This window comes from Rutidosis leptorrhynchoides, chromosome 2, assembly GCF_046630445.1.
Source record: "Rutidosis leptorrhynchoides isolate AG116_Rl617_1_P2 chromosome 2, CSIRO_AGI_Rlap_v1, whole genome shotgun sequence".
Taxonomy (NCBI): Eukaryota; Viridiplantae; Streptophyta; class Magnoliopsida; order Asterales; family Asteraceae; genus Rutidosis; species Rutidosis leptorrhynchoides.
In genome coordinates this window covers 557,741,649-557,813,737 of record NC_092334.1, presented here as the reverse complement: position 1 = coordinate 557,813,737, position 72,089 = coordinate 557,741,649, and the positions used below count along the sequence as shown (strand labels likewise).

General features: G+C 35.2%; 4 protein-coding genes across 4 annotated transcripts; 3 read left to right on the top strand and 1 right to left on the bottom strand.

The window, feature by feature from the left end:
- Positions 1-40,427: 40,427 nt before the first annotated feature.
- Positions 40,428-48,802, top strand: LOC139889715 (uncharacterized). Its single transcript, XM_071872651.1, has 2 exons — positions 40,428-40,934; positions 48,677-48,802. The coding sequence occupies exons 1-2, from the start codon at positions 40,428-40,430 to the stop codon at positions 48,800-48,802; spliced, it is 633 nt and encodes a 210-aa protein (XP_071728752.1).
- Positions 48,803-48,880: 78 nt separating this feature from the next.
- Positions 48,881-59,990, top strand: LOC139889714 (uncharacterized). Its single transcript, XM_071872650.1, has 3 exons — positions 48,881-49,055; positions 58,027-58,598; positions 58,968-59,990. Exons 1-3 carry the CDS (start codon positions 48,881-48,883, stop codon positions 59,988-59,990), a joined length of 1,770 nt encoding a protein of 589 aa, XP_071728751.1.
- A 665-nt stretch (positions 59,991-60,655) lies between these two features.
- On the top strand, positions 60,656-64,406 carry LOC139893101 (uncharacterized). Its single transcript, XM_071876238.1, has 6 exons — positions 60,656-60,762; positions 60,936-61,029; positions 61,709-61,844; positions 62,586-62,723; positions 63,456-63,565; positions 64,014-64,406. The coding sequence occupies exons 2-6, from the start codon at positions 60,980-60,982 to the stop codon at positions 64,174-64,176; spliced, it is 597 nt and encodes a 198-aa protein (XP_071732339.1). The 5' UTR covers positions 60,656-60,762; positions 60,936-60,979; the 3' UTR covers positions 64,177-64,406.
- Positions 64,407-67,364: 2,958 nt separating this feature from the next.
- On the bottom strand, positions 67,365-68,534 carry LOC139889713 (uncharacterized mitochondrial protein AtMg00810-like). The gene has a single exon (XM_071872649.1). It carries the CDS (start codon positions 68,532-68,534, stop codon positions 67,365-67,367), a length of 1,170 nt encoding a protein of 389 aa, XP_071728750.1.
- Between the last annotated feature and the right edge of the window lie 3,555 nt (positions 68,535-72,089).

The window sequence follows — 72,089 nt, the reverse complement described above, 5'->3', positions numbered from 1 at the left end:
TTAAAATATAAATTATATATATATATTTTACGTATATAGATAGAGAGAATGATATATGATGGATTGAAAAATGCTCAGAATTCGGTTGCTTTTATAGGGACTTTCAATACTTGGGGCTCCGCGACTCGCGGCATTTTTGGCCTTCAAACTCCGCGAGTCGCGGAGATAGAAAATACAGCTCACCAGCTTTTGGAGTCTTTCTTGCCGACGATTTATTTATAAATATAATATATATATAATTAATATAATTAATTATATATTATATTTTATTTATATACATAGTTAACTTGTAATTTTTAGTCCGTTGCGTCGAGCGTTGAGAGTTGACTCATGTCCCGGTTCCGGATTTTCGAACGTCCTTGCGTACAATTTAATATCTTGTACTTTGCGTTTTGAATCTTGTACTCTTGTAATTTCGAGACGTTTCTTATCAATAATTGGAACCTCTTTGATTGTCTTTTGTACTTTTGAGCTTTTTGGTTGTTTGCGTCTTCAATTCGTCGAATCTGTCTTTTGTCTTCACCTTTTATTATTTAAACGAATATCACTTGTAAATAGAACAATTGCAACTAAAAGCTTGTCTTTCTTGAGAAATAATGCTATGAAATATATGTTCGTTTTTAGCATTATCAAATATTCCCACACTTGAGCGTTGCTTGTCCTCAAGCAATATCGTCTTGAAATACTAGAATCACTTCTTTATTCTTCACACTTTGTACATCAGTGATTTCTATACGGCGGTATAAACAATGGTAGTAACGATATGGTTTACAGTCCCACATGACTATAAAAATTTAGATCCATTAAGGAAATTGGATCTTTATGAAAACATTTGATCTTTTGAAAATTAAATCTAGTTTTTACCCTAGATAAGTTTTCCGGAATAACCCTTTACCGGTGTTTGCAAAATATTTTTGTGGGTTTGGTGGGTTTCAGATTTGAAAATTTTAGCTCAAAACTTATGGTTTTGTGTCACCCACTTGCTAACCTTGTATTTGGAAAGCAACACGTCCAGTTTACTTGTCCCGTATATTACCTTTTGGTAAACTACCGTCCGGTTGTAAAGGAAAGCGTTGAACAAGCAACTGTTAAGGCAATGTCCCCTGACATGCTTTTAATTATGGTCTATAATGTGTCGGACGCAATTACTATCCTTGGTAGGAGCAATAGTAAAGCTCACCCTTATGATTTTTCGGTCTGGCACAAGGTCCTGTCTTTGACCATGCTATGCAACCACCGTTCTTACGGTTGACACCCGATTTAGTTCAGGTGACCTAATGAATTCCAGGTGAATTCCTAGGATTTCACGTTCAATGGTAATGAACGCATTGAAAATAGGGTTTTCAGAAAACAAATCGGTTTGTAATTTTGATCAAAATATTTTCTCGTTCAAGCTCGAGTTTAGATATCATTGAATTCCATGAGTTTGTAATTCTCAATCTTTAAGGTCAATCTCAAGGATTGAGTAATATCAGGCTTAAAAGCTGATTTTTGATCTTTTAAGGAGATTATCCTTTCTGGGGATCTGATTTATTAGTCTTATCCGGCTAATTTGCATGGTGCCCCCCATTTTACGAGATAAATCCTTCTCATGGTTAGGATAAATCTGACCACTTGGCGACCCTGTTTTATGCTGAGGTCCGTGGATTTCCTGCTGATTTTAGTGATGACTTTTCTAGATTTTTCGTCAACCTACAGCTGGTCTGGACGACAACTTCATGACCTAAATCAAGAAGCGCGTTTCTTTTTCGGAAGACTTTACTTCCTTTTAATGATGGAATTGATTCATCGTGTAGATCCATCTCTTCTTTTCTTTCATCGGGTAAAATAGTTTAGTTTAGTCCAAAGCAAAAGTATTTTCAGTTATTTGTTACAGAAATATGTGACATATGTTTAAGATAACTTGGTAATTTTCCCACACTTGGCTTTTATTTTCCTTTTTATCGTCCTCTATTCCATTTTAAATGAATTTTAACATTTTGGTTTGTTTCTCAATTTATGTCCTTTCTGAGGTAACAATAATTTCGGTGTTGAAACCTAGTTTTATTGTTCATAAATATGTATAAACATGATTTTGAGTTCATTTAATTGAAAATTTTGAAAAATTTTTACTAGAATTGGGTAGTCAGTATAAAAGACTAGGGTTGTTCTTTATTATCAGAGAGCACTAGATTCTAATACAACTACTGCTTTACTAGTATTTTTAATGGTAACCAAGTGTATAAAGTAAAAATGTTAAAATCCGAAAGAATTTAACCCCTTCCCACACTTAAGATCTTGCAATGCCCTCATTTGCAAGAAATCAGTAACAATTTAAATTATTGAGGGTGATTTGTGTGAAAATGATTAAATTTTTACCAAAGTTTCCAAATATATTGGCGTTTGTTTGCTGAATGATAAATGGTGCACATCATTTGTTCATTCCGTCTTGTTGTTATTTCACATATATTTTGCATCTTGTCGTCAAAATTAGTTGCTTTTGCTGAACTTAATGTCAGTCTTTGAAAATGCGTTATTTTACCCTGTTGTGTACATAAGATAAACTGCAAACATATATACATATTTTTGAAGTTTGGTATATTACCCCACATTCAAAAATTATTAAAATCTAAGAATAAAAGTTAGAAAATTATAACAACTATTACAATATTAACATAAGTATTAAACGTATCAACATTACAAATTACAAAATAAAAAAAAACTAAGTAGACTAGGGATGATACTGGTACCAATAGGGGTTCCAGGCATAACCATAGGTGCTATAGAATGCTTCGGCAGGGTTATACGTAGGATATGGTGGTTGCATCTCTATAGACCAGGGAGGGAATATGGGTTTTGGTGTAGGAATATAGTTTCTACCTATATGTTGGCAATGAGCTATGATTTGGTTTTGATGAACTTGCCAATCTTCAAATGCTCTCTGTCTAGCATTTTCGTACTCCTGTGAAGCTATAAACCTTTGCATTTCTTGCATCTCATTTCCCCCTCCTACATTACCTTGCTGTTGGTTTCTCTCAACCTGTGGATGTCTACCATGGTATTGTACTGCGGCGTTATTTCACCTCTTCAAAACTTTCGCACCATGGTATACATTTAAACCTATAGTATCGCGGGGTTCTGGTTCTTCGACTAATAATCCCCCCCGACTTATATCCACACCGAGATATTCAGCAATCAAAGTAATAAAAATACCACCTCCTATTATGCTATGCGGTCTCATCCCCCGAACCATAGCTGATAAATAATAACCCACACAATACGGTATACTTACAGCGCTTTGTGGGTCTCGAATACACATATGGTAAAACAAATCCTGTTCATTTACCTTTTCCTTGTTCTTACCTCTTTGTGTAATCGAATTAGCTAAAAACCTATGAATTACTCTTAATTCAGCTCTATCTATATCCAAATAAGAGTAATTTCCCCCTTTGAATCGGTGATGGCTTGTCATTTGACTCCATACACCGTGTGTATCAAAATTTTCATCTATCTTTCTACCATTTAGTATCAACCCTCTACAATTGGCAGATGCTAACTCCTCAGGCGTATATATACGTAAAGCCTGAGCCATGTCTAGTAAAGACATGTGGGGCATCGAACCGCCTAACAAAAATCTAATAAAAGATCGATCGGTTAAACTAGCTACCCGATCATTCAACTCTATACTACACAACAATTCTTCACACCATACTTTATATACAGGTCTACGCATGGTGAATAAACGTACCCAGTCATTAAAAGTAGAATTACCATACCTCTGTACAAGTAATTCCCTAATTGGCCTGGCCAATTCTACAGCTTCTAAGGGTCCCCATTCTATGACCCTTGGTACCTCAACAACTTTGGAATGAAGAGTATGCAAATCCCTTTGGTATTTTGGATAATCTATCCAAAGTCTGTCAAATCTCAGGTTCGGGTGCAACTCTTCCAAGTGCATATCAGAAAATGTCATGACCGGATGAGGTATATCTTGCTTGTAGTAGTTATCCACCTCCTGTTGTTCCGCATTCTCAGCAGGAGCATTGCGAGCTTGGGATGAAGATTCACCCCTTTCAGTCTGCAAAACATATCAAACACAATTTTTGTGCATCCAAATATGCATTAGTGTCAGCAAAATCATCAATCAAAATAATTACAATGACATGATCAATTTATATCAAACTTAAGCTCATTTTCATATTTTCATCAAATCTACACTTTTTCAAAATAGCATATACGAAAATGTTCGCCAAGTTCATAAGCATTCAACTCAAATAACATGTCAAATTAATCATTACTAGCAATTAAACAAGTTTCAAATGGCATTATCTTTCAAAAATCAAGTTCATGAATTTTAGACTTGAAAAAGTCCACTTTAATTCTCAAAATCATGTTTAGGCTCAAAGTTTGGATCATTTAACTACCTAAACATGTTACACTACTTAATTTAACAACAATTCATGACAAAAATCGGCCATAACCTGTTTATATCAAAAAGCTCCAAATTTGCTCAAGAACACAAACTCTAGATTACTCAAAATTTGAAGTTTAAGGCTTCTAATCATGTTAAATAGCATCAATCTAGGTTATACAAGCATAATACATAAACAATTTAAGCATAATTACACTAAAAAGCATCAAAATCAAATTGGGGGAAAAATTGCTCAAGAACACCAAATTTCGAATTAAATGGTGTTTAGGTGTAGAAATTTACCGTTTTTCTTGAGTAATTCCTTGATAGCATCCTTCTCAACATGATTTTAATAAAAAATTTGGTGATTAACGGTTAAAAATTGTGATTTTGGGGTGTATTTTTCGGGTTTTTCGTGCAGTATGTTCGCAGTGTTTTGTGTTTGAGGTGTGCAACTGAGCTGTTCCAGCTCTTTTTATTTTTTCTGTAATTTCATCCCTCCGCGACTCGCGGTGTTTAAAGCTTCAAACTTCACGAGTCGCGGAGTTTGTTTGTTTTTTTTTTTTTTAATGTTTTTGGCATACTTTAATTCAATAAGATTAAAAATAATGATAATAAAAGTTCTCGTCCCTCCCTTGGGTAAAGCAATTTCGGTTCAAAGACCTAGTCTTCAACTTACGAAGAATTTTAAAAATCATATTTTTAACTTAATGAGATAAAGTAAATTTTTGTTTTCAAATTCACACAACTTAAATATAAAATTCAAAATTAATATTAAAAATTCACACCAAACTTAAAATTTGAAATGCATAAAATTAAAAATTCATATTTTAAAAATTAAAAATTCACACCAAACTTAATTTAAAAATTCATATTATAAATTCACACCAAACTTATATTAATTTTTCAAATATTTACAATTTTAAAAATATTGTTTTTACAAAGTTTACAATATTAATTTAGGATTTAAATATTAATTTTAAAAACATGGTAAAAATAAAATTAAAAATCTTTTTGGCTTTTTATCCCACTTTAATCAATCAAATATTATCAAAAATATGCGCCCCTCTTTTCGGTAAAGTAATTTCGGTTCCAAGACCTAATTTAACTCATGACGAATTTTTGAAATATTTTGGGTTGATTGATTAAAGATATTTATACCTTAAGAATAAACGTTAAATTTCGCAGTGATGTAATAAATTTTTGAATGATATCAATAATTTCGGTCGCCAAACCTAATTTTATTCAATACCAATTTAATACTTTTTAGCGAACAAATTAGCGTTTATTATCAAAAGGTTAAAAATAAAATTAAAAATTGTACAAACATACCTGTGAAATAGATTTCTTAGTTATATGATCTATCCCATTCATAAGATAGTCGGTTTAATTGGTTTTCCATGGCTACATAGGCGTAACCTCGAGCATTCAGTGTCTTTTCTTCTAAACATACGAACGGTCCGTCTCTGCATAAAGTAACAAATTCGGTGTTTGAATAGGTTTGATTATTTGAACATTTACCTCCATGTGACCATTTTCCGCATTTGTGACATCTTTCTAGGTGTCGTGCTCTTCTTTTCACTGCGGATTTTGATTTTCCTTTACCAAATTGTAACTTATTATCTTCGTATCTGGATTTTTTCTAACTCCGTCCATTCTTTCTCTGATTACTGATACTATTTCACTCGGAAGTGTGTCATTATTACGTTTAGTGATCAAAGCGTGTAGCATTAGACCATGGTTTAGTTCACAGGCAGTCTTCATTTCCTAAAAAAAATAAAAATTCAGAATGGGGGGAGAAGACTAGTTCTTTAGGGTCTGCTAGGGAAAGACCATTCGGGTTCCATTTTCGAGAACTACACGAAAACAGACAATCTAACTCTAACAGAAATACATAAATCCCTTATACTTAGTTGAAATCGTGATTAACATTATTTTCAATTGAATCATCAACAACTTGTATATCTTTGACTTTTACTTCAATCCATTTGTTGATTTCCTCCGTAACTTTCACAAATTCAACTAACATTGCCTTTTCTTTTGACGATATATTGGATATTAATCGGTTATATAACTTAAAGTTTCCTTTAATCTTAGCATCGTGAATCCGTTTATAAAGTTTCTTCGTTGAACTGTTAAAAATGGATTCATCTAATTTCGTATCATCAACGGCATTCTTTGTGATTGGATCATCATTAAGTGTTTTTTCATCTTCCCCACACTTATGCATTTTTATTGGTCTAACAGTTTTGGTTTGTGGAGATCTAAACTTTCGGTTCATAAAGGTGATCGATGTATCACCATCCCTAAGTGTCATTCTACCTTCTCTTACATCAATGAATGCCTCGGTGGTTGCTAAAAATGGGCGACCTAGAATTAGAGGAACATCAAGGTTTTCCTCCATATTAATCACTATGAAGTTTGCAACAAAGGTCAAACTTCCCACGTTAACAAGTAAATTATTTGCTATTCCAACTGGGTGTTTAATGGTTTGGTCAAATGATTGAACACCTATTTCGGTTGGTTTTAATTTACCCATGCCTAATCTTTTGTATAAGGAAAGAGGCATAATATTTGCACTTGCTCCTAAATCTACGAGTCCATTATATACAGCACCATCATTAAGTAAGCAAGAAATGATAAATTCACCCGGGTCTCCTGATTTAGTAAGTCGAGTTGGTTTGTAAACTTTTTTCGGGTGTTCTTTCCTTGATTCTTTCATTTCTATTTGAATTTCTTGTTCACATTTTTCTTCGTTTCTTGGAATGGGAGGTTTGTATAGGAATTCTTCTTCATCACTCAAATTTGAATCCTCCCTATATTCCAATTTTGATTTTTCATATGTTGTTGATAACATATTTATGTTTTCATTTTGAAGGTTTCCTTGGGTGGTGAAATTATGATTAACTTCATTGTCAACTTCCATCGGACCATGTATGTAATGTTTAACTCTGTGACCATTAACTTTAAATTCAATTCCATTTGAATTTATTAATTCTATCGTTCCGTATGGGAAAACTCTTTTGACTATGAATGGTCCAGACCATCTTGATTTCAATTTTCCAGGAAATAGCTTGAATCGTGAATTGAAAAGAAGAACTCTGTCTGCTTCTTTAAATTCTTTTGAACTTCTGATTCTTTTATCATGCCATTTCTTCGTTCTTTCTTTATAGATTAACGAATTTTCGTATGCTTCATGTCTTAATTCTTCTAATTCGTTTAGTTGACTTAACCGTAGACGTCCAGCTTCATGTAAATCAAGATTACATGCCTTCAAAGCCCAAAATGCTTTGTGTTCAATTTCTACTGGAAGATGACATGCTTTTCCATAAACAAGTCTAAAAGGTGTGGTTCCAATTGGAGTTTTGTAGGCTGTTCTAAAAGCCCAGAGTGCGTCCTCCAATTTAATGGACCATTCCTTCGGATTTGATCCTACGGTTTTCTCTAGAATACGTTTTAAAGCTCGGTTTGTATTTTCAACTTGTCCACTTGTTTGTGGATGATATGCGGTGGAGATTTTATGAGTTACTCCATATCTTTTAAGAACTTTCTCAAGTTGATTATTACAGAAATGAGTACCCCGATCACTTATTAAAGCTTTCGGTGTTCCAAACCTTGCAAAAAGACGTTTTAAAAAGTTGACTACAACTCGTGCATCGTTAGTTGGGAGAGCTTGTGCTTCCGCCCATTTAGATACATAATCAATGGCTACGAGTATATATAGATTATTATGAGATTTTGGAAATGGACCCATAAAGTCAATACCCCAAATGTCAAATACTTCACATACTTGGATGACATTTTGTGGCATTTCATCACGTTGACTTATTTTTCCGGCCCTTTGACAAGCATCACAGGATTTGCAAAGAAGGTGTGCGCCTTTGTAAATTGTAGGCCAATAGAATCCAGCATCATAAACTTTTCTTGCTGTTAGTTGAGGCCCATAATGCCCTCCTGTTGGTCCTGTGTGACAATGGTTTAATATTTTACTAGCTTCATCTCCAAATACACATCGGCGTATTATTCCATCTGGACAACTTTTAAACAAATGTGGATCTTCCCAAAAATAGTGTTTTATATCACTGAAGAATTTCTTTCGTTTTTGGTACGATAATCCTTTTTCAAGGAATCCACAAACTAAGTAGTTTGCATAGTCTGCAAACCATGGAATTTCTTTATAATCTATCTTCAATAGATATTCATCAGGAAAGTTGTCTTGTATGGCTGATTCATTTAGAACTTCTAACTCAGGATTTTCAAGACGAGAAAGATGATCAGCGGCGAGATTTTCTGCTCCTCTTTTATCTCGGATTTCAATATCAAACTCTTGTAAGAGTAAGATCCAACGGATTAATCTTGGTTTAGCATCTTGTTTCAAAAATAGGTATCTAAGAGCAGAATGGTCGGTATAGACCACCGTTTTTGCTAGAACGAGATATGATCAAAATTTGTCAAAAGCAAAGACAATAGCAAGGAGTTCTTTTTCAGTAGTTGTATAGTTCGTTTGTGCTCCTTGTAACGTCTTACTAGCATAATATATAGGTTGAAATCGTTTTTCAATCCTTTGTCCTAAAACGGCTCCCATTGCAAAATCACTTGCATCGCACATTAGTTCAAATGGTAGATTCCAATTTGGTGTTATCATGATCGGCGCATGAGTGAGTTTCTCTTTAAGAATATTAAAAGATTTGATACACTCATCTGAAAAGATGAATGGAGCATCCTTTTCTAGGAGTTTATTCATAGGAGTGGCAATTTTAGAAAAATCTTTTATGAAACGTCGGTAAAAACCGGCATGCCCTAGAAAACTCCTAACTCCTCTAACATTGGTGGGATGTGGAAGTTTAGCAATTACATCTACTTTAGCTCTATCCACTTCAATTCCTTCTTTTGAAATTTTATGACCAAGAACGATGCCTTCTTTAACCATGAAATGGCATTTCTCCCAATTAAGTACTAGATTTGATTGTTCGCATCTAATAAGCATTCGTTCAAGATTAGCTAGACATGTTTCAAATGTATCACCGAAGACTGAAAAGTCATCCATGAAAACTTCCATGCATTCTTCTATCATGTCGTGAAAAATCGCCATCATACACCTTTGAAAGGTTGCAGGGGCGTTACAAAGTCCAAATGGCATGCATTTGTAAGCAAAAGTACCATAAGGGCACGTGAACATGGTTTTCTCTTGGTCCTCGGGTGTTATTGGAATTTGAAAATATCCGGAAAATCCATCTAGAAAACAATAGTAACTATTTCCGGCTAATCTTTCCAACATTTGATCTATGAAAGGTAAGGGAAAGTGATCTTTTCTGGTGGCGTCATTTAATTTTCTATAATCAATACATACACGCCATCCTGTTACAGTCCTAGTAGGAATAAGCTCATTTTTCTCATTTGTAATGACAGTCATGCCACCCTTCTTAGGCACGCATTGAACTGGGCTTACCCATGGACTATCAGAGATTGGATATATTAGACCTGCATCTAGCAGTTTAATAATCTCTTTCTTAACTACATCTTGCATATTAGGATTTAGTCTTCGTTGGCGTTGCACATACGTTTTATGACCTTCTTCCATAAGGATTTTATGTGTGCAATACGAAGGACTTATTCCTTTAATATCATGAATCTTCCATGCAATGGCTGGTTTATGAGCTTTCAACACAGAAATGAGTTGTGATTTCTCATTTTTAGTAAGAGAAGACGATATTATTACAGGTAATTCAGATTCACCATGTAAATAAGCGTATTCCAAATGGTTTGGAAGTGGCTTTAACTCTAATTTCGGTGGTTCTTCTATCGATGATTTATATCGATATCTGTCTTCTTCTTTTAGCATTTGAATTTCTTCTGTTGTTGGTTCATATCCATTAGCTATAAGTGTAGCTAACATTTCAGCTTCATCAATTGGTTCATTACCTTCTCCTAAAGAACATTCTCCTGTTCCTTGTAATTCTGGAAATTCTTTTAATAATTCTGCATGTGCATCTATAGTTTGAATATAATAACATGTATCATATGCAGATTGCGGTCGTTGCATTGCTCTATTAACTGAAAAGGTAACACTCTCATCCTCTATACTTAGGGTCAGTTTCTTACCGAACACGTCTATCATTGCTTTAGCCGTGTTTAAGAATGGTCTTCCTAATATGAGAGGAACTTGAGAATCTTCTTCCATGTCCAGAACAACAAAATCTACTGGAAATACTAAAGTACCAACTTTAACTAGCATGTTCTCCATTATCCCTCTAGGATATTTTATTGATCTATCGGCTAGTTGTATGCTTATTCTTGTTGGTTTCAATTCTCCAAGGTCTAGTTTAGCGTATAGTGAATACGGCATTAGATTTATACTAGCACCTAAATCTGCTAATGCTTCTATTGAACTAAGACTACCCAGAAAACATGGAATTGTGAAACTTCCTGGATCAGATAGTTTTTCTGGTATCTTATTCAACAGCACTGCTGAACAATTAGCATTCATAGTAACAGCCGAGAGTTCTTCTATTTTCTTTCTATTTGAGATTAGATCTTTCAAGAATTTAGCATATCTAGGCATTCCTGAAATCACATCAATGAAAGGAAGATTTACATTTATCTGTTTAAACATATCCAAGAATTTGGATTGCTCGGCTTCAAGTTTCTCTTTCTTCATTTTACTCGGGTAAGGAAGTGGTGGTTGGTATGGTTTAACATAAGGTTTATCCTTAACTGTGTTATCTTTATTAACCTTTTCAACTACCGGTTCTTTTTCTTTATCTTGATCAGGTTGTGGTTCTTGTGGAGTAGGAATAGCTTCATCAGAAGTTACAGGTATTTCAGGTGGTTTAAGTGTTGTACCACTTCTTGTGGTAATGGCTTTAGCTGTTTCATTCTGGGGGTTAGCGTTTGTATCACTAGGTAAACTTCCCGGTTTTCTTTCACCTATTAACCTTGCTAGGTTACTTACTTCTTGTTCCAGATTTTGAATAGAAGCTTGTTGATTTCTAAATGCTTGAGCATTTTGTTCATTGGTTTGTTTTTGAGATGTGAAAAACTGCGTTTGAGTTTCAACTAGCTTCGTCATCATATCTTCTAAATTCGGCTTTTTATCATCGGTTTGTTGTGGTGGTTTGTTTTGAAAATTAGGTCTTTGCTGATTGTAAGTATTATTGGATACTTGTTGATTGCTAGGACCTTGTTGGTTGTTGTATGGAATATTTCGGTTATAATTCTGGTTTTGATTGTAAATCGGTCTTGGCGGTTGATAATTATTCTGATAATTATTTCCAGGCCTTTGATTTATGTATGAAATATTCTCTCTTTGTTCCATTGTTAATTCAATACTGAGACAGTCTTTTGTCAAATGTGGTCCTCCACACTGCTCACAACTAATTCGTATTGAGTGAATATCTTTAGTCATCTTTTCCATTCGTCTCTCGACAGCATCTATCTTTGCAGAAATGGAATCTAAGTCATGGCTAGAATCGGCTCTAGCTACTTTGGATGATCTAACGATATCTTTTTCTTGGTGCCACTCATGTGAGTGGGAAGCAGTGTTATCAATAATTTTGTAAGCATCAGTTTCGGTTTTCTTCATAATAGAACCACCAGCTGCTATATCTATGTCTTTCCTTGTAGTGATGTCGCATCCTTGGTAAAATATTTGTACTATTTGACAGGTGTCTAAACCATGTTGCGGACATCCTCTTAATAACTTTCCATATCTTGTCCACGCCTTATATAGAGTTTCATTTGGCTTCTGTGTAAACGTAACAATTTCTGCGTGAAGTCTTACGGCTTTAGATGCAGGAAAGAATTGTTTAAGAAATTTTTCAACTAAAACATCCCATGTATCAATCGCCCCTTCAGGTAACGATTCCAACCAATCTTTGGCTTCTCCCTTTAAAGTCCAGGGAAATAACATGAGATATATCTGTTCATCCTCCACTTCTCGGATTTTAAATAATGTGCAGATCCTATTAAAGGTACGTAGATGTTCATTTGGATCTTCCTTCGGCGCACCACTAAATTGGCATTGATTAGTCACCATGTGTAGAATTTGTCCTTTGATTTCATAATCTGGCGCATTAATGTCTGGATGAGTAATTGCATGACCTTGGCCAGTGCGTTTAGCTCTCATTCGGTCTTCCATACTTAAAGGTTCCAGATTCTCCATAATTGAATTTGTTGAATCGGAATCACTAGAGGATTCTGATTTAATGGTTCGTTCTTCAACAATCTCTGTTTGAATGATTGGTGGTTCCGGAGGAAAGTTTAGTGGTTCAGGATCTATGAATCGTTCCTGAATATTCTCCGGATTCTCAATTGTGAGGTCGGGTTCAAAAAATGGATTATCGGAAATTTGAACTGAAGTACTTGGTCGACTGGATGATGATTCTAAAGAAAAATCAACGGCGGTAATATTTGCTAAATGTCTTGATCTAGTTACAGGTGGTGAACGTACAAAAGGTGGTGAACGTCTTGCTCGGTGCATTCACTGAATATCCTATTAGTTTTTAAAAGGAAAGAAAAATTATAATAAGTTATCCAATCAATAGACTTTTTCTGATTTTGCCCACGTTTCGAATAGCCAAAAGATGCAGCAGAGGGGCAGGATTCGTTTGGTCTCAATATAATTGAGGACTGTTTGGCTCCAATAACCCGGTCCACGTACAAATCCAACTATTACTACGAACCAGAAAATTTTGATGTCTATTAATTTAACCACTTAAAATAAATTTCCGTAATTTTAAGAAATTTAGATAAGAAGTAGAATAAAAATCTATGTCCTAAAACTAGAATAGCGAGAAATAAGAAAGAAAAAGAGTTCGTCGAAAAAGGTCTAAAAAGAAAAATGGTTGAAAAATAAAAGGTGACGGAAAAATAAAAGAAACTTATAAAACTTAAAAATACTTGACTAACCTAACCTTATTACTACAACTAACTTAAAATTATAATCGCAAATTGAGATTACTAATTGGAATGATAATTGATACATAGGAAAAATTCGTCTAAAAATATTAAAGCTTACAGGAAAAACTATATCCCAAATGGAAATAACTTAAAAAGAAGCTAAAATCTAAAAACTGCGTCACAAAATTCTAAAGCACTTAAATCTTAGTCTAAAGAAAAAGCACTTAAGGAATTCTACGGCAAAGCCTAAAAATCTAGAAGTAAAAATAACTATGGCAAAGACTATGAATTAAAACTAAATATGAGCGAAAAATACAAAAGTTACACTAAAACGATTAAAAAGGAAAAAAATATAAAAATATATAAAAAGTTGTAAAAAGTACAATTTTTATAAAAATATTATTTTTATATTATTTATTTATTAAAACTATTAATTTTACAATTTAAATAAACTAATTAAACTAAATAAAACAAATTAAATAAAAAGTAACTAAACTAATTAATAAATAAATAAAACCTATTTAGGGGTTTTAATAATAATAATAATTAAACCGTAATTAATGCCTGATTAGGGCTTCTGTCGCGTGTCAGAGTACCTCCGCGACTTGCGGTATTCCCAGAAGCAAACCCCGCGAGTCGCGGGGTTCAGAAATTCAATTGACAGCTTGCTTAAAATTCGACGCATTTTTCTTTTTCTTTTTTTTTTTATATTTTTCTGTTTATATTAAGATATTTGTATAATAAAAATTTATATTTAAAAACTTAAATAAAAATAGAACTACTTTATAAATTTAAAAATATCTTAAAAATAGATTTATATATATTAAATTTTTGTTTTTCTTTTTATATTTTTGAATATTTAAAAAGTACTTTTATAAAAACGAATTTTAATAAAAGTAAAATAAAAATCTTTTTTTTTTATATTAGCGTTGCCCTTCCGGCTTTTAAGAGAGTTCCCCGGTAGCGGCGCCAAAAATACTTGATGTTTGCAGCGGGGTTCATACGAAATACTATTATTTTTACAGGAAATACTATTAAATACGATACAATTTTACACAAGATATTTATTTATTTATAGAATGGATATACTTAAACCTTGCTACAACACTTATAGGCAGTGTACCTAATCGTACAGTAGTGTAGTTTTTAGTAAGTCCGGTTCGTTCCACAGGGAAATCTTTAAACAAAGCTTAACGCTATATTAGTTTACTTTTATAAAAATACAAATATATATATATAAGTAATATTATTATTATAAAAGGGGGGTTTTTACCGTTTAATGACCGGTTTGTCGATTTTAAAACTTTAGTCGCAGTTAAAACCAAATGTAAAATAATATAAATACAAGACTTAAATTAAAGCGTAAAGTAAATAACGATAATGAAATTGCGAATAATAAAAGTGCGATAAAATAAACTTGCGATAATTAAAAAGTACGATAATTAAAAATGCAATTAAATACAATAACAATAAAAATGCGATAATTAGAAGTGCAATTAAATATAAAATAAAGGAAATAAAATATGAAATAAAAGAATTATGCTTATTTAAACTTCCGTAATCATGATGTTTGACGTGTTGATTTTAGTTTTATGCCCATGGGTTAATTGTCCTTTGTCCTGGATTATTTAATATGTCCATACGGATTTTGTCCATAATAGTCCATCAGTCATAAATATAAAAAGCGAAAGCCTTCGTCAAATTATTCTTATTCCCGAAGTCAAATATTCCAACTAATTGGGGATTCGAATTGTAACAAGGTTTTAATACTTTGTTTAATGAATACACCAGGTTATCGACTGTGTGTAAACTAAGGTTTTACTACTTTGTTAACAATTACACCAATTACCCTTGAATGTAATTCACCCGTGTTTCAACAAGTCTATTAACTATTAATCCAGTTCCGTATCCGGTAAAATGAATAATTATTGGTATTTATAGATATCCCGCCCACCGTACCCAGTCAAGCGTATGTGGTTATATATAAATACGTCGAATTATAAGTTTGTATATTAAATTAACAAGGTATTGTTTAGTTAATATAAAACCCATTAATAGCCCATAGTCTAATTTCCACAAGTGTCGTTCTTTTATCCAAACCCAAATTATGGTACAAAGCTCAATTACCCAATTTTAGTAATTAGCCCAACATCATGATTACTTCGGATTAAATAAGCATAATAATAACTTAGCTACGAGACATTAAATTAAAAAGGTTGAACATAACTTACAATGATTAAAAATAGCGTAGCGTTACACGGACAGAATTTTGACTTACACCCTTACAATATTCGCTAACATACCCTTATTATTAGGATTAAAATTAAAATTAAAATAAAAATATAAATTATATATATATATTTTACGTATATAGATAGAGAGAATGATATATGATGGATTGAAAAATGCTCAGAATTCGGTTGCTTTTATAGGGACTTTCAAAACTTGGGGCTCCGCGACTCGCGGCATTTTTGGCCTTCAAACTCCGCGAGTCGCGGAGATTGAAAATACAGCTCACCAGCTTTTGGAGTCTTTCTTGCCGACGATTTATTTATAAATATAATATATATATAATTAATATAATTAATTATATATTTTATTTTATTTATATACATAGTTAACTTGTAATTTTTAGTCCGTTGCGTCGAGCGTTGAGAGTTGACTCATGTCCTGGTTCCGGATTTTCGAACGTCCTTGCGTACAATTTAATATCTTGTACTTTGCGTTTTGAATCTTATACTCTTGTAATTTCGAGACGTTTCTTATCAATAATTGGAACCTCTTTGATTGTCTTTTGTACTTTTGAGCTTTTTGGTCGTTTGCGTCTTCAATTCGTCGAATCTGTCTTTTGTCTTCACCTTTTATTATTTAAACGAATATCACTTGTAAATAGAACAATTGTAACTAAAAGCTTGTCTTTCTTGAGGAATAATGCTATGAAATATATGTTCATTTTTAGCATTATCAGTAAGTTACGCCGTATTTTCTTTAAAGCGTTAAATGCGGGGAACCCAAATGCAATTTTACGCTACGGGTTAAGAACCTATTTTGACTCAACATATCCCAACATAGGATTTCGTGAATTAGAAATAGCTTCTACATGCAACATAAAGAAGCATGTTATGCTTACGGATTAGTGATGTTCGCTTCTTACCAAAGTGAGAAAAAGAACATCGGATTGCAACTTTTAAATAAAACCTTCCCACAAGTGACGGATTCAGTAGCTGGGGTGAGAAACAAGGTTTTTAGATTATTACGGGGCTGTTGGACATTACGAAACCCTCGTCCTTTTGACGATATTACAACATGCTGCCTAGCCAATGGTCATAACAGTTATTTTCCACAAGACCAAGGATGGGAAGTCATCTTAGTAAAACCAGAATGCATGACTTGTTTCTGGACTTATGAATTATGTGTCTTTATTTCCTTTGCTGAACAACTTGCGTATTAACTAGGTTTATCTTCAAAACTGTCCTGTATCAAAGTGTACTATATTTCATGTTATATGTAGTATAGCGAAGTTGTAAGTTTGAAGAATATTTGTATGTGATATATTATTATAATCAGTTTTTCATATGGAATTGTAGTAGTTGAATTGTATATTAGCTACTAAGTATGAACTTAACGGGTAGGTAGTATCCGAATTTAAACTTATAAAACGCTAATATGAAGAAAAAGCTTTTATAAATGAGTTCATATTATGCTACGAAATACTAATGACTACTCTTAATATTCTGTATGATTAACTCGATTCAGTTGGCTATTTTGAAAGAAATGGCACCGACTACTCGACACACCATGAATATGAGCGAAGAGAAATTTCGTACCTTTCTTGCTGCAAACATAGCCGCAATACAGGCTGCGCTACATACCAACAATAACTCTGAATCTAGCAATGCAGCTAACGGCGCAAGAAATCGTGTAGGATGCTCCTACAAAGAATTCACTGCCTGCAAACCTTTGGAATTTGATGGAACCGAAGGACCAATTGGATTGAAAAGGTGGACCGAGAAAGTCGAATCGGTGTTTTCCATAAGTAAGTGTACCGAAGAGGATAAAGTTAAGTACGCTACGCATACCTTTACAGGTACTGCGTTAACGTGGTGGAACACCTATCTTGAACAGGTAGGACAAAATGCTGCTTACGCACTACCGTGGTCGGCATTCAAGCAATTGATGAACGAGCAGTACCATCCTAGAAACGAAGTCAATAAACTCAAGGCAGAACTTAGAGAGTTACGAACACAAGGGTTCGACGTTACCACATATGAACGACGATTCATAGAGTTGTGTCTATTGTGTCCGGGAGCATTCGAAGATGAAGAAGAGAAGATCGACGCATTTGTAAAAGGGTTACCAGTAAGGATTCAAGAAGATGTGAGTTCACATGAGCCCGCTTCTATACAGAAGGCAAGTTTAATGGCTCATAAACTCATAAATCAGATTGAGGGAAGAATTAAAGAGCAGTCGGCCGAAGAAGCCAACACGAAACAACTCAAGAGGAAGTGGGAGGAAAATGGTGACAAGAGTCACCAGTACAACAATAATAACAATTACAACCACAATCGCAACAAGTATCCCAACAACCGCAACAACAATCGCAACAATAACCACAATCCTAACAATAACTACAACAAACATCCCAAAAACAACAACAACTACAACAACTGTTTCAATAACAATAACAATCCCAACAACAACCTCAATAACAACAACGGCAACAAAAACCAAAAACAGCCATGTCATAGGTTTGAAGAAAATCATCGGGGGTTTTGCACGACATTTTACAACAGGTGTAAAAGAAATGGTCATAGCGCTATAAAATGTGAGGTCTACGGACCAAAGTTTAACAGAACTAAAGGAACAAATAATGTCAGAACAAGTAATGCCGAAACGAATAGTGTCGGAGCAAGTAATACCAACGCTGTTTGTTATAAATGTGGAAAACCGGGCCACATTATTAGAAATTTCCCGAATCAGGGGAATACTAATGGGCAGGGCCGTGGAAGAGTTTTCAATATTAATGCGACAGAAGCACAGGAAGACCCGGAGCTTGTTACGGGTACGTTTCTTATTGACGATAAATCTGCTTATGTTTTATTTGATTCGGGTGTGGATAGAAGCTATATGAGTAGAGAATTTTGTGCTAATTAAGTTTCCCATTGATGCCTTTGGATAGTAAATTTTTACTCGAATTAGCAAACGGTAAATTAATTTCAGCAGATAATATATGTCGGGAGAGAGAAATTAAACTGGGGGATGAAACGATTAAAATTGATTTAATACCAGTCGATTTAGGGAGTTTTGACGTAATAATTGGCATGGACTGGTTGAAAAAGGTGAGAGCAGAGGTCGTTTGTTACGAAAATGCGATTCGCATTATGCGTGAAAAAGAAAAACCTTTAATGGTGTACGGAGAAAAGAACAACGCGAAATTAAATCTTATTAGTAGTTTGAAGACGCAAAAACTAATAAGAAAAGGTTGTTACGTCATTCTAGCACACATCGAGGAAGTTAAACTTGAAGAAAAGGACATCAGTGATGTTCCCGTCGCAAAAGAATTTCCCGATGTATTTTCGAAAGAATTACTGGGATTACCCCCACATCGATCTGTTGAATTTCAAATAGACCTTGTACCAGGAGCAGCACCAATAGCTCGTGCTCCATACAGACTCGCACCCAGTGAAAGGAAAGAATTACAAAGTCAGTTACTGGAACTATTAGAGCGTGGTTTCATTCGACCAAGTACATCACCATAGGGAGCTCCTGTTCTGTTTGTCAAGAAGAAAGATGGTACATTCAGGTTGTGTATCGACTACCGAGAGTTGAACAAACTTACCATCAAGAACCGTTACCCATTACCGAGAATTGACGACTTATTTGATCAACTACAAGGATCGTCGGTTTATTTGAAAATCGATTTACATTCTGGATATCACCAAATGCGGGTGAAAGAGGATGACATTCCAAAGACTGCTTTTAGGATGCGTTACAGTCATTACGAGTTTATGGTTATGCCGTTTGGATTGACTAACACACTAGCTGTGTTCATGGACCTCATGAACCGAGTGTGTGGGCCATATCTTGACAAGTTTGTCATTGTTTTCATCGATGACATACTTATTTACTCAAAGAATGATCAAGAGCACGAAGAACATTTGAGAAAAGTGCTAGAGTTGTTGAGAAAAGAAAAACTGTACGCTAATTTTTCAAAGTGTGCATTTTGGTTGGAAGAAGTTCAATTCCTCGGTCATATAGTGAACAAAGAAGGTATTCAGGTGGATCCAGCAAAGATTGAAACCGTTGAAAAGCGGGAAAGCCCGAAAACTCCGAAACACATACGCCAATTTTTAGGGCTAGCTGGTTATTACAGGAGATTCATCCAAGATTTTTCCAAAATAGCAAAACCCTTGACTGCATTAATGCATAAAGGGAGGAAATTTGAATAGAAGGATGAACAAGAAAAAGCGTTTCAATTGTTGAAGAAAAAGTTAACTACGGCACCTATATTGTCATTACCTGAAGGGAATGATGATTTTGTGATATATTGTGATGCCTCAAAGCAAGGTCTCGGTTGTGTATTAATGCAATGAAAGAAAGTAATTGCTTATTCGTCTAGACAATTGAAGATTCACGAGCAGAATTATACGACGCATGATTTGGAATTAGGCGCAGTTGTTTTTGCATTAAAGACTTGGAGGCACTACTTATATGGGGTCAAAAGTATTATATATACCGACCATAAAAGTCTTCAACACATATTTAATCAGAAACAACTGAACATGAGGCAGCGTAGATGGATTGAATTGTTGAATGATTATGACTTTGAGATTCATGATCACCCGGGGAAGGCAAATGTGGTAGCTGACGCCTTGAGCAGAAAGGACAGAGAACCCATTTGAGTAAAAGCTATGAATATAATGATTCACACTAACCTTACTACTCAAATAAAGGAGGCGCAACAAGGAGTTTTAAAAGAGGAAAATTTAAAGGATGAAATACCCAAAGGATTGGAGAAGCATCTTAATATTTGGGAAGACGGAACCCGGTATAGGGCTGAAAGTATTTGGGTACCAAAATTTAGAGATATGAGAGAAATGGTACTTAGAGAAGCTCATAAAACCAGATACTCAATACATCCTGGAACGGGGAAGATGTACAAGGATCTCAAGAAACATTTTTGGTGGCTTGTATGAAAGCCGATGTGGCTAAATATGTTGGAGAATGTTTGACGTGTTCTAAGGTCAAAGCGGAGCATCGGAAACCATCAGGTCTACTTCAACAACCCGAAATCCCGGAATGGAAATGGGAAAACATTACCATGGATTTCATCACTAAATTGCCAAGGACTGCAAGTGGTTTTGATACTATTTGGGTAATAATTGATCGTCTCACCAAATCAGCACACATTCTGCCAATAAGAGAAGATAACAAGATGGAGAAGTTAACATGATTGTATTTGAAGGAAGTCGTCTCCAGACATGGAATACCAATCTCTATTATCTCTGATAGGGATGGCAGATTTATTTCAAGATTCTGGCAGACATTACAGCAAGCATTAGGAACTCATCTAGACATGAGTACTGCTTATCATCTACAAACTGATGGGTAGAGCGAAAGGATGATACAAACGCTTGAAGACATGCTACGAGCATGTGTTATTGATTTCGGAAACAGTTGGGATCGACACCTTCCGTTAGCAGAATTTTCCTACAATAATAGCTACCATTCAAGCATTGAGATAGCGCCGTTTGAAGCACTCTATGGTAGAAAGTGCAGGTCTCCGATTTGTTGGAGTGAAGTGGGGGATAGACAGATTACGGGTCCGAAAATAATACAAGAAACTACCGAGAAGATCATCCAAATTCAACAACGGTTGAAAACCGCCCAAAGTAGACAAAAGAGCTACGCTGATATTAAAAGAAAAGATATAGAATTTGAAATTGGAGAGATGGTCATGCTTAAAGTTGCACCTTGGAAAGGCGTTGTTCGATTTGGTAAATGATGAAAATTAAACCCAAGGTATATTAGACCATTCAAGGTTATTGATCGTGTCGGACCAGTAGCTTACCGACTTAAGTTACCTCAACAACTCGCGGCTGTACATAACACTTTCCACGTCTCGAATTTGAATAGATGTTTTGCTAAAGAAGATCTCACTATTCCGTTTGAAGAAATCCAAATTAACGAAAAACTTCAATTTATCGAAGAACCCGTAGAAATAATGGATCGTGAGGTTAAAAGACTTAAGCAAAACAAGATACCAATTGTTAAGGTTCGATGGAATGCTCGTAGAGGACCTGAGTTCACCTGGGAACGAGAAGATCAGATGAAGAAGAAATACCCGCACTTATTTCCAGAAGATACGTCAACACCTCCAACTGCTTAAAATTTCGGGACGAAATTTATTTAACGGGTAGGTACTGTAGTGACTCGAACTTTTCCATGTTTATTTATATTAATTGAATTTGATAATCACATGATTAAGTGTTTCCAACATGTTAAGCAATCAAACTTGTTAAGACGTTATTAATTGAAATAGGTTTCATATAGACAATTGACCACCCAAGTTGACCGTTGATTCACGAACGTTAAAACTTGTAAAAACTATATGATGACATATATATGGTTACATATATAGTTAACATGATATTATGATAAGTAAGTATCTCATTAGGTATTTTAACAATGAGTTATATACATAAAATTGAGTTTATTGAATTAAGAAACTCGAAACGATATATATAACGATTATCGTTATAACAACGTCTTACTAAATACATATGAATCATATTAAGATATTTATAAACTATGTTTAATCATGATAAATGATAAGTAAACATGTCATTAAGTGTATTAACAATGAACTACATATGTAAAAACAAGACTACTAACTTAATAATTTCGAAACGAGACATATATGTAACGATTATCGTTGTAACAACATTTAATTGTATATATATCATACTAAGATATATTAATATATAATAATATCATGATAATGTAATAATTTAACATCTCTTTAGATATAATAAACAATGGGTTAACAACATTTAACAAGATCGTTAACCTAAAGGTTTCAAAACAACATTTACATGTAACGACTAACGATGACTTAACGACTCAATTAAAATGTATATACATGTAGTGTTTAAATATGTATTCATACACTTTTGAAAGACTTTAAGGCACTTATCAAAATACTTCTACTTAACAAAAATGCTTACAATTACATCCTCGTTCAGTTTCATCAACAATTCTACTCGTATGCACCCGTATTCGTACTCGTACAATACACAGCTTTTAGATGTATGTACTATTGGTATATACACTCCAATGATCAGCTATTAGTAGCCCATGTGAGTCACCTAACACATGTTGGAACCATCATTTGGCAAGTAGCATGAAATATCTCATAAAATTACAAAAATATTAGTAATCATTCATGACTTATTTACATATAAACAAAATTACACATCCTTTATATCTAATCCATATACCAATGACCAAAAACACCTAAAAACACTTTCATTCTTCAATTTTCTTCATCTAATTGATCTCTATCAAGTTCTATCTTCAAGTTCTAAGTGTTCTTCATAAATTCTATAAGTTCTAGTTTCATAAAATCAAGAATACTTCCAAGTTTGCTAGCTTACTTCCAATCTTGTAAAGTGATCATCCAACCTCAAGAAATCTTTCTTATTTACAGTAAGATATCTTTCTAATACAAGGTAATACTCATATTCAAACTTTGATTCAATTTCTATAACTATAACAATCTTATTTTGAGTGGAAATCTTACTTGAACTTGTTTTCGTGTCATGATTCTGCTTCAAGAACTTTCAAGCCATCCAAGGATCCTTTGAAGCTAGATCTATTTTTCTCATTTCCAGTAGGTTTATCCACAAAACCTGAGGTAGTAATGATATTCATAACATCATTCGATTTATATATATATAACTACCTTATTCGAAGGTTTAAACTTGAAATCACTAGAATATAGTTTAGTTAATTCTAAACTTGTTCGCAAATAAAAGTTAATCCTTCTAACTTGACTTTTAAAATCAACTAAACACATGTTCTATATATATATTATATGCTAACTTAATGATTTAAAACCTGGAAACACGAAAAATACCGTAAAACCGGACATACACCGTCGTAGTAACACCGCGGGCTGTTTTGGGTTTGATAATTAAAAACTATGATAAAATTTGATTTAAAAGTTGTTCTTCTGAGAAAATGATTTTTCTTATGAACATGAAACTATATCCAAAAATCATGGTTAAACTCAAAGTGGAAATATGTTTTTCAAAATGGTCATCAAGACGTCGTTGTTTCGACTGAAATGACTACCTCTTACAAAAATGACTTGTAACTTATATTTCTGACTATAAACCTATACTTTTTCTGTTTAGATTCATAAAATAGAGTTTAATATGAAACCATAGCAATTTGATTCACTCAAAACGGATTTAAAACGAAGAAGTTATGGGTAAAACAAGATTGGATATTTTTTTGATTGTTGTAGCTACGGGAAATATTGTAACAATTCTATACAAATCATATCCTAGCTAACTTATATTGTATTATACATGTATTCTAATATATTATGTAATCTTGGGATACCATAGACACGTATGCAAATGTTTTGACATATCATATCGACCCATGTATATATATTATTTGGAACAACCATAGACACTCTATATGCAGTAATGTTTGAGTTAGCTATACAGGGTTGAGGTTGATTCCAAAAATATATATACTTTGAATTGTGATCTAGCCTGAGACGTGTATACACTGGGTCGTGGATTGGGTCAAGATAATATATATCAATTTATTTTCTGTACATCTAACTATGGACAACTAGTTGTAGGTTACTAACGAGGACAGCTGACTTAATAAACTTAAAACATTAAAACGTATTAAAAATGTTGTAAATATATTTTGAACATACTTTGATATATATGTACATATTTGTTATAGGTTCATGAATTAACCAGTGGCCAAGTCTTACTTCCCGACGAAGTAAAAATCTGTGAAAGTGAGTTATAGTCCCACTTTTAAAATCTAATATTTTGAGATGAGAATACATGCAGTTTTATAAATGTTTTACGAAATAAACACAAGTAAATGAAACTACATTATATGGGTGAATGATCGAAGCCGAATATGCCCCTTTTGCTTGGTAACCTAAGAATTAGTAAACCGATCTACTAATTGACGCGAATCCTAAAGATAGATCTATTGGGCCTAACGAACCCCATCCAAAGTACCGGATGCTTTAGTACTTCGAATTCGTTTTTATCATGTCCGAAGGATTTCCCGGAATGATAGGTGATATTCTTATATGCATCTTGTTAATGTCGGTTACCAGGTGTTCACCATATGAATGCATTTTATCTCTATGTATGGGATGTATATTGAAATATGAAATCTTGTGGTCTATTATTATGATTTGATAATATATAGGTTAAACCTATAACTCACCAACATTTTTGTTGATGTTTTAAGCATGTTTATTCTCAGGTGATTATTAAGAGCTTCCGCTGTTGCGTACTAAAATAAGGACAAGATTTGGAGTCCATGCTTGTATGATATTATGTAAAAACTGCATTCAAGAAACTTATTTTTGATGTAATATATTCTTATTGTAAACCATTATGTAATGGTCGTGTGTAAACGGTATATTTTAGATTATCATTATTTGATAATCTACGTAATGCTTTTTAAACCTTTATAGATAAAATAAAGGTTATGGTTGTTTTAAAAATGAATGCAGTCTTTGAAAAACGTCTCATATAGAGGTCAAAACCTCGCAACGAAATCAATTAATATGGAACGTTTATAATCAATATGAATGGGAAATTTCACAAACTACCTCCGAAAATGTGGGGGGAGGCCATTTCCACTGCATGCTATACCTAAAATCGCTGTATCATTAATAAACGTTTTGATAAAACTCCTTATGAGTTACTATATGGTAGACGCCCGAATGTCAAATATTTCCGTGTCTTTAGTTGTATATGCTATGTGCTTAACAATTTTCACAGCCTCGAAAAGTTTGATCCTCATGGCGATCAGGCCATATTTCTCGGTTATTCTTCAAACAAAGTTAACTATCGTGTCTATCTCAAACGAACAAAGACGATCAAGGAAAGCATTAATGTAAGGTTCGATGAGTTATCGGGAATGGCTTTTGAACAACTCAGTTCAAAACCCGATCCTAACCTGACTACTACTTCTTCCGAGCAAAATTCAATTTTCTTGAAGAAGGGTGTTCCTACGGTAACAACAGAGGAACTGGATATCTTGTTTGATAGTCTTTATGCTCCTCAACGGAATTCAAATGTTCAAACCGTACCGGTTACACAATTACAGTCAACTACTGTGGAGACTCAACCAAGTCTTTTTGATGAAGATACAACACTAACTGATTCACCTGTTGCTTCTTCATCCTCCCTCTCACCTCCTGTTACTGATAATCTTGAACCCATTCAAGATTCATCAGTTGATACAACTCCAGTTGTTTCTCTAGATACTCAAATAAATCCATTGGAAAGTGTTACATCAGATCAAGCAGATCAAGGCTCAACGTCAACAACGGTTGATGTTTCAATGGATACCACTGATGTACAACCTCTTCCACATAACAACCGATGGACTAAAAATCATCCAACTGTTCTTATCATTGGTGATGCATCTGCTCTAGTCTCAACTAGAAGGGTAACTCGGAATATGTGTCTATTCACTGCATTTCTTAGTAAGATTGAACCAACAATGGTTGCTCAAGCTTTACTAGATCTGAACTAGGTGGTAGCAATGCAAGAAGAGATCAATCAGTTTGATCGTTTGAAAGTATGGCGATTTGTTCCAAGACCAACGGGTCAATGACCAATAGGGGTTAAGTAGATTTTTAAGAACAAGAAGGATTCTGATGGAATTGTGGTTCGAAATAAGTCACGTCTTGTAGCCAAGGGATATCGACAACAAGAGGGTATTGATTATGACAAAACGTTTGCTCCGATTGCTAGGATTGAGGCTATTTGTCTTTTCCTTGCATTTGCTTCTCATATGAAGTTCACGGTGTTTTAAATGGATGTCAAAACTGCTTTTCTGAACGGTCATCTTCAAGAGGAAGTTTATGTTGATCAACCAGAAGGCTTTGTCGATCCCATTCATCCAAACCACGTCTACTACTTGGAGAAAGCTTTGTATGGACTGAAGCAAGCACCGCGTGCATGGTACGAGACCTTAACAAAGTATTTGCTGGACAATGGCTTCTCTCGTGGAACGATTGATACAACGCTATTCATCCGTAAAAACCACGGTCACATTCTCTTGGTTCAAATTTACATTGATGACATTATTTTTGGTTCCACGTCCCCGGCCTTAAGCAAAGAATTTGGTGACCTTATGGCCAACAAATTCGAAATGAGCATGCTTGACCAGTTAATTTCTTCTTGGGGTTACAAGTAAAATAATTACCAAATGGGATTTTTATCAGTCAAACAAAGTATATCAATGATATGCTAAAACGTTTTAAAATGACTGCTTTAAAACCAGTGACCACCCCAATGAGGACTTTACTGGATGCTGATGCTAATGGGAACCCTTTGACATTACGCTTTATCGAAGTATGGTTGGTTCTTTAATGTATCTGACTGCAAGTAGACCAGACATTACACTTGATGTAACTGTATGTGCCTGCTTTCAGTCAAACCCTAAAAAATCCTACTCCAAAGCGATTGTTAGGATTTTTCAGTACCTTAAAGGTACACCTAACCTTGAGATCTGGTATCCTCATGGATCCGATTTCAATCTCACTGCTTATACTGATGCGGATCATGGCAGTTGCCATGTTGATAGAAAGAGCACATCTGCATCAATTCAGATGTTGGGGAATAGGCTAGTTGGTTGGTCATCCAAAAAGCAGAACTGTGTGTCTTTATCGACAGCTGAGTCTGAGTACATTGCTGCAGCTCACTGTTGTTCACAAGTTTTGTGGATGCAAACTCAACTTTTGGACTATGGCTTTAAGATTTCTAAGACCCCAATTTACTGTGATTCACAAAGTGCTATTACAATTACAAGCAACCCGGTCCAGCATTCTAAGACTAAACACATTGATATTCGTTATCATTTCATTAAGTACCATGTAGAAAAAAGAGATGTAGAGTTAAACTTTATGCCTACCAAAGTGCAATTAGCTGACATGTTCACTAAGTCCTTAGATGAACTTAAGCTAAAGTTCTTAATAAAAGAGATTGGCATGGTAGAATATAGTGCTTGACATTTCTTAGATCAGTTGGGACTTATACTTAGGATCTTTTGTTTAGGGGGAGTAGATATTTTCTAGGGGAGCAACTGATTTCTTATTCTTTAGTTAACATCTTTCAAGGGGGAGCCTTTTAGATTTGTGTTAACTTCCTGGGATTAAGTTTCAATGGTTACGAAAGGGGGAGGTAATTCATTGATATCAAATTTCAAGGGGGAGTTAATTCATTTTCCTGGGAAAATATCAAAATGGTGATTTACTTTCTTGTATATCACATTTTGAGGGGGAGAAAATGGGAGAAAATGAAAAGAAAATTGTTTTTCAAAAGTGAATTTCATAAATTCTTTGTTTATATCTGAAAATAATTCACTAAGTCTTGTATACATCTCAGTATGCAACCCGTTTTAACAATTGATATCACTGAAGATTTGTACTTTGTACATAATTCAAAATTTTCTAAGTACAAATCTTGTTTTATAAAATTCATAAAAATTGAAAAAGATAAAATCCAAAAAGATGTGAATTTTAAATGAATAAATACTAATTTTAGGATTATACCGAATCTGACAACCAACAGTACAGATTCGGTAAGTTCAAAATTTTCAAAAATTGTCTCAGAAATGTTTTTCATAAAAAAATGTGATAGTCTTGAATGATTTTTGATAAAGATTTTTCAAAATTTGAAGTGAATAAGTTTAAATCTGAAATTGGATTGTATTCGGTATTTAAGGCTCATTCGGTAAAGCCCATGTTTTCAAAACATTCGGTATCTATAAATAGCAGGGTCAAAGTCAAACTTTCTCTCACTTTACTCTAATTGCATATCGAATCTGAACTAATCTACCGAGTCTACCTAATCTACCGAATCCGTCTCTCTGTATCTTCAAATCTTTGGTATATTCTTATTTTAATCAAATTTAAGTATCACATATTGTAGATCTGAGATGATTGAACACTTGTAAACCAGAAAATAATGCAAATAACATGATTGTGACACTCAATTTTGAGAAAGTGTTGATTATACCGAATCTGAGTCGAGTTTCTTAATTATTAGATTAAACTCATCTGATTTGGTTAATTAACATAAATTCTTGTCAAATCTATGTTAAATTAGTTGATCTATCAATTTACCGAGTCTGATTACATGTTTAATTGAGTATTTGATGGATTCTGTACATACCGAATGTGTTCTTGCTACAGTACCGAGTCTGTTTAAATGATTAACATGCTTTTCTGCTTTGATTGAGTTGTTAATTGATTATGATCATATTTTTGCATGATATAAGACTGAATATGCATGATTGGGTGATTATGTGTGATTTTTGAAGATACCGAATCTGTTCTTGGCATTTTACCGAGTCTGTAATTAGGTACTTTAAAAATAATGTGATTTCCAACTTGATAAATCTTGCATGCTTTATTTAAGTCTTTGGTATGAAAACTCAAGCTTATTTGGTTACAGAATCTCAAGTTTTCATGACTACCGAATCTGCTTGATTTGTTCTTAAATTTCACTAAGTGTTGTTCTGATTCTTTGTGTTATATAATTGACTTTGCATGATGATTTTGTGCTGTAATGAATATCATATGAATGTCATGCTTGTCAATTACTTGTTCATATTTGGAATAAATGATTTTTATAACTTAGAAAAACCATAAAAATTATAAAACTTGAAAAATACAAAGGATTTCAAAGGCAAATAAGAATATAGATATGTGCTTTATGTTAAACACCTTGTGGTCTTCTATTTCTTATTTATACAGCTAAATGGCGAACAAACACTTTATCAACTCTGAAACCAACATTCCCTACAACCACTGGACTGCAATACTAGAGAGGCATACACTGTGGCATGCTCTAAGCTCAACTGTCAGTGTGCCTGTGATAGATCTGGAGCTACTGAACAGAACTATTAGGTTTGTGGAAACTACACAACCTACTGCTACAAATCCAGAGGGTACACAAGCTCAATTTAAATTTGAGCTAAGAGGAGTTCAAGGGATGAGGAGTATTACAAAGGCTGATTTCAGGAGGATATTTCAGCTTCCTCTTGTTCAAAATGCTCCTGCTTTCCCTGCTACTCAGCAGATGATGTCTTCAATTTTTTATCTTGGTTATGTTGGAGCTACCAATGTTCCACCGGCTAAGTTTCAGAAGAAATACCTGCACTCAAGGTGGTATTTAATCTTCTCAATCATCAACAGATGCTTGTTGATGACAAGGAGTGGATCAGACAGCTTGACGGTGCCAATGTTGAGGCTGTTCTACTCTTTCACAAGAGTAGAGACACCTGACTATGCAGAGCTACTATGGGATTTGGTTCAGGCTCAAGTTGATAAACCAAGGGGTTCATACATCCCTTGTAAAAGGTTTTTCTGTATCTTTATCCATGATGCTATAAATGCTTGTAGAAATGCAAATATATTTGTACCAGGTACACATGGATTACAGATGAAAAGATATGGGGAGCTGAAGATGAATACTCCGATGGTATCTGACAATCAATTCACTGCGCCGATTCCAAATTGGCTTGTAGGGCTAGCTGCACCCCTAGACGCTCGAATGCGTTCATATTTTGAGGCTGTAAGAATACCTCTTCCGAACCCAGTACAACAAGCACAAGTTGAACCCGCCGCAGTTCCAGCCCCAGAGATTGTAAAGGAACCAGTAGTACAATCACCCGGGCCAGCTAATCCTAGGGTGAACCTCAAACGTTCTAGGGTAGCACACCATGCTCAACCCGTGAGGATCAGGGAACCTAGATCATCTAAGATTGAACCAACCTTTTCAACAACACCCGAAGTTAGCAGTGACACTGCTTCTTCAGAAACTGAATCATCTCCTATACATTCTCCTAAGAGAACTCGATTTATGCCAGATGAGATGATTCAGACTCCGCCAACCCAACGAGTAACTAGATCTAGGACTTCGACACCTATCGTCCGCCAAACAGTTACTCCAACCATTGGTGATACGGGCCAAGACCTAGAGCCGATTAGGTCACCCTCGCCCATCTCCATATCACATCCAATAATAACAGTTAGCCCTACGCTAAATGAAGAGCAAGCTGCGGTAGGCAAGAGAGCTAAATGCACAGATGGTAAAAAGACCAATAAGCCCATCCAATCTAAACAGGACTTAATAATAAATCCTACACATCAAGATGCTTCGGTATCTAAGGAAGTAAAGTCTTCCTCTCAAGTAAAGTCTGCGTTGACTCAATCAATTGAGGAAACTCAATCATTGAAGTCCAGAACGGCCGAAGGGGAGCCGAAAATTCTTGAAAAGGCACCGTGCGTATCGGCTGAAAATCCTCCTGTGCCTCAACGTACAACAGGGCCTTGAGGTCTGGCTTATCTTGATGAGGGAGATCTGCCGCGTCCCATGGAAATGAGTCAACATGACAATCCTTCCAGATATTTATCAGACTTCCAGCAGACTGATCCCTTGGTTTATGAAAGTGATCCATTGGTTCAAAACACTTCTCTTCCAGATTTTGAATCTCAGGGTCTGGAGGAAGAGTTGTTAACTGAAAGAGATGTATCACCTCATGGTATATCAATGATTTCAGGAGTCAGAGATAACAATATCTCTGCGAGATCTAAACCTACGGGTAGTTCTACTACTTTGTCAGAGTCCTATGAGACTAAAGTCATGGAGGCGGATGCTTCGAAAGAAACTTCACCGGTGACCACTCCAGTTATTGCCCAACCTCCATCAGAAGGGGATATCATGAATCTGACTAGTAGTATGTACAGCCCTACATATAAGAATAATACCGCACGTATATCCTTACCTGCCCTCACGGTAAATCAAACACTTCCACTGACATCGCCTCCAATCGATGATGCTGCTACTGTTCCTATTGTTACATTACCACCATCACCCTCACATTCACCAAATTTCTATGATGCTTTGGAGCAAGAATATTTCAGTCGTATGTTTTCTCGAGTTAATCTTGATGTTCTTAGACGCACTTTGCTTCAAGCATTGTTTCGCACTCGAGTACGATACCCACTTACTTCCTGCTCTTCTCCAATAAGTCCTCACCGTGATAATGAACATGACGCTTCTGATCCTCAGAATAGCCATGAGGGGGAGATAGGAGTAGATGGAGATTATCTAATGGTGAACATTTCAACTAAGGGTGGTGGTGTGAGGTCTTCATCAGTTTCTCAAGATCAACAGGTGCAGACGGAATCAGAAATGATTTCTACTCATGATGAAATTGATGATAAGGAGCCTGAGCAAGTTATAATTTCAATTGTACATTCAGAGGCTGATGGTGGACCGGTAGATGAGGATTTGAACTTAAGTGATTTTTATCTTGAAGAAATAGATGATGATGGGTTTGTAATTCTAAGCAAATTATCTTCAGTATCTTCAATCCCGGAAAATGTAGAGATTGTAGATGAAGGGAATCCTGATCCAGTAACTGAAAGTGATGATGAAATGGATTCTTCTGATGACAATGAGGACAATCTTTATGTTAATCCAAATGATGATGATATCTTTGACCATATTGAAGATGATAATGTTCCAACTGATGATATGAAAAAATCCTACTGATCATTCATCGAATTCTACACCTTCATCGAGTTCAAATCCAACAAATGCTAATGAAAGCTCAACTTCTGGTACATCTACATCAAGTGAAATAGTGAATTCCAGATTCAAATACAATCATGGTATATTATTTAAGAATCGGGAACAAAGATTGTTATTGGGAGTTGAACATGATTTCATAACTTTACGAAACACATTCATCGAGGAGAATGCTTACAAGATCTTCCGCATTAACGAAACACCAAGGAGTAAAAGATTTACTTATATAGGTTCACGATTTCTTTCAGCAAGTGAAAGAAACTGTTATGAGTTTATGTGGAGGAAACACATCAATAAAGATGAAGATGATTTGTGGATTCAAAGAAAATATCGTATTTCAGAAGTGTTGAATATTACTCGAGTCGGAGTAGAGATAAGCGAGAAAAGAGACGTCATCAGTCAGTTCCACATTATTAGAGAAGATGAGAAGGAATACAAGTTCACAGAAGCAGATTTTCATAATCTAGATATGCTTGATATCATTCACATCTACAACTACCTCGGTATCATCACCATTCAACCTTTTTCTAAGGCTAAAGCTTTGGAAGCTGTGAAAAGATACATGATGGAGACAATCGAATTGATGAGACGTGAATATTTTCAAATTGGTCTCGAAGCAAATAGGAAAAGGATTCGAATAACATGTCCGAATCAATACACAGAGGGACTAAAGGATATGAGAATGTTTCAAATGCAATTCGAACCCGAAGGGTTTGTATTTATGAATTCTCAGAAAGAAAAGGTGTTCATCCACACTGAAGAGTTGAACAAATACTCAGATGGTACACTCAAGGCTGCACTGAAGTATCTTAAAATTCGTCAAAGCAAGTTTGATGACATTGACATGAAAATGGGTCTTGGAGAGTTTATAGAGCATATCAGAGATCGTCTGAAGCTCCGGATCCGTACAAGACAGTTTGAGATTCTTCGTGGCCAAAGAAAGAGTAGGTATTTCAAATAAATGGATGAATATCCATTACATGAGGGAGATCCAAGAAAAGCGTGGGGCGTCTAGAAACCTTCTACACAAATTTCAGATAATCAAGTAGAAGTTTCAAAACCAGATGGCACACGATGGAAACTAACGTTTGGACCTCTCAAGATTACTCAATAGGATTATATTGTAAAGTTCACATTTAACACTAAGGGGGAGATTGTTAGGACCCCGAAGTTGTATAGTGTTAATGTCATATAAGCTTAAATGATGGTTCCTTAGAAGAGGGCTATATAAGGAACCTAAGTAGTCCTAATTAGATAGCTATTGCATTGTAACTGAGTTCTAGAAGCTGTGGAATGTAAATCTTATTGATTCTCTCTCATACCGAGTCTCCTTTACACTTACCGAATCTAATTCTAACTTGTATTTTCTTCTAATCTCAACATGATCTGACCTATCATCAACTATATACTCATTTTTGATAGCTTCAATCCACTCTGTCAACCGAGTCATCAATTCGATCGTCGAGTGTCGGATGGCTTCGAGAATGTCTTCAAAGAATTCATTGTAATCATTTATGAATGAAATCATATCAGCATGGGTTGATATGATTGGAATTTCGGAATGCTCTGAAGAAGAGTCTGGCTCCTCTCGAGCTGAAACTGTCGGGAGAGAGCGAGTGTCGACCAGAATATCTAGGCATGGCAGATCATCCTCATCATCTGAAACTGAGTCGTATGACGGGAACTCAACTAAAGTGGCAGGTGAATGAGTTGTGTGTATGTTCTGGTGTCTTGCTTCTCTCCTGATAGGATCAATCTGTATATCTTTGACATCGGTTGGCTCTTCATTTGTTTTACAAAAATGAATCATCAATACTTTGTTAAGATCTTCCATCTTAAGCTGCATAATTTCTTCATGGTGCTCTTGAATAGCTGCTGAGCTGAGCGGGGATATATCAGTTTCTTCCTCCGTTTCTTCCATCTCTTCTTCAATTTCTTCAACTTCCATTTCCTCCTCAGATTCTTCTTCTTCTTCTATTTCTTCTTCGGGATCCTCTTCTTCCATTTCGAGATCCTCATCATACTGTGGCTCAGGTGATGTAATGCTCCTCTCTGTGTCGGTGGCTGATGGTGGAGATTTGCCATCGAAAGTGATCCGGCTGCTGAAAATAGTAAACATCTCTTCCTGTTCAAATAAATAGGTAGGTTGGTCAATTTTGAACGTAACGCACTCCCCATGTGATTGTAAGACCAAGGTTTGATTGTAAACATCAATGACGGTCCTAGTCGTATTCATGAACGGTCATCCTAAAATGATAGGGGTATTAAGGTCTTCCTTAATGTTCATCACTACGAAATCCATAGGATACAAGAATCAGTCGACTTTTACCAAGATGTTCTTAACTATGCCCTTTGGATAACGAATTGTATGATCAGCAAGTTGGATCTTCACTTTGGTTGGTAACAAGTCTCCTAGCTCTAATCTCTTAAAAAGAGAGTAAGGCATAAGATTAATGTTTGCTCTTAAATCAGCCAAAGCGTGAATGGTTCCAGATTGGTAGATAGAACACGGGAATGTGAATCTCCCCCCATCTCCTAGTTTTGTGGGTAGAGAGTCTCTGAGCAATGCCGTGAATTCTTCACTCAGTGGAATTTTGTTGGAATCCGGCATCCGTTCCTTTATAGAGAGAAGTCTTCGAATGTATCTATTCTGGTTAGGAACTATGGACATACAGTCTAAGAATTTTCCATCAATCTTGAAGGTGCCAAGCTTTTCAGGCTTCTCCTTTAGTCTTCCAGGATATGGTACACAAACTGGATTCGGCTTGGGCAGCTACTGAGTGTTGATATTCTTATTCTTTAGCCTTGGTGACCGCCTCCGAGGTGTAGGTACTTCCTTTGGTAGGATAGAATCCATTTGTTTAGCTTCCTCTATGTGGGGGTTTTGGATGGTATTACTAGGAAATTTTCCTTGTGGTCGAGTTTCAAGTTATTGTGATAACTGTTCGAGCTGCAAATCTAGACTTTTCAGTAGCGCGAATTGATTTTTCATGAGTGCTTCCATCTGATCTTGTCTAGATGCAGTCCTCTGATTCAGCTGGTGCAGTCCTTGAATGAACTGGTTCAAGTGATCTTCAGTACTCAAGTTAGTTGCTTTCGTAATCTAGTCGGCGGGAAGATTTTCTTCGAGTGCTGGTCCAGTGAGAGGTAATGGTTGATTGTATGTTAATTACTGTTGAGGGTAAGGTGGTTATCGGAAACGAGGTTGAAATGGTTGGTTGTTCCTTTGAAACTGGTTATTCCTGGTTTGGTTATATCCAAAATTTGCGGACGGGTAGGGTATTGGACGTAATAGACTGATCCGTCAGGGTTATCGTACTTAACGTGGTAATCTTCAATAGGTTATGGGTTGGTACAGTTTGTACAGGCCTGGGCCTGATTAACCTGCTGTGATTGCGTCTTCAATTCTCCGAGTTGTTTGGCTAGAGATTCCATCTTATCCGCGAGGGTTTTAAAGGCCTCTGTTTGATCGTTGAGTGCGGAGAGAGGTGCAAATGATGAAAGGCTTTCACCACTGTTCCAGTCATGATGATGCATTGTCATATTTGCGAGCAATTCCCATGCTTCGTCTGCTGTTTGATTCATCAGATTCCCTTGAGCTGCTGCATCGATCGTCGTCCTATGATTTACCGTAAGACCACTGTAGAAAGTACAGATTTGGGCTGACTTCTCCAATTGGTGGTTGGGGAATTTCTTCAGTAAGGTTTTGAATCGCTCTCATGCGGTGTACAGAGATTCATCATAATTTTGATGAAAATTGATGATGTCCTTTTTAAGCTTGGTTTGCTTGGATAGAGGGAATATTTGGTTAGGAATTTAGTAGCCATTTTTGTCCATGTGGTGATGGAATCGTTCTCCAGTCCTTCAAACCACTTCTGCGCATGATGAGTGAGAGAATAGGGAAACAAATATAGTCAGACTATATCTTGACCCACTCCTTGCTATTTGTAGGAGTTCGAAAGAGAGATGAACTTGTCAAGGTGAGAGTTAGGATCATCGTTCGGTAATCCATGAAATTGACAGATATTTTGGATAAGCTGTACAATGTGATGTTTTAACTCGAACGAGTGACCTTGGATCTCTGGATATCTGATTGGTCCTCCTCGACCTTCAATCGAGGGTTTGGTATTTTTCGCAAGGATGACTCGTAGCGCCATTTGATTAAGCTCTCTGAGTCTTCTTTCCTTACGTGCAGTAGATATAATAGATTCCAAATCAGGTGTATATAGCAACGTTCCTGGTCTAGATCGAGTGTGGGTCATACACTAGGTATGCCGTAAATTTCAGATAGGGAATCTAAAAAAAAGGATTCTAAAAAGGTCCAATTTATCAAAGCTAAGCTAGCCCTAAGATAATTCTGAAGCGAGTCCTTAAGTTAGACTAAGGCAATCTAATCTAAGCTACAGTTAGTTAAGGCAATCTAATCTAAACTAAGGTTAATTATTTTTGGTGGGTTTAATTTTTGGTTCTTGCTGCAGATTCCCATGTTACTTCGACAACAGAGCTTCTTACAAACTATTCAACAAACCTAGTGGCCATGCCGACTACGGAGACGCAGGATCCTTTTGGTTCCAATATAATTGGAGACTATTCGGAAAATCCAACAACCAAGTCCGTGTATAATTGTCTTTCTTAGACACAACCAAATGCTTGCGAAAAGGTTCAATAGAAGCAGTATTGCCTGATACCAGTGATCCCCGGCAGCGGCGCCAAAAACTAGGTTCCCTACTGTTATGGTCAAAATGGACGGTTATATTTTGGTGTGCAGTGTTGTCGGGCCGCACACCATCAGTCGAGGTCTCTCAGCAGGAATATACCCTTGTTTTAAGTTTATAAGGTCGGAGCCTAAATCTACTACTCCTTAGGGTGAGTAAGGAAAGTATGACCTAGGGTCGTTTTTAAGAAAGTCTACAGAATCGAACCTAAAACCTGACAAAAATAACTAACAAGGAGTATTTGTGTTTCTATTTTGGGTTTTCTAATTTTCTAAAGGATAAAATAGATACAGATAGGTAAAATTTGTATTTCAGATAAGGTTAAGGATGCACATGCTATGATTTCGTTAGTTACATTGCTGAGTTGTGTAATGATGGCTCATGGATAGTTGATAACCCTTTACCCGTTATATTGGTGCTACTGCCCCTGTCAGAGGACTGACATGTCACTGGGCATAATGTATGTGGTAGGCTTGAAGATTCTGAAAGAGCAGCAACGCCTCTTCCCTCGACGCTGGAGTAACACAGCTACTTGTTAACACTAGACGGCTCTTTTATTATGAGCGACCCGATAAGGCAGCATATTAATCTATCCACTTGGCCCAAACTTTCTTAAACATAAGCTAAAGTAGCGGGTATCCCTTATCCGAGAGATGTGATATGTTTCCGATGCTTTCGTTAATGATTGGTTTATAAAAATCAGTTAGGTCCTTATTTAAAAGAAATCAACCATAAAGGAACGTCATGGCCAGACAATAGTCTCCATGTAAATGTTCGGTTATCCTAACTGTTCTAATCGTTTATGGGTTTAAACAAACAGTTCCTATTACTAAAGAATCCCTCAGATGGAGTGCAATGTCTGTGGTGAAATGTACTCTTCAACAGTGAGGTCATTTCCATGGCCATACATAGCAGAGGTATAGAGTACTACAACTTTTGTGCCTCCTCGATATACGTACTATGTTTACATGCATAGTAACTACTCTAACATAGCCTGAGGCTGGCCTTGTACTCCTAGTATCAATTAGGGTTTCCATTACAAAAGAACCTCTGACGGAATCCGTAGGGTAGGTTGCCCTACTGCAACCATTGTGCCTCTGACAAACGCCCCATGTATCCGGCATAAGTGTCTTACCAAGGGGTGGCACATATATTGTAATCTGAATCGGGGTTCGCGACTTCCCAATCACATAGCCGATAACCATGTTCTATTAGTCGAAAAATTGATTGAGTTTAATCATAATCGATAAGCATCTCAACAATATCTCATTACAGAATTTGTATATTTAGTCAGCGTAACAACTACATCACAGCATGCACAAAATATAACTACTCGCTAATCATGGAAATAATATCATATATCATATATCAAAGTAATAATAAAAGACATTATAACAAGATAGAGTCAAGATAAAAGTACCAGTATATTAATCGAGTTTCGAAAGTATGAAAGTGACAACTCCGACTCTAGACAGCTTCTTAGTACAATCTTCGGCGTTCGCCTCTGGGTACTTAATTTCCTGCTCGGAGGTGAGAAGGCCTCGAAAAACTATTCTCGAACTAGACTAGAAAACTAACTAAATTTGAGAGTGAATTGAAGAGTGGAGAGTGTGTTGGAAATTGATATAAATGAGCCTATTTATACTAAAATCTGGCCTGGCAGGCCGTCCAAAATCATGGTAGGCCGTCCAGAATGGTAGCAGGCCGTTTAATTAGCCCGTCCAATAGCTGTTGGGCCGTTTAATTTTGTGGTGGTCCGTTTAATTAGGCCATTTATATGGAAGTCCGTTTAATTAATGGCAGGCCGTCCACATAATGTGGCAGGCCGTTTTTAGGGTTTTCCAGGTTTTTGCCGTTTTCGCTCTAGATTCTTCGTTTTAAGTCCGTTTTCGCTGATTCTTTTTGCATTGCCTTCGTAATTACCAAATGTACCAATCTAAGCAAATAAATGCGTATTTTGGCAATAAAGTAGATTACTTTGTTAAATATGGGCCTGATATCGGGGGTAAAAATATGACTTTTTAGCCGATATCAAGTAACAATTCAGGTAAGGTCCAAAAGTCCGGCGACAGTGATCGGAAAAAAAAACAAGGATACCATTGAAGACGAGGAGTCGGGTTGTTGGGAATTTCGAAGGCTATTCCAAGAAAATAATGATGGTGCCTGCACAGATAAAGTTGGCTCTTCAACTTCCAATAACCCTAATAATATCAAGGTGACTTCCCAAGAAACGGCACCTGGTAATGTGCAAGAAACTCAATGTATTGTATTGGGCAATAAAGTAGAGTTGGATGAGCCCAATCTCACGAGTATTGTTAATAATATTTTGGGCCATACTAACCAGGAGAATATTAATGGGATGGGCTAAGAGAAAAAATGTAATGAAGTATTGACTAGTCCATTAAGAAACTATAATATTGGCCCAAAAGATCATCAAAAAACCCAAGAAAATTCAACTGGCCGGTAGACAATAATGTTGACAACTCTGATGGGCTTTCAACACCAATTGGAAAAATCAATTCGAGGAACTGTGCGTCAAAAAACAACTTGAAGGATCATGTGTCAAAAAACATTCCTAAATCCAAGAAACAGAAGGATATTCAAAAGGGGTTATTGTCAAATATAAAAGAGAGAAGACCGGTAAAATTAAGAAGGACTGATGTTGGTCATCTATCCGACGATGGAAATCATCATCACATATGATGCATGTAAAAAATGCAGCAAGAAAGGAACAAACAGACAACATACCCATTAGGTCCAGATGTACTTCTTGTGCGATGAATGACAAAGATATGTCCTTGAAATCGAAGAACAACAGGAGTCAGCAATCAAAATCAAGTTTAAATTGTGTAGGTGCTAACAAAGGTGGTTCAAGCTCCTTCAATTCTATCAATAATGTGATGTATATGATTTTGGGTGTCAATTAGAGCTTAAATGGCATAGAAAGTCCCCTGCACAGTGAGTATGTTCTTCCTATTACTCGTTGTCAATCATTTTATCATGAAGATTATCTTATATAACATTAAAGGATTTGGTGTGGGGAAAGATAGTAAGTTCGGGAAGATAAAAAAACTGATTGTAAATGAAAGGCCATCTTTCGTAGCTTTACAATAGACAAAGTTACATTTAGTTAATGATGTATGGATTAAAATGCTTTGGGGATCAAACGAATGTAAGTTTTTGCAACAAGAGATGATTGGTAAATCGGGGGGGGGACTCTTGATTTGGGATACAAGTTTATTCGAGGCTACTGATGTAATCGTTTTTGACCGGGTAATTGGGGTTCGAGGTAAATGGAAGAGTAATGGAGCTGTGCTTAATGTTATTAATGTGTACGGGCCACATGATGACAATAGGAAAAAACAGCTGTGAGATTCGTTAACTAATTCAATTGTAAATCAAGATGAGGCTTGAGTTTTATGCGGTGACTTTAATGAGGTTAGAAATCAGTCGGGACGATTTAGTTGTGAATATGTTGACAGCAGAGCAAGGCAGTTCAACGACTTTATTCGTATCAATAACCTAATAGATTTACCAATGGGTGGTCGAATCTATACTCGGGTTAGTGATGATGGAATTAAATTTAGTAAGTTGGATCGCTTTCTTGTTTTAGAAAAATTATGTGGATTATGGGTAAACATATCAGTCGTAGCAATGGAAAGATCGAGTTCGGATCACTGTCCTATTATGCTGAAAGATGAAGAGAAGAATTTTGGCCCGAAACCATTTAGAATATTCGATGTGTGGTTAGAAGATGAGGAAATTGTAAAAGTCATAAAAGATGTGTGGGTTGCTCTGATTGATACAAGCATTAGAAGGGACTGTAATTTCATGAATAAATTAAAAAGAATTAAAAATGAGTTGCGAACTTGGAGTAACAAGAAGTTTAGCCAACTAAATGGTGAAATTGAGCTAAACAAAAACATGGCTACACACTTGGAACTCAAAGCCGAAACTGTAGTTTTAAATGATAATGAGTTGGAATCATGGAAAGTTGCAAGAAAACTGTGGTTGGAAAAAGAGAAAATCAAGACTAAGATTGATGTTTGCAGCGGTGTATACGAAATACTATTATTGTTTATTACGAAATACGGCGAAATATGATACAAGTTTTATTTATTTATATAGATGGATATACCTAAACCTTGCTACAACACTTATAGGCAGTGTACCTAATCGTAGAGTAGTGTAGTTTTTAGTAAGTCCGGTTCGTTCCACAGGGAGCTAGTGACGTACTATATTTTTAACAACTATATTTATATAAAATGTATATAATTATATATAGGAATAATAATATATAAAAGGGGGGTTTACCGTTTAATGACCGATTTGTCAATTTTATATTTTAAGCGTAAAGATAAATGACAATAATTAAAGTGTGTAAAATAAATAACAATATTAAAATGACAATAAATAAAATGACGGTAAATAAAAATACTATGAGATATAAAATAGAACAATTATGCTTATTTAAACTTCCGTAACCATGATGTTTGACGTTTTGATTTTACTTTATTACTCTGGGTTAATTGTCCTTTTGTCCTGTATTATTTGAAACCTATCTGGTTTTTATCCATAATAGTCCATCGGTCATAAATATAAAGTGCGAGTGTCCTCATCAAATTACCCTTATACTCGAAGTCAAATATTCCAACTAATTAAAGATTTAAACTATGACGCAGTTATCACTTCTGTCAACAATTACACCAGTTATCACTGTATGTAATCCACCCCTGTTTTGATTAGATATGAATATTAATTTACCCACTTGATCAGTTTGAATAATCAATTACCCAACCTGAATAATTAATTAAATGATTATAATAGATTCCGTATGAATGTCACTAAATAGGACAACCATAATCATTATTAATTATTAAGTTAATTAATTTGAAGATAGGTTCGACTGAGACGACCCGTCCTAATCCATAAGGACGAATACAATAACATATGATTTCATTGCGAGGTATTGACCTCTATATGCGACATTTTTCAAAATCTACATTCATTTTTATAATACAAACCATAACCTTTATTATAACCAAAGGATTTAAACAACATAATAATGATTATCGTTTAGCGATAATCTTAGTCTTACAAACTTTACATGTGATAACAACAACACGATTTCCAACATATTTCACATTACAAATCTTCCGAAATGCAGTTTTATTTTTGACACAAATATGCATACTCCAAATCTTGCTTAAATTCAGCATAATGCAGTGGAAGCTTTTATTTATCACCTGAGAATAAACATGCTTAAAATGTCAACATAAAGTTGGTGAGATATAGGTTTAATGCTAGCAGCGTTAAAAATATAGACCACAAGATTTCATATACTTAAACGTTTTAATAAAAATATTCTAAGTGGTTGAGCACTTGATAACCATACTTAACATTTAATCAACGTCGCATATTCCCTTTATTATGAAATTTCACTACACCGTACCAAGTGTAGTCACCGAAACGAAGTACTGTGCAACTGTTGAATACTGGTCGTCCAGTCCGGTTGGGGTTGTCAGGCCCAATAGATCTATCAATAGGATTCGCGTTTACAATACCGCATGTAAATAGTAGTTACCAAGCTACAGGAAAGTATGCCAGTGGTACAACTCAACGTAGAATATATTTTTAATCACTTGTGTCCATAACGTAAATCATAAAATGCATTATTCTCATCCCGAAATATTTAGAGTTTAAAAATGGGACTATATACTCTCTTTTGCCTTGAAGATATATAACACGACCTGGTCTCCGATAGATATCACGAACCTAACCATATATAATATATCAACATGTTTTCTTTTCAATTAATCGTTACATATATACTTATAATACTTTTAATATCTATTAGTCCGTAGTTAGCAGTCCGATGTTAGTGGTCCACAATTAGTTGCTTAATAAATAAAGACCCCATCGTATTCGTATTGATCAGAATTAATCTTGACCCATGGTACCGTGTTGTCAAATGGCGTATTGTGTACATGGTGTCTTATGATTTAAAATCGTGACCCAAAGTACCATATTGTCAAATGATGTGTTGTGTACAATCATGAGGTCTTATAATTAATCTTCACGTGTTGTTTACGGGTGGTCCTGAAATATATAAAATCAAATTATGAGTAAATATATATAAAATATCATATTAATTAGCAAAGATATGATTAGTTTAGTTTTACTCAAAATATTTTCGTAGCTAAACTAGCTTCGGATACCCGATTTTGTTTTAGCCGTAGTTTCTTCAATACAACTCCGTTTTTGTTGGTTCAACTTGCCACTTCCTTGGATCGAGCCATTATTTATGAATATGAACAGTAAATACCTTGGTTTGTATTCGAAATCACAGGTTATAGGTCAAACTTAGGTGAATCTTATGAAAGTGGTCATTTCCGTCGTAAAAACAACATCTAAATGATCATTTTTAAAAATACTTACACTTTGAGTTAAACCATGAGATTTTTATATGTTAACATATTCATAAGAAATATCATTTTTTCAGAATATAAACTTCCAATTCAAAGTTTAAGATGGTTTTTAATTATCCAACCCAAAACAGCCCCCGGTTGCACTCCGACGACGTAGATTCAGTTTTAAGGTGTTCTTTGTAAAATCAAGTTGTATCTTGTTAAGTTAGCATATCATTATGATATATTACAGGTCTTGAAGTATTTTAAAAGTCAAGTTAGAAGGATCTATTTAGTTTGCGAACAAGTTTGAAATCATTCAAACTATGTTCTTGTTGTTATAATTTATAACTCAAAATAAGATAGCTATATAAATACGAATCGAATAAGATTATGAATAAGGTTACTACCTCAAATTACTTAGATAAAGCAACTAGAAAGGATGTATAACTCTTGATCCTAAAGAGTGGTGAAGTTGGATTGAAAGATTGGAAGTAAACTTAGAATATAGACTTGAAATGAAAGTAATATCTTGTAGTGTTCTTGTTTGATCTTAATATGATGGTTATTAAGGTGATTCTTGAGAGAGTTTTTGCTAGATTTCTCAGAGGTGAATGAAGCTTACAAGTAGGTGTTTTTAGCTAGAGAAAATGTGTAGTAAAAATGAAAATGGAATGGAGTATAAATGGTGGTGAAATGATGTATAAGTTTGTAATATTGTGTAAAAGTCTTGTAATATGCCAAGTTCATTAATCATGCATGCTAAGATCTATAATTTACTGACTCATGGCTGCTAATAAAGTGATTGTAATGTGTATATACCAATAGTAAATACGTATAGAAGCTGGGTATGATACGGTTACATATACCCTTGATATACTTGTAGAAATCTTGAGGAAACGGAACTAGAATTCAAATATAACTATCTTTTGTGAATATACTTATATTGTTTTATGTATTTAAGCCCTTTAAAAGTGATTAAATATGTATTTATATGATACTTGTATAAGCATTATAGGTTATAGGTATATATGTCAAAGAATGTTACGAATAGGTACCGTTTTGAAAACTTAAGTTAGTAGTCTCAAAGTATACTTATAACTCATTGTTATTAATACACAATGAGATGTTAAACCATCCTTAAATCAAGTTAAATATGTATAAATACATATATGTACACAATCGTATAATTATCGTATGTTATATAGTTCGTGATATCATCGGTCAAATTGGACGGTCAAACGTTGTGTAAAACTCTTTTCAAAAACACAAGATTCAACAATTTGGATTTCTTATCATGTTAGTAATGTTTAATTTATGTAAATATTAATCTCATATGTATAAAACGATCGGAAAAATCCGGGTCGTTACATCGACAGACTCCAATGAGTTGTCACTCAATTAGACAATACCTCCCATCTATTAATAGTCCATAGTCATATGCCCACAAGTGTCGGTCTTTTGTTCAAACATTAATTATGGTACAAAATCTAATAACCCCGTCTTTAATATTTAGTCTAACATCACGATTACTTCGGCTTAAATAAGCATAATAATAACTTAGTTACGAGACATTAATTTAAAAAGGAAGAACATAGCTTACAGTGGTGATTAATCGCGTAGCGTTACCCGGACATAGTTTCAACTTACAAAACCTTAAAACATTTCTTGCATTAACCCAATTATTATTAAACTTAATTTAAACTTTAAATTATAAATATAAATATATATAATTCTTACAGAGGAAGAAATGAAAAGAGAGTGTCAACAACTCGTCCAAAATCGTGGTATTTATAGGACATGGCCAACTTCTGATGCCCATGCTATCGCATGGGCTTTGTGCCTATATGACATGCAATCGCATGGTTACCTGATCCAGCTCACAATGCTTTGTTGTTCAGGATCTTGGAATTGTCCTTGAATATCCTCTAGGTTCTCAATTGTGAAATCGGGTTCAAAAGATGGATTATCGAAAATTTGAATTGGAGTACTTGTTTGATTTGATGATGATTCTAAAGAAAAATCAACGGCGACAATATTGGCTAGATGTCTTGATCGGGTTACATGTGGTGAACGTATAAAAGGTGGTGAACGTTTTGCTCGGTGCATTCACTGAATATCCTATTAGTTATAAAAATAAAAATTATATAAGTTATCAAATTAATAGACTTTTCAACTTTTGCCCACGTTTTGAATAGCCAAAAGATGCAGCAGGGAGCCAGGATCCTTTAAGTCGGAAAATCCACAACTCAGCCACCAACAAATCCAACTATTACTACGAAGCAGAAAATTTTGGATGTCTATCAATTTAACCGCTTAAAATAATTTTTCGTCGAAATTTAAAGAAGATAAAAATCTATGTCCTAAAAACTAGAGCGTAGAAATGAGAAAGAAAAAGCGCGTCGAAAAACGTCGAAAAATAAAAAGTCGCAAAATAAAAATAAGAAAGTAGAGCGTCGAAACTTAAAAGTCTAAAAACTAAATATTAAAAGTTGCGTCTAAAGGTATTAAAGCTTAAAAGGAATTCTATATCTAAAACGGCAATAACTTAATTAGGTACTAAAATCTATTAAATATTAAAGCGATAAGCGGCGTCGTAAAATTCTAAAGTGCCTAAATCTTAATCTAAAGAAAAAGCACTTAAGGGATTTTACTGCAAAGCCTAAAAATCTAGAAATATAAAAGTTTCTACGGCAAGATACTAAGTTTAAAATTAATTACGAACGATAAAAATACAAATTACGAATTAAACGATTAAAATATAAAATATTATAAAAATGATAAAAATATTATATTTATATTATTATTTTATAAAAATATTATTTTATATAATTAATAATAATAATAAAACTTAATAATACAAATTATATATTAAAACTAAAATTATAAACTAATTAATTAATTAAAACCCTAATTATAATTATAATTAAAATAATAAACCCTAACGTAATTAATGCTTTAAGGATTCTGACTAGTCAAATCAATCCATGCGAACGCATGAGATTCCTGCAGTCCTACCATGCGATCGCATAGTCCAGTTTACCAGAAACAGATTTGGGCTCCGATCAGGATTCGGCCCAGTTTTAATTTTAATTATTATATTTTTTCTGATTTTAATTTATACAAAATATATAAAGAAAATATTTATTAAAATAAACTTATATTTTAAAATCTAAAAATAAAAATACTTTTTAAAGACAAAATCTTAAATATATATATATATATATATATATATATATATATATATATATATATATATATATATATATATATATATACATATATATATATATATATATATATAACACTTATTAATAATAAAAAATGTTATTACAAAATTAGAGAAAAAAATATAGCGTTTCTCACCGAGTCCCCGGCAGCGGCGCCAAAAACTTGATGTTTGCAGTGGTGTATACGAAATACTATTATTGTTTATTACGAAATACGGCGAAATATGATACAAGTTTTATTTATTTATATAGATGGATATACCTAAACCTTGCTACAACACTTATAGGCAGTGTACCTAATCGTAGAGTAGTGTAGTTTTTAGTAAGTTCGGTTCGTTCCACAGGGAGCTAGTGAATACGTACTATATTTTTAACAACTATATTTATATAAAATGTATATAATTATATATAGTAATAATAATATATAAAAGGGGGGTTTACCGTTTAATGACCGATTTGTCGATTTTATATTTTAAGCGTAAAGATGAATGACAATAATTAAAGTGTGTAAAATAAATAACAATATTAAAATGACAATAAATAAAATGACAGTAAATAAAAATACTATGAGATATAAAATAGAACAATTATGCTTATTTAAACTTTCGTAACCATGATGTTTGACGTTTTGATTTTAATTTATTACTCTGGGTTAATTGTCCTTTTGTCCTGGATTATTTGAAACCTATCTGGTTTTTATCCATAATAGTCCATCGGTCATAAATATAAAGTGCGAGTGTCCTCGTCAAATTACCCTTATACCCGAAGTCAAATATTCCAACTAATTAAAGATTTAAACTGTGATGCAGTTATCACTTCTGTCAACAATTACACCAGTTATCACTGTATGTAATCCACCCCTGTTTTGATTAGATATGAATATTAATTTACCCACTTGATCAGTTTGAATAATCAATTACCCAACCCGAATAATTAATTAAATAATTATAATAGATTCCGTATGAATGCACTAAATAGGACAACCATAATCTTTATTAATTATTAAGTTAATTAATTTGAAGATAGGTTCAACAGACTCCAATGAGTTGTCACTCAATTAGACAATACCTCCCATCTATTGATAGTCCATAGTCAAATGCCCACAAGTGTCGGTCTTTTGTTCAAACATTAATTATGGTACAAAATCCAATAACCCCGACTTTAATATTTAGTCTAACATCACGATTACTTCGGCTTAAATAAGCATAATAATAACTTAGTTACGAGATATTAATTTAAAAAGGAAGAACATAGTTTACAGTGGTGATTAATCGCGTAGCGTTACCCGGACAGAGTTTCAACTTACAAAACCTTAAAACATTTCTTGCATTAACCCAATTATTATTAAACTTAATTTAAACTTTAAATTATAAATATAAATATATATAATTCTTACAGAGGAAGAAATGAAAAGAGAGTGTCAACAACTCGTCCGAAATCGTGGTATTTATAGGACATGGCCAACTTCTGATGCCCATGCGATCGCATCGGCTTTGTGCTTATATGCCATGCGATCGCATGGCTACCTGATCCAGCTCACAATGCTTTATTTTCTAGTTTGCCGACACTTTATTTAAATATATATATAATATAATATATATAATTTTATATAATTATATATATATATATATATATTATATTCTTATGCATAGTTGACTTGTAATTTTAGCTCCGTTGACTTGCGCGTTGATGCTCGGTTTATGTCCCAGTTCCAGATTTTCGAACGTCCTTTCGTACGCGTAGATATCTTGTACTTTGCGTTTCGCGACTTGTACTCTTGTAATTTTTAGACGTTTCTCATCAATAAATTGAACCACTTGGATTGTATCTTGTACATTTGAGCTTTTTGGTCATTTGCGTTTTCAAATCGTCGTTTTCTTCTTTTGTCTTCGCACTTATTTATTTAAACGAATATTACATAAAAATAGAACAATTGCAACTAAAAGCTTTACATATTTGAAGGATATTGCGCCTAAATATATGTTCATTTGAAGCACTATCAAAGATGTTAAAACAAAAATCGAGAGTTCGTTGGGCAATCGAGGGGGATGAAAATACGAAGTTCTTTCACTCAATCATCCGTAATAGGTATACCAAATGTAATATTCAAAGTCTCACTATCAATGGAAATTGGAATGAAAATCCGCAGGATATTAAATTCGAAGCTTTCAATCACTTCAAACGAATATTTGTAGAACCGGATAACATGAGACCGTCATTGGAGGATCTTGATTACCCTTCTATTTCTGTAGACGAAGCTGCTGCCCTCGAATAACCATTCTCTGAAACTGAAATACACGAGGCTATTATTGATTGTGGGAGCACAAAAGCCCCAGGGCCCGACGGGTTTAATATGGGATTCTTCAAAAAGTTTTGGGATGTGATCAAGGATGATTTAGTAGAGGCGATTACTTGGTTCTGGGAAAGAGGAGAGATTTCAAAAGGTTGTAATGCTTCGTTTGTCACACTTATCCCAAAAAAGTTAGATCCTTTAGGGCTTAGAGATTACCGACCGATTAGTTTAATTGGTAGCTACTATAAGATAGTGTAACATCCCGCGTTTTTCCGTTAAATTTATTTTTAACACCGTCTTTTTCTTTTAAATAATACCTTTCGTTATTTAAATTCGTAGTTTCCGTTGACTAACGTTCATAATAATTCCGTCATTTAATTATAACATCTCTCGTTAACTTGCGTTTTAAAAATATTCGATCGGTTAAATCCCGCACCCGCTTTGAAACTCGAGGGACCGGAGTTGCCAAATGGGCAAACTAGTTGACTAGGTCAACTAGTCAACCCATTTCATCCATTCCATCATCTCCCTCATCCCTTTTCTCTCCATCTCAAGAACACACACACAAACCCATTCCATTCATTCATCATCTAAATTCAATCTTGGAAGCTCACAACAAATCCGATTACATATTTGGAATCCTCTCTTCATCCTCTACAATTTGATACCAACTTCATCTCGTTTGGGTAACATTTCTAAAACTCTAGATTTCTCTAAATTCGTGTTTTTGATTTGAAATGGTGTTAGTTAGTGTCTATGGCTCGAGTCTAACATGAATATATGTTTGGTTTGCTCGATTTGTTGTTTTTGGAGTAACTAGCATGAACTTGAAATGGGTGTGCTTAATCCTTGATTTTGGATGAGTTAATGTTGTTAGATTGTTAAAGTGCATGTTTTAATTGTGTTACTAGTATCACTAGCTTCGTTTTGATGCGTAGGTTGATTAAGAAAACTTCAAAAACATGAATATTGATTTTGTGATGTTTGACTAGGGTTTGATAGTTCTTGACATGAACTTTTGATGCTTGAATGCCATGGAATGTTAATTGTTAGTGATTAGTTGTAATGTATGCTTAATTACCTTCGAAACGGCATATCGTATGTGTAAATTGGATTCCCGAATCATAAAATACGTTTTACGAACTTGAAACTTTGAAAATAAACCTTTCTTGATCAATTGACGAGTTTTCGGTTATTGTCACATGTATGCATTGAATGCCCAAATCATTAAATGTGCATTGGTGAGTTTGAAGCATTAATGTGGGCATTGAATGATCACTTGGTTGGAAAACTCGGTTGTTACAAATGAGGTTTTTGATTGTTAAATTGTGTTTAGTTGCATTCTATGTCAAAAGAGCTTTCCAACGATATAAGGTGCGAGTCCTAAGTGTTTGTGGTTTGCGTTTTATGCTTATTTGAAGTTTGGATCAAGTTGGACAAGTGAAACAGACCAGGCACCAGCACCCGCCTATTGTCGCGGCGCGACAGAAGGGTGCCGCGGCGCGGCATAAGCCGTGCCCAGCTTTTGTCTCCGGTGTCCATTTTATGGAAAATGTTTGGCATACTACGGACCTCCGATTCACATGAAACTTGTTTTAATATACTTGTATATGAATATTTAGCATAGAAAAATAGTCCGGGACCCGACCCGAACGCGTTGACTTTTTCGTTGACTTTGACCAAGTTTGACTTTTAGTCAAACTTAACCAAACTTTTATACAATCGTTCTAACATGCTTTGGTACGTGATTCTTGCATGAAACTTGACAACGTGATTCACATGCTATACTATTCAAGTCGTATTGAGCCATAGGACTAATTGAACACATTTCACCCGACCTTGTGTCGTAACCGGTTAATTGATACAACTTATTTGTTTAGGTCAAGGCTAAGCAACATTCATGCACACGTTTACTTTGTAAAGTACATTTATACTCGTGCAATCAAAGGTGAGATCATAGTCCCACTTTTATTCTTTTTGAACTTATATTTGGGATGAGAAAACATAAACGATTCTTTTGAACTAAGTGAACACAAGAACGGGAAAACAAACATTCTACATACGAGTTTAGAACAAAAATCCTCAATTCGATTATCATTAGTTACACTTGCCGGGTGTAAGCGAGAACTTATGTTATATGGCCATATGGGTTGACAACCCTCATCTTTGACGGTTCGCTACCGTCTACGGATGAAATATATTTTCGAGAATCAGTGTTTGTTCTAGCACTAAGTGATGGGGTATACAATGGAAGGAATGTTAAGCTTTGATAATTGGGTGCTCGTGAAACAAACTTTTGGAATGTATTACTATTATTTCATTGATGCAAATCTTGTGGTTCACTTGTACTTACTTACTTAAACCTATGATTTCACCAACGTTTTCGTTGACGGATTTCTATGTTTTTCTCAGGTCCTTGAACGATACATGATACATGCTTCCGCTCATTATTTGATACTTGCATTGGATGTCGAGTATATGTGCATTTCATGGAGCGTCTTTTGACTTTACTTTAAACCGTGTCGCCTAGATTTCATTCGTATTATAACGTTGTAACTTAACTATTGGTTGAACAATTCTTGTAAACTTTGGGAACAATCTTTATTTTGAAATGAAGGCGACATATTTTGGTCAAACGTTATCTTAAAGACTTATAATCAGGTAATGGGACCCACGTAGCCGACGCCGTCACTTGACGATTTGTCGGGGTCGCTACAGGTGGTATCAGAGCCTTGGTTGTAGGGATTTAGAGTTCATTTGTGTTCACCCCGAGTCATAGGGTACATAGGTGAATCTAGACTACAACCGGCATATAGACTGAAGTAGGAATTATTTGACTAATTGTGCATTTATACTCGAACTCTTCTATCATATCTAACTCGTATTCGATCTTGATCTTACGTTGATAAATTTTGTTGGTGCGCCACCTTGACTTTATGAAGTAATGTTAAATGCACATGAGGATCAGGGTAATATAATTTCCGGGATTATATTACGGTGATTCACATGGACGTTCCGACATTATGACATAGAGAATTTAAGGCGAGTCAAGGAAAAATTTTCTCTCTATCCTTATTCCATGCCACGGTTAGTATTGTTGAAAATACTAACCAACGATATTCTTGTCTCATGAAGGAACAATGGCTCACCAAGGTCAACACAATACTCCTCTCGAAACTCTAGAACAAGCTCTTCAACGAATGATAACCACCGCCGTGGGTACGGCCGTGGCCGATCACTTTTCTAACAACAACAATCATGGAGCCGGTAATTCAATCGAAGGTTGCTCCTACAAGAACTTCATGAAGTACAATCCTCCCACTTTCGATGGAACCGGGGGACCGGTTACTCTCACCCGATGGTTTGAACAAATGGAGACCGTTTTTAACACAAGCGGTTGTCGAGACCAAGATAAGGTCAAGTTTTCCACCCTCACTTTCACCGGTATTGCTCTCTCATGGTGGAACACGTATGTACAATTAGTGGGAAGCGATGAAGCCCACACACTCTCTTGGACCGAATTAAGAGAAAGAATGATCACCGAATACTTCCCGCGCGACGAGACTCGAAGGCTCGAACAGGGTCTAAAGAATTTAAAAACGGCCGGAAATGACCTCAAGGCTTATAATCAACGGTTTACCGAACTAGTCTCGATGTGTCCAATTCTCATGACTCCCGAATCCCTAAGAGTCGAACTTTACATGGATGGCCTCCCTAAGAGCATTCAACACAAGGTAATGACATCTCAACCCACTAACCTACAAGAGGCTTTAACAATGGCCCGCCAAGCCTTAGAAACGGTGAATGAAATGGAAGCACCGGCACCAATGGTCGAGAACCACCCGAGTAACAACAAAAGAACATGGGAAGCCTCTCAATCAAGCAACCACAACAATAACAACAACCCCGCCAAGAAGCCTTTTACCTCCAACGACAAGAAAGGCTATGCCGGAAAACTGCCTTTTTGTGACGAATGCCACAAGCATCACTTTGAAGGATGTGGCAGGTTTCGCCACCGGCGCCAAGGACCCGTCGCTCGAAAGATGCCCAACGCACACAGAACGGGTGCTTGCTTCGAATGTGGCCAACTGGGTCATTTTAGGAATGTGTGCCCAAATAAGAAAATCAACCCCAACGCACGCCGTTGAACCTTCGACATCGACACCAAGGATGCCCGGAACGACGATGGACTAGTAACGGGTACGTTTCTTCACAACAAACCGTATATTTCATACTTGTTCGATTCGATTACCGCTAGACGTTTTATAACCAAGGATTTGACTCATGCTCTTTATATTCCACCTCTTTCCCCCAGATACTACTTAGACGATTTAAGTGACCGACGGAAAAATATTGTGTGCCTATAAATTTTATTGGAGGAAATACGTTAAGACCTTTGACTTGACACCTATAGAACTAGGGAGCTCGGAACCTATTCGTAAAAAAAAAAAAAAAAAAAAAAAAAAAAAAAATAATAATTTTTAAAAAAAAAAAAAAAAAAAAATGTTTCCCCATCATCTTGTATAGATTATTGTGAACTGAGTAATTTTCGGTTGGAAACCGATACCCTCTCCCTCGCATCCATGACCTCATGATTATTTGCACGAATCCCGTATGTTCCAAATCGACCTCCGTTCCGGTTATCATCAATTGGGGGTTAAGTGAGACGATGTCTCCTAAGCCACTTTCCGAACTCGCAACGTTAGTTGTAAATCTCTCTTAGTACCGCTTGATTTATTTAGGGCTCGCCCGTATCCATAAACCTCTTGAACCGCGTATGCAAATTCATATAGACTAATCTGTTATCGTATTTATAGATGACATCTTAACTTATTTAAGTAAAGAAGGAAAACGAACAACATCACCATCTTACGCTCGAACTTTTGAGAAAAGAGCAACTTTATACCAAATTCTCCGAGTGAGAATTTCTGTTGAACGAAGTCCAATTTTCTAGACCATGAAGTTAATGGTCAAGGAATTACAATCAATCTCGAAATCAAGCCACATGTAATCAGGAAACTCTCCCAACTCAGACTTGTATTCGTAAAAATCTTAGATCTCACCGGTTGTTACCGAAGATTCATTTCTGACTTTTCTCGTATTACACGACTTTAATCTCTCCGCGATCGAACCTTGAGCGTGATTCTTCACACCAACATTTCTAGCTAAATTCGTACAACACCAGATGGGACTCAAATATGGAAATATTTCTACTTGGACGCCGAAAGGCATACTCCCTCGACTCGAAATCAACGGGACGGAAATTCGTTATTTTGCACGAAGAATTCGAATACTAAATTGTGGATCCGATCAATATTCTTGTCATCACGTACCACACTACATACCTCTGTTATTTCACCGTTACTGTCTGATATTACTGGAAATTAAGATAACACACAATCCAACGATACTTCACTCTTCTTTAACTTAACGCCCTTGTGTTCCTGATAATCGGCCAACTATTATTCAACCCCGAACTATACAACTAAGTGTACTATCTCGTTTCTCTTTCAGACTTCAACTTTTGACAACTAGAGGCACGTTATGGCAACCTCGAGATGTAAACTCATCCTATTCTAAGTCCTCATTTCACTCCTATCTTTATCGCTCGCATTTCCGTTTAAAGAAACTCCTTGTAACATTTCTCCATGGATAGAGAAACTCCTCATATTACATAAGTATTCGCCACGAGGGTGAATAGTCCTAACGAACATTTTTCGAACCCTAACTAACTTGTTCAAACGTATCTTAAGAGATTCTTTTCCAACACGGTGTATCTTTGTCAATTATTCTGTATCGAAATACTCGTTTCACTTCTAGTTTTACAAGAAACCTTGGGAACCTGCTTAGACATGAGTACCGCGTACCACCCACAAACAGACGAACCGAACAAACGAACGATTTACGTCTTCGAAAGACATGTTTCAAACTTGCATGGTCGCTTTTAGTAGATCCCTCTTACAACAGTAGTTACCACTCGTGTGTTCACACGCACTTTCCGAAACCCTATATGACCGCTAATGTCATACCCTGTTCATTTAACCAAAGCATCAACCACCGAAATCTGAACTCCATCAAGAAACAACAATCGAGATCATTCAAGTCCGAGAAGGGCTCGAGACAACCCATTGTCGCCAGAAGAGTTATACCAAACTTAGAGGAGAACCTCACAAATCCCAGTGTGTAACCGCGTAATATTGAGAACCCGCACCTTGGAAGGGTGTAATCCGTTTCGGGAATCAGGGAAAGTTAAACCCGCGACATGTTAACCCTTTTGAAACCTTGGGGCGTATTGGAACCGCTCCCTACCGTTTAGAACTTCCGACTCAATTAAGTTTCCGTTTACCCTACATTTCGTGTAACAAACTTAGAAACGTGTCCTGCGGAACAGGAACGTGCAATCCTGCTGGATACATCAACTATCGATGACAAACTTCTCTTCATAGGAAAACCAGTTGAAACTGGGGATCGTAAAAACCGAACCTTAATGCAACGTAAAACCCTGACTATCCAAATTCATGAGAACCCTCAAGAACGTACTTTCACTTATTCATAGCATTGACAACGTAAAGTCTCGAGTAAGAGATATCGACTACTACTTCCAACTAAATTTCGGGACGAAATTTCTTTTGAGTTGTGGATAATGTAACATCCCGCGTTTTTCCGTTAAATTTATTTTTAACACCGTCTTTTTCTTTTAAATAATACCTTTCGTTATTTAAATTCGTAGTTTCCGTTGACTAACGTTCATAATAATTCCGTCATTTAATTATAACATCTCTCGTTAACTTGCGTTTTAAAAATATTCGATCGGTTAAATCCCGCACCCGCTTTGAAACTCGAGGGACCGGAGTTGCCAAATGGGCAAACTAGTTGACTAGGTCAACTAGTCAACCCATTTCATCCATTCCATCATCTCCCTCATCCCTTTTCTCTCCATCTCAAGAACACACACACAAACCCATTCCATTCATTCATCATCTAAATTCAATCTTGGAAGCTCACAACAAATCCGATTACATATTTGGAATCCTCTCTTCATCCTCTACAATTTGATACCAACTTCATCTCGTTTGGGTAACATTTCTAAAACTCTAGATTTCTCTAAATTCGTGTTTTTGATTTGAAATGGTGTTAGTTAGTGTCTATGGCTCGAGTCTAACATGAATATATGTTTGGTTTGCTCGATTTGTTGTTTTTGGAGTAACTAGCATGAACTTGAAATGGGTGTGCTTAATCCTTGATTTTGGATGAGTTAATGTTGTTAGATTGTTAAAGTGCATGTTTTAATTGTGTTACTAGTATCACTAGCTTCGTTTTGATGCGTAGGTTGATTAAGAAAACTTCAAAAACATGAATATTGATTTTGTGATGTTTGACTAGGGTTTGATAGTTCTTGACATGAACTTTTGATGCTTGAATGCCATGGAATGTTAATTGTTAGTGATTAGTTGTAATGTATGCTTAATTACCTTCGAAACGGCATATCGTATGTGTAAATTGGATTCCCGAATCATAAAATACGTTTTACGAACTTGAAACTTTGAAAATAAACCTTTCTTGATCAATTGACGAGTTTTCGGTTATTGTCACATGTATGCATTGAATGCCCAAATCATTAAATGTGCATTGGTGAGTTTGAAGCATTAATGTGGGCATTGAATGATCACTTGGTTGGAAAACTCGGTTGTTACAAATGAGGTTTTTGATTGTTAAATTGTGTTTAGTTGCATTCTATGTCAAAAGAGCTTTCCAACGATATAAGGTGCGAGTCCTAAGTGTTTGTGGTTTGCGTTTTATGCTTATTTGAAGTTTGGATCAAGTTGGACAAGTGAAACAGACCAGGCACCAGCACCCGCCTATTGTCGCGGCGCGACAGAAGGGTGCCGCGGCGCGGCATAAGCCGTGCCCAGCTTCTGTCTCCAGTGTCCATTTTATGGAAAATGTTTGGCATACTACGGACCTCCGATTCACATGAAACTTGTTTTAATATACTTGTATATGAATATTTAGCATAGAAAAATAGTCCGGGACCCGACCCGAACGCGTTGACTTTTTCGTTGACTTTGACCAAGTTTGACTTTTAGTCAAACTTAACCAAACTTTTATACAATCGTTCTAACATGCTTTGGTACGTGATTCTTGCATGAAACTTGACAACGTGATTCACATGCTATACTATTCAAGTCGTATTGAGCCATAGGACTAATTGAACACATTTCACCCGACCTTGTGTCGTAACCGGTTAATTGATACAACTTATTTGTTTAGGTCAAGGCTAAGCAACATTCATGCACACGTTTACTTTGTGAAGTACATTTATACTCGTGCAATCAAAGGTGAGATCATAGTCCCACTTTTATTCTTTTTGAACTTATATTTGGGATGAGAAAACATAAACGATTCTTTTGAACTAAGTGAACACAAGAACGGGAAAACAAACATTCTACATACGAGTTTAGAACAAAAATCCTCAATTCGATTATCATTAGTTACACTTGCCGGGTGTAAGCGAGAACTTATGTTATATGGCCATATGGGTTGACAACCCTCATCTTTGACGGTTCGCTACCGTCTACGGATGAAATATATTTTCGAGAATCAGTGTTTGTTCTAGCACTAAGTGATGGGGTATACAATGGAAGGAATGTTAAGCTTTGATAATTGGGTGCTCGTGAAACAAACTTTTGGAATGTATTACTATTATTTCATTGATGCAAATCTTGTGGTTCACTTGTACTTACTTACTTAAACCTATGATTTCACCAACGTTTTCGTTGACGGATTTCTATGTTTTTCTCAGGTCCTTGAACGATACATGATACATGCTTCCGCTCATTATTTGATACTTGCATTGGATGTCGAGTATATGTGCATTTCATGGAGCGTCTTTTGACTTTACTTTAAACCGTGTCGCCTAGATTTCATTCGTATTATAACGTTGTAACTTAACTATTGGTTGAACAATTCTTGTAAACTTTGGGAACAATCTTTATTTTGAAATGAAGGCGACATATTTTGGTCAAACGTTATCTTAAAGACTTATAATCAGGTAATGGGACCCACGTAGCCGACGCCGTCACTTGACGATTTGTCGGGGTCGCTACAGATAGTCTCTAAAATTCTTTCGAACCGTCTACGGAAGGTTTTACCTTCACTAGTTGGCCTGAAACAAGGTGCTTTTCTAAAAGGTCGTTTTATTATAGATGGAGCACTTATTGCAAACGATACAATAGATTTTCTTAAGGTCAACCGCAAAAAAGGCATAATCTTCAAAGTTGATTTCGATAAGGCTTTTGATAGCCTTAATCGGTGCTTTCTTTTTGACGTGATGAAGTGTATGGGGTTTGGAGTTAAGTGGAGAAATTGGATTTTGACTTGCTTGAAATCGGCTTCGGTATCTATCCTTGTAAATGGTTCACCAACTAACGAGTTTTCTCTTGGTAGGGGAGTTAGGCAAGGAGATCCGCTATCTCCCTTTCTTTATATCCTTGCGGTGGAAGGGCTAAACATTCTTACTAAAACGGCAATGGATAGAGGGCTATTCAAAGGGGTTGAAGTCGGTAATGATAAAGTGTTGGTTTCGCATCTCCAATATGCGGACGACACTATTTTTTTCGGTGAATGGAGTAGAATAAATGCTCTAAATCTAAGGAACACCTTAAAATGCTTCGAATTATCTTCGGGATTGAAAGTCAACTTTCAAAAAAGTTGTGTTTATGGTGTAGGGGTTGATTTTAATGAAGTTAGTTATGTGGCTAGTTTTATGGGTTGCCAAGTGGGTAAGTTTCCATTTGTCTATATTGGTCTATTAATTGGCACGAAGATGAATAAGCTAAATGAGTGAAAGGCGGTTATTGATAAATTTAATGCTAGACTTTCGAGTTGGAAAATGCGTACGTTGTCAAGCGGAGGAAGATTAGTCCTTATTAAATCGGTCCTTGCTAGTCTACCGTTGTATTATTTCTCGATCTACCGTGCTCCGCCATGTGTGATTAAAATGCTTGAGAGTGTGAGGAGAACTTTTTTTTTGGGTTGGGTCGGGTTCGAGTTTAAGTGGGAAAATGTCATTAACAATTTCGGGAATGGGGGTTTAAATATCGGGTCCTTAAAAAGTAAAAACTTAGCCTTGTTGGGGAAATGGTAGTGGAGGTTTAAAACCGAAACCGACTCCCTTTGGGTTAAGGTTATTCGTAGTATTTATGGCTTATGTGGTGGCCTAATGTTGGAGAATGTAAATCTTCACTCTTCGACATTAGGTGTGTGGCGTAACATCATTCTCGCAGGTACTTCTATTGAAGATTTGCAGATTCCGTTTAAATGTTCATTCACCAAAACAATAGGGGATGGAGGATCTACATCATTTTGGCATGAGAATTGGATTGGCGGTGACAGATTATGTTCTTTATTTCTGAGGCTTTATAGGCTAGAAAGTGTGAAGGATGCAACCATCAAGGATCGTGTCTTCAAAGAAGCTGATAACATAGTCATGAATTGGAGATGGATCCGAGAACCAACGGGCAGAACCTCAGGCGAACTCAAAAGTTTATTGACCTTGCTTTCAGCCTTTTCTTTTAACTGCAGGGACAAGGATTCATGGCATTGGAACTTAGCTTCGAATGGGCAGTTTACTGTCAAAAAGTTAGCAGCTACAATCGATGATCGACTTCTTACTCCTTTTAGCTCTCAACATGGCACGTTTCGAAACAACCTCGTGCCTAAGAAGATTGAAGTTTTCACGCGGCGTGCTTTGAAGAAAAGAATACCCGTAAGACTTGAACTTGACAAGAGAGGAATAGATATGCATAGTGTTCGTTGCCCGTTATGCGATGATGACTTGGAGTCGGTAGATCATGCTCTCATCTTCTGCAAACTTGTAATTGATATTTGGGATCGGGCTCAAAAATGGTGGGGTCTAGGGAATTTTTCTAGCTTCAGTATTGTTGAAATCCTCAACAAAAGTGATAATGCTCCTGCTTCGAGTTTTGGTAATAAGGTTTGGCAAGCAGTGCGATGGATTTGTGTCTATTTAATTTGGAGCAACCGAAATAAAATGGGTTTTCAAGGCAAAAGGTGGAACTCTCCGATGGCTCTAAACGAGATACAAATCAAGACGTTCGAGTGGATTTCCAATAGAGCAAAGGGTAGAAAATTCGATTGGCTTACGTGATTATCTAGCCCGAGCTCTTATCTCAATATGTAGTGTGTTGTTATATGGTTTGCTTACTTGCTACCACTGTTAAATCATCTTGGTGTTAGTATTGTTTAGTTTAGGCTGCTTAGGTTGCAACATTCATCTTCGTGTATGCTCGTGTTCTACATGGTGGTTCATGTCTGAATGAGCCGCCAAGCTTTGTATCTTCTTTGTGGTTTTTAATGAAATTTGCTTTTCAAAAGGAAAAAAAAGAAGTTTGTCGACTTGTCAGAGTTGTTTATAAAATTTTGGCGTTTGACTGGCATTTAATAACGGGTATCGAATGAAAGTTTAACATAATGAATGCTACAAGAAATGTAATAGTAAATCATTATTCATATTTTACCAATAAAAAATGGAAAGTGATATGTAAACAACTTGTTATGTACACAATTATCATGTTTTACAGTATTGTACTATACAACACTATAAATCATGATAGTTGTGTATATAACAAAAATAGGTTACGTACATATCATCACCCCATAATTAAGTTATGTATGCTATTTTCCAAATACTCGAATACAATGTCAATAATCCAACCTAACAGTCAAATAGAGTACCCGTTTATTAGCCAATCATCATACTCAAATAACCTACTATAATAAATAATTTAAATAAATTAAAAATATAATTTTAGAAAAGAAAAAAACAAAACTAAATCGCCAAATTAGACTTTGTCGTATTTGGTGCGAAAAAAGTCTTCAATTTCGGGAAAAGCAACACCGATCGATTCCTCAAATTGAAGGTATTTCATTTAGGGATTCCAATTCTTAAACTTTAATACTTCGATCCAATTAAATTAATTAATCATCATTTCATTAAATTGGAGATTGATGATCTCATAATCGATTTCAATTTTAATTTCAATTTCACCTAACTCAACTAATTTGCTTCGATTTCATCGTATCATTTTTGCAGATAAAATTTGTTTTTCATAATTATTTAAGTCTACAATTGAGACAATGGCTGCTGCTTCTAATGATGATTACACTGCCAAAATTTGCGGTCACTGGTAATGTTAGGGTTTCGTTATTCATCATATATATTTGTTGTGTATGTGTATTAATGAAATTATTATTTAGGTTTGATTTCGAATCTGCTTCTGTAAGTATGAGCTGAGTCTCAGATGTGATAATACATGTGAAAACTAATTTGGTATTATGTAATTTGTGAATATATTTATATTTATTTTGTTACGTATAGGTATAGATATTTGATCCTTTTGGTATAAAATGATTTATATAATTATTATAAATGACATGCTACTTTTAGAAGTTTTTTTTTTTTTGAAGGCAAGTTGTCGAATACTCTCAACTACCACGCACACCTCGGGCGGAAACACTTTTAGAAGTTTTTGAGAGCTTAGAGTTTTGTGAATTTTGAAAAAATAAGCTCGTTGAAAGAAAGAAAAGAAAGACCCTTGTTCGGTTGTAAAAAGTGTTAGGCATGATTTTGGTAAAAGAAGGTTTATGAAAATAATAATGTTTGTGAACACGGCGTTAAAAAAATATGTTTGGAGTTTTGAGATCACATTACCCAAATAAGTTATCACAAGTCGTGTACCTGATTAATATCTATGTGTGTCCTTTTATGTTGTTTAACAGTTTATAAGTGGTTCTCTTTTTGCACGTTGATAAGTATTGTATTAAAGTATCTATGTGTGTACCTAATCACAACGCTTTCACATGAAGTGCTAGAGCTATTCCTTCATCAAACATCGATCTGCATTTCTTTCACTGCTCCCGCAATTTGGAAAAATGTAAAATCTGTGGTGATATGGTTCCGAAAAAGCATGCTGAGGAACATTACTCAAGTACTCATGCTCCGGTACGTGTATATTCAACCTAAATACTGTATGTTAATATGATTATGTGATATATTGTAAAGTAATCTCACATAATGACATATATTTATAATCAAACCTCCATAGAGAAGGATAATAATCCACACTCATGGCCAAATTTTTGCATGAATAGAATCTCGGACAACATCTATTACTTATCTTGCCAGTTTTTACATTATTGGGTAGCTGCTTGTTAGATCTATGCATGAACTATGGCCGTGCAAGTTGATTATGAATAGGATTTTATACCGAGCAAATTGGGTAATTTCGAGCCATTAATTTGTTGTGAAAGGTTGGTTTGGGTAATGTTTCATCTTTTATGGGTAATTACATATAAACTCAGTGGGTCAAACAGGTCAAGAGTTGCCCAAAGTGTACTTTTAATTCGTAAAACCTCCTAAATATTATTCTTTTATAACTTATTTTTTTTTATTTATTGATATAACATACTATCTAATCATATGTGGGACACTAAATATGTATAAAAAAGTAGGAAATTATGCCCCATTTTTAGCCAACTTAATTTGTCTATTGGATCAAACCCAGTGTGATCTGTCTCTATTGATACAAAATTAACAATCTGATTCGAACCCTTTATGACCCATTGTTTCCCAACCAAGATTTGGGACGATGGCAAACCTTTTGAAGTTTGAAAAGCTATACCGTTTTATCGTCATTTCAGTTTGGTATGCTCATGACCGGAAGCTTACATGATTCTATAACAGGTATCTTGTTCACTGTGCCATGAAATGATTGAACCTGAAAAGCTAGATGTCCACAAAAGTCAAAAATGCCCTCAACGAATGGCAACATGTGATTACTGCGAGTTTCCATTGCCTGCAATCGACCTGTTTGAGCATCAGGTAATTACCATCAGATCTTTTAATGTTAATAATGTTTGTTTTATATTTGCGATTGAGTAACTTATATATGTTTATTTCTTTAGCCAATGTATTTATCGTTATCGGGTGATTAGGAATGACAAGCCAATAAAAGTCACATTCTCTGTGACCAAAAGGGACCATTTGTTTACAATTATTAGAACACGAGACTGAATGCATAACAGTGAAATAAAATTGCTAAACAGTACAATAGCCGCATAGATTATAAATCTTCTATGCCCACTGTTGTAAAAGTTGGCCGAGTCGGTTTGGGGACTAGCCCGTCTAGAGTCGCCCAAAAACGCCTTAAAAGTCGGTCAACACCAAAAAGTCGGATCCGAGTTGGGTCTGAGTCAGGCTGAGTTGGGTCTGAGTCGGGCCGAGTTGGGTCTTAGTCGGTCAAATTCAAGGTTAGGTAAAAGAATTTATATTTTTGGAAGTTAGATTTTGTGCCATATATCTATGTTTCAAATATTTATATGTTTGATGTTTGATATCTTAATAGGTAAGATATATTTTTTAATTTATTTATTACTAAAAGTCAACTCTGGTCAACGCCCGACTCGTCCCCGACTTGACCGAATCGTCCCTCTAAGGTCTCGACCGACTCGTCCCCGACTCCCCACTTTTACAACCTTGTCTATGCCACACATTCTGCAAATTTTTGTATCTGGTTAAAATCTGAAGTATGCGTTTAATTATTAAAAATTCCAGGAAGTTTGTGGAAATAGAACAGAGCTCTGCATCCTGTGTAACAGATATATCCGACTCCGAGAACGAATTGCCCATGAAGTCTCGTGTAATGGTCCACCCGAACCTTCCAGGTTTGAAAAACTTCATGTTCCTTCTCATTTTTTTAATCCTCATCATTTACCTTCTTTTAAAAGGTTAAAGTTTAGAATGGGTATCGGTCCTGTCATTATCATGAAATTTAAGCTGATGATTTGGGTCCATATGAAAGCAGACTATTTAGACACATGACAAACAATCACACCGTTGCTCAAACTATTACTGAATCAATGTTTCAGTTTTCCATGTCTCAAAGTGGCTTTGTTTTTTTAATTTAAGTTTGAGGGAAACGAATTTGAGTTGTAAATGGTGCTCGTCTCGGCTGACTAGTCGGTTTGGTGACTAGCCCGTCTCGTTTCGTCAACAAATGTCTCTTTAGTCGGTCAACGCTAAAAGTCAGGTCAAAGTTAGTGTCAGGTCAAAGTTGGTCAAAGTTTGTCTGATTCGGTCAACGCTAAATTTGACTTGATTATCTTATTAAAGGACTGCAAGGGAAGCCGAACGAGATCGTGCTGCTAGAAGAAGGCCCCCACCACGCGATTTCTCTACTCGAAGACTTCTTTTCACCATAGCCATAACTGGCATTGCTATTCTGCTAGGGTCACTTATTTTTCAAGCCAAACCAGATCAGGCTCCAGTGCTTTAAGAACTCAACCAGCTTTGGTTTTGCACTTGTTAGCAAAACTTATGGTTTTATCTGTTTGTTGTAACCCTGTATCGTTTTTGATTTTCGTATATATAAAGGTATATCCTTTTTACCTATTCAGATGAATAATGTTATAATAATTGAAATTGAAATGACCTACCTAAAAGACATGATGTAAAGTTGAGTGTATATGTAATTTTCCATGTAACTATGAATTTATGTATTAATCACATTCCTCATGGCCATGTTAGATGATTTTTGTGATAACGTAGTATTTATATCCATTGAACTATCCAAAAACAAAAATCTTAAAAGGTCATAGTTTTAGGCATGATTTTGACCATCAAACGTTACGTGTATGTCGTTAGACAATGTAATTTTACATGATTTTATAAATGTCGTCTTCTGTTTGCAGGATAATGGATGCTTCTATAATATCAAATTATATGGAACTGCCAGGGACGTTACATAATTAGTTTGAATTTGGTTAATTCGAATATCGAACCGAATCTAAACTAATTAAAATCAAACTAAATTTGATAAATACCGTCCGGATCAACTAAAACTTAAAACTGAATTCAATATCCAGATTTCGATTTGGTAATCGCTTTCGAATTAAATTAAACTGAAAACTGAATTCAACTTGATAATAATGATTGTATAAATATACAAATAATATAATATGTGTGTGGTTTTGTCGAATTCGATTGAAGAAAATTGAATGTAAATTCGTTTCCATTTCGGTTCGTTTTTAATGTATGAATTCGGTTCTGATTCAGAAGTTCAAATGAAAAAATTGAACTGATTAATCGAACAAACCGTAAACGTATCTGATAAACAATTCTAGGAACGTGTATGTAGATGTTATAACTTAAAGAAACAACTTGTAGTTGTGATTAAATAATTGGTTACGTTTTGATAAATAATACTATTCCACGCGTTCTAAATTTATTGTCCCGTTTTGACTTTTTAAGACTTTCTTGTACAACTTTAACTTCAAATATTTTTGTTTATCTTATATAATATTTGATGAAAGTTATACCAATATAATGAAAACACAATTTGAAACTGAATACAACAACAACAATGCTCAATCCCACGAATGTAGGGTATGAGGGAGATGAGGTGTAGACAATCATTCCTTGTACCCTAGATTAGAAGAAAGTCACTACTCCACCCGTGGGTATGGAACCCGCGACTAGATAAGGTCGTCTCTCCCTCTACTTGAGAATAAAGAGATTGCTTCCTAAAGGACCTCCGGCCAGAAATGCTCATAAAAACGAAATAGAGAGGGCAACTGATACGAACCTGTCAGAGTTATATGCGCCTAGGAAGATGCAACCATACAAAGTAGCCATAAAAAGAGGACACATATATCATTAACGCACAACAGTAGGACATATAGCATGGATAATATAGTGCACATAGACATGTAAATTCAAGTAGACATACAAACAAGCAAAATACACACCCACCTACCCACCCACACACCCAAACACACACACACACACACACACACACACATACACATATACCCCTACACACATAAGCATGTATAAAGGCCCATACGTAAACATAAGCATGTATAAAGGCCCATACGTAAACATATATACGTATAGATACTTTCATAGATATGTATACCTAGGTACAGATACAGACATACATACATACATACACCTAGAATACATGCGCTTAGATACATACATACATATATAGATACAAACATATGCATAGGTACATATATATAAGCTAAATACATATACATAGATACAGAGGCATATATATCATGTAGATGGATATATATAGTGTAGCTATAGAGTATCTAGTTATAGTTATATATGTACTTATAAAATAAATATATATAACACACTAGAATTTTTATTTTTTTTGGCTCTTACGCCTATATTCTTGTTCTAATATGTCAAAAAAAAATATATATCTTACTCAATAATTCTAATTCTACTCTTCCACAAGCTCCTATCAGAAGTCATGTCCTCCGTCAGTAGAAGCTCTTTCATGTCAAGCTTCAATCTATCCTCTAACCTACGTCTAGGTCTACCCCTTCTCCTTACGCCGCCAATAACGAGGGTCTCGACTCTCCTAATCAGGGCTAAAAGTGGGCCCCTCATAACATGCCCAAATCATCTAATTCGTCTTTCCCTCATCTTGTTGATGATGCTCCCAACTTCGAAGTACTTTCTAAAAATTCCATTTGGTATCATATCCATATAGTAAAAATATTTTCATCTAAGTCTAGTCTATCCATATAATTTTCATCAAAATATTAGTTATATAGTACAAATAAATATATTTAATGTAAGATATAAAAAAAAGACTTTGTAAAGTTAAACGAGACATTTATTATTAATTTTGATATTTAAAATTTAAATTAATATAATATAATAATTTAATACAAATAAAAAATTTATTTAACACAAATAAAAAATAATCTAGGCGACTTTAGGCGACTTTCATTTAGATAATTACTTAATAAAATTAATAATACTAATTTAAAATAATAATGTTTTCTTTAAATAAATAAAATTAATAATACAAATTTATTTAGGCGACTTTCATTTGATTTGTAACTTAAACCGAAATAATACGAGTATAAGTTAGCGACTTAGCCCCGTCACTTTAACCCACAAGGAATTCACCCACAACATTAATAAACCTAATTTAATCTCTTGCTTCTTTAGCTAAAAGCGAAAACTAAAAAAACATAACATAACTATTTGCATTTGTTTTCGACGATGGCTGGTTATAACAGATGGCATATCGTCCCCGACTTAAATATTTTACCGACGCTATCTAGTCGCTAGTTTCATAAATAACTATTGTATTAGATAAATATAATATTCGACGACGATATATCGTTAGAGTTCCATTGACTTTGACTCTAAAAGTCAATGTGGGCCCACCACTCACCCGCAAAGACTAAATGCCCTCGTCCAAAAAGTGTTTCCCGACTAAGTATCTCCTATGATTGCTTACCAATGATAAACCACTGGTAGTCTGTATAAAGATTAATAAAATCACCACACAATTTGTGGGATTGGTATATGCATTAATTTATAGGAGTATTACAGATAAATATATATGGATACAAGATATATTCTAAATATACAACAAACTATCTATTGATATAATAGATCTAGACTTGTTCTCCAAGTTACGTAATATTATCTTTAATACCCCCTCAAGCGAACTGGTGGCGGACCAACATGAAGCTTGGAACGAAATGATTCAAACAGCAGGCGAGGAAGACTCTTTGTAAAAATGTCCGCAAGTTGAAGTGTTGTTGGAACAAACTTGGTGTAGAGCTTTCCGGAAGATATGAGCTCGCGAACAAAGTGATAATCAATATCAATATGTTTGGACCTTTTGTTGGAAACAGGATAGCGAGTTAGAAAAATTGCACTCTTGTTGTCGCATAGAATGGTCGGTCGTTCCGGCGGCAATACATAAAGTTCTCGAAGGAGATGTGTAATCCATACGATCTCTGCTGCAGTATTAGCTAAAGCACGATACTCGGATTCACAACTAGACCTAGCCACGATTGGCTGCTTCTTGGCACTCCATGAAATAAGGTTATCACCAAGAAAGATAGAGTAACCATAGGTAGAACGCCTTGCCTCAATACATCGGGCCCAGTCAGCATTCGAGTATCCAAGTAACAAATGTTTCGAAGCATGATGAAAAGATAAACCATAGAGAAGTGTACCTTTGACATAGCGTATAATCCGCTTCACGGCCTGAAAATGCTCAGTGGTGGGTTCCTGAAGAAACTGACTAACCTGATTAACCGCATAAGAAATGTCTGGACGGGTAATCGTTAGATACTGTAGTGCACTAACAAGCGAGCGATAAAATGTAGGATCTCTGAAGGGACTACCATCTGAGGTGAAGCTCTCGGCCGTTGCTAGTGGTGTTGCAGCTGGTTTGGAGTACACTAAACCGGCCCGAACCAAAATATCATGAGTATATTTCGTTTGGCTCAAGAATAAACCAGATTTTATGTAAATTACTTCGAGCCCCAAGAAATAACTAAGATGACCAAGATCCTTAATAAAAAATTCCTCATTGAGATGAGAGATGAACTTGCGAATGGTGCTACTGTGATTTCCTGTAATGATTAAATCTTCCACATATACAAGTAAGTAAATAAGACAAGAACCTTTTTTGTAAACGAAAAGCGAGGGGTCTGCTCGACTACATGAAAAACCAAGCTGAATAAGAAAATTGCTGAGTCGTTGAAACCAAGCGCGAGGTGCTTGTTTGAGCCCATACAATGCTTTCTTGAGTCTACATACATGAGAGGGAAATCTTTGATCGATAAATCCCGGTGGTTGTTCCATTAATACTTTAACAACCCGTCCTAATCCTCCTGGACAAAGTCATCAACATTTGGTCCCATTGCGATGATCAACTCCAAGTAATGTCCTTAACATGAGCAAATGCACAGCGGAAGACTTAATTCGTACCTGAGAATAACATGCTTTAAAACGTCAACATAAAGTTGGTGAGATATATAGGTTTGATGCTAGCAGCGTTATAACTATGGACCACAAGATTTCATATATTTAAACATAATACACTCGCAAGTGTATGAAAAAGTAGTTGAGCACTTGGTAACCATACTTAACATTTAAATCATCGCAGCATATTCTTAAATAACCACTACACCGTACCAAGTGTAGTATTGATGTCAAAGCTAAGGGGTATAAAATACTATTAAATTTTAGCAGGAAATACTATTAAATACGATACATTTTTACACAAGATATTTATTTATTTAGAGAACGGATATACTTAAACCTTGCTACAACACTTATAGGCAGTGTACCTAATCGTACAGTAGTGTAGTTTTTAGTAAGTCCGGTTCGTTCCACAGGGAATCTTTTTAAACAAAGCTTAACGCTATATTAGTTTACTTTTATAAAAATACAAATATATATATATAAGTAATATTATTATTATAAAGAGGGGGTTTTACCGTTTAATGACCGGTTTGTCGATTTTAAAACTTTAGTCGCAGTTAAAACCAAATGTAAAATATTAAAAATAAATACAAAACTTAAATTAAAGCATAAAGTAAATAACGATAATGAAATTGCGAATAATAAAAGTGCGATAAAATAAACTTGCGATAATTAAAAAGTACGATAATTAAAAGTGCAATTAAATACAATAACAATAAAAATGAGATAATTAGAAGTGCAATTAAATATAAAATAAAGGAAATTAAATATGAAATAAAAGAATTATGCTTATTTAAACTTCCGTAATCATGATGTTTGACGTGTTGATATTAGTTTTATGCCCATGGGTTAATTGTCCTTTGTCCTGGATTATTTAATATGTCCATACGGATTTGTCCATAATAGTCCATCAGTCATAAATATAAAGAGCGAAAGCCTTCGTCAAATTATTCTTATTCCCGAAGTCAAATATTCCAACTAATTGGGGATTCAAATTGTAACAAGGTTTTAATACTTTGTTTAATGAATACACCAGGTTATCGACTGCGTGTAAACCAAGGTTTTACTACTTTGTTAACAATTACACCAATTACCCTTGAATGTAATTCACCCCTGTTTCAACAAGTTTATTAACTATTAATCCAGTTCCGTATCCGGTAAAATGAATAATTATTGGTATTTATAGATATCCCGCCCACCGTACCCAGTCAAGCGTATGTGGTTATATATAAATACGTCAAATTATAAGTTTGTATATTAAATTAACAAGGTATTGTTTAGTTAATATAAAACCCATTAATAGCCCATAGTCTAATTTCCACAAGTGTCGTTCTTTTGTCCAAACCCCAATTATGGTACAAAGCCCAATTACCCAATTTTAGTAATTAGCCCAACATCATGATTACTTCGGATTAAATAAGCATAATAATAACTTAGCTACGAGACATTAATATAAAAAGGTTGAACATAACTTACAATGATTAAAAATAGCGTAGCGTTACATGGACAGAATTTCGACTTACACCCTTATAACATTCGCTAACATACCCTTACTATTAGGATTAAAATTAAAATTAAAATTAAAATTAAAATATAAATATAAATATATACGATATAGATAGAGAGATGGATGGATTTTTGGTGATTTTTGCGATCAGAATTCGTTTGCTTTTATAGGGATTTTCGACTTTTGGGGCTCCGCGACTCGCGGCATTTTTGCCTTCAAACTCCGCGAGTCGCGGAATTTGAAATTACAGCTCAGTCCCTTTTGGAGTCTTTCTTGCCGACGGTTTATAATATATATATATATATATATATAATATATATATAATTAATATAATTAATTATATATTATATTATATTTATATACATAGTTAACTTGTAATTTTTAGTCCGTTGCGTCGAGCGTTGAGAGTTGACTCTGGTCCCGGTTCCGGATTTTCGAACGTCCTAGCGTACAATTTAATATCTTGTACTTTGCGTTTTGAATCTTGTACTCTTATAATTTCGAGACGTTTCTTATCAATAATTGGAACCTCTTTGATTGTCTTTTGTACTTTTGAGCTTTTTGGTCGTTTGCGTCTTCAATTCGTCGAATCTGTCTTTTGTCTTCACCTTTTATTATTTAAACGAATATCACTTTTAAATAGAACAATTGCAACTAAAAGCTTGTCTTTCTTGAGGAATAATGCTATGAAATATATGTTCGTTTTTAGCATTATCAAATATTCCCACACTTGAGCGTTGCTTGTCCTCAAGCAATATCGTCTTGAAATACTAGAATCACTTCTTTATTCTTCACACTTTGTACATCAGTGATTTCTATACGGTGGTATGAACAATGGTAGTAACGATATGGTTTACAGTCCCACATGATTATAAAAATTTAGATCCATTAAGGAAATTGGATCTTTATGAAAATATTTGATCTTTTGAAAATTAAATCTAGTTTTTACCCTAGATAAGTTTTCCGGGATAACCCTTTACCGGTGTTTGCAAAATATTTTTGTGGGTTTGGTGGGTTTCAGATTTGAAAATTTTAGCTCAAAACTTATGATTTTGTGTCACCCACTTGCTAACCTTGTATTTGGAAAGCAACATGTCCAGTTTACTTGTCCCGTATATTACTTTTCGGTAAACTACCGTCTGGTTGTAAAGGAAAGCGTTGAACAAGCAACTGTTAAGGCAATGTCCCCTGACATGCTTTTAATTATGGTCTATAACGTGTCGGACGCAATTACTATCCTTGGTAGGAGCAATAGTAAAGCTCACCCTTATGATTTTTTCGATCTGGCACAAGGTCCTGTCTTTGACCATGCTATGCAACCACCGTTCTTACGGTTGACACCCGATTTAGTTCAGGTGACCTAATGAATTCCAGGTGAATTCCTAGGATTTTACGTTCAATGGTAATGAACGCATTGAAAATAGGGTTTTCAGAAAACAAATCGGTTTGTAATTTTGATCAAAATATTTTCTCGTTCAAGCTCGAGTTTAGATATCATTGAATTCTATGAGTTTGTAATTCTCAATCTTTAAGGTCAATCTCAAGGATTGAGTAATATCAGGCTTAAAAGCTGATTTTTGATCTTTTAAGGAGATTATCCTTTCTGGGGATCTGATTCATTAGTCTTATCAAGCTAATTTGCATGGTGCCCCCCCATTTTACGAGATAAATCCTTCTCATGGTTAGGATAAATCTGACCACTTGGCGACCCTGTTTAATGCCGAGGTCCGTGGATTTCCTGCTGATTTTAGTGATGACTTTTCTAGATTTTTCGTCAACCTACAGCTGGTCTGGACGACAACTTCATGACCTAAATCAAGAAGCGCGTGTCTTTTTCGGAAGACTTTACTTCCTTTTAATGATGGAATTAATTCATCGTGTAGATCCATCTTTTCTTTTCTTTCATCGGGTAAAACAGTTTAGTT

Bases quoted from the DNA above. Each gene is read 5' to 3' on its own strand.
- LOC139889715 (XM_071872651.1), top strand. From the start codon at position 40,428: ATGGGTGGTCGAATCTATACTCGGGTTAGTGATGATGGAATTAAATTT. The intron at 40,935-48,676 runs GTTTGCAGCGGT...GAAAATCCGCAG, and splicing joins AAATCAAGACTAAGATTGAT to GATATTAAATTCGAAGCTTT.
- LOC139889714 (XM_071872650.1), top strand. From the start codon at position 48,881: ATGGGATTCTTCAAAAAGTTTTGGGATGTGATCAAGGATGATTTAGTA. The intron at 49,056-58,026 runs GTAGCTACTATA...GTTTTATTATAG, and splicing joins CCGACCGATTAGTTTAATTG to ATGGAGCACTTATTGCAAAC. The intron at 58,599-58,967 runs GTGGGTAAGTTT...GGGAAATGGTAG, and splicing joins CTAGTTTTATGGGTTGCCAA to TGGAGGTTTAAAACCGAAAC.
- LOC139893101 (XM_071876238.1), top strand. From the start codon at position 60,980: ATGGCTGCTGCTTCTAATGATGATTACACTGCCAAAATTTGCGGTCAC. The intron at 61,030-61,708 runs GTAATGTTAGGG...TTTCACATGAAG, and splicing joins GCCAAAATTTGCGGTCACTG to TGCTAGAGCTATTCCTTCAT. The intron at 63,566-64,013 runs GTTTGAAAAACT...ATCTTATTAAAG, and splicing joins GGTCCACCCGAACCTTCCAG to GACTGCAAGGGAAGCCGAAC.
- LOC139889713 (XM_071872649.1), bottom strand. From the start codon at position 68,534: ATGGAACAACCACCGGGATTTATCGATCAAAGATTTCCCTCTCATGTA.